Source organism: Stegostoma tigrinum, chromosome 45, assembly GCF_030684315.1.
Source record: "Stegostoma tigrinum isolate sSteTig4 chromosome 45, sSteTig4.hap1, whole genome shotgun sequence".
Classification (NCBI taxonomy): domain Eukaryota; kingdom Metazoa; phylum Chordata; class Chondrichthyes; order Orectolobiformes; family Stegostomatidae; genus Stegostoma; species Stegostoma tigrinum.
The window spans coordinates 11,785,498-11,857,586 of record NC_081398.1 but is presented as its reverse complement, the minus strand read 5'-3'; positions in this window follow the sequence as shown (position 1 = coordinate 11,857,586).

The following is a 72,089-nucleotide window of genomic DNA, read 5'->3' as shown; positions in this document are numbered from 1 at the left end:
TACGATACAACTGGTCCCAATTTAAATATTACTCACTTAGAAGGCTTGGGCTTATGCACACAGATTCATTCAAGGGTATAATTTTAAAGACCCAACTATTGCCAACAGCTCCTTCATATTTTTAACAAGACCATAAGACATCAGAACAGAAATTTGGCCATTCAGCCCATCCCGTCTGATCCATCATTCAGTCATAGCTGATAAGTTCCTCAACTCCATTCTCCCACTTGCTCTCTGTAACCCTTGATCTCCTTGATAATAAAGAACCTATCGATCTCAGCCTGACATGCACTCAATGACATGGCCCCCACAGCCTTCTGTGGCAGTGAATTCCATAGATTTACTACTCTCTGGCACTTTCTCCATTCTAAAAGCTCTTCCCTTTACTCTCAGTCTGTGCCTCAGGTGACGTCAGACTTCAACATTTTCTCCCCATTTAGAAAATAGACCATGCTTTTATTCTTCTTACCAAAGCGCATGGCCTCACACTTTCCCACATTATCCTCCACCTGCCACTTCTTTGCCCACTCTCCTCACCTGTCCAAGACTTTCTGCAGACTCCTCACCTCCTCAATACTACCCGTCCCTCCACCTATCTTTGTATCGTCTGCAAACTTAGCTTCAATGCCCACAGTTTCTTCATCTAGATCATGAATGTTTAAAGTGAAAAGTTGTGATCTCAACACTGACCCTTGTGGAATACGGCTTGTCATGAGCTGCCATTTTGAGAAAGTCCCCTTTATCCCCACTCTCTGCTTTCTGCCAGACAGCCAATCTTCTATCCATGCTAGAACCTTGCCTCTAACACCATGGACCCTAACGTTACTCAATAGCCTCCTGTGTGGCACCTTGTCAGATGCCTTCTTGAAGTTCACGTTTATAACATCTATTGGCTCCCCGTGGTCTACCCTGCTCATAACTTCCTCAAAGAAGTCGAGCAAATTTGTCAGGCATGACCTCCCCTTGATGAAACAATGCTCACTTTGTCCCTTTTTACCATACACTCCCAAATATTCAGAAATCTCATGGATTTCTTGCAATGGACTCCACAATCTTACCACGACTGAGGTTAGACTAATCAGCTTGTAATTTTTTTTTGCCTTCTTTTTTTCCTTCCTTTTTAACCAAGTGTGTCATATTTGTGAATTTCCAGTTCTCTGGGACCCTCACGGGCTCTCGTTATTCCTGAATTATCGCCAATAACGCTTCCATTATCTCTTCATCTACCTCCTTTAGAACTCTGGAGTATAGTCTATCTGGTCCCGATGATTTATCCAACTTCAGGCCAATCAGTTTTACTCGCGCCTTTTCTTTGGTGATGGCCACCATTCACAGCTATCTTGCACTGTGTTCTGATTTGCAAACTCCAACCCTGCCTTGTACTGGCAATATTACAGGGGGTAAATAGCCGAGTGGTTTTACCACTGGACTGTTAATCCAGAGACGCAGACAATGTTCTGGGGATATGTACTCAAGTCCTGCCAAGGCAGATGTTGGAATTTGAGTCTGACATTCAAAAAGAATTGGGAACAGAAATTCTATTGATGACCGTGAATCCATTGTGAATTCTTAGCGGGGAAACCCATTTGGTCCACTGGAATCTGCCATCGTTACCTGGTCTGGCCTACATGTGACCTCAGACCCACAGTAACGTGATTGACTCTGAAATGCCCGCTGGGTAATTAGGGGTGGCCAATAAATGCGCGTCAGCAATGCTCACATCCTTTGAGTGAATAAAGGAAAACTAAATCACTGTGTGGAAATGCAGCAGCTCAGTGAGGTGATTGGGGACAATCTTGGGAAATACTGAAGAAATTTGGTTCCGATGAAGTGATGTACCGGACTTGAAATGTTTACTCTGCATTTTCTTCTCTCTCCAAACATGTTGCCAGACCCTTTGAGTTTCTCTATTCTTAGTTTCAAATCTCCAGCATCCACATTGCTTTGCTTTTACTCATGGGAAAACATGCCTCATTAATAGCAGCGGCGATTTCCTCGTGTTATTATTGTTGCACTGTTCATGTAAAGATCCAGGCAATCTTTCTGGTCAGGGAGGTCATGCTTTCTTTTGCTACTTTTTAGTGGCAGCATGGTGGCTCACTGGTTAGCACTGCTGCCTCACAGTGCCAGGGACCTGCGTTCGATGCCACCCTTGAGTGACTGCCCGTGTGGAGTTTGCACATTCTCCCCATATCTGTGTGAGTTTCCTCCAGGTGCTCCGGTTTCCTCCCGCAGTCCAAAGATGTGCAGGCTGGGGCAGATTGGCCGTGTTAAATTTCCCGTAATGTTCAGGGATGTGTCGCTGAGGTCAGTTACAGGGGGCCGAGTCTGGGTGGGGTGTTGTATGGGTCATTGTGGACTTGTTGGGCCAAAGGGCCTGTTTCCACACTGTAGGAATTCTATGATTCTCTGTTCTGGAGTCCCATATTCGAATCCCACCATGGCAGGTGGAGGTATTTGTGTTCAATGAAATATCTGGAATTAGGAATCAGATGATGACCATGAATCCATTGTTAATTGTTGGGAAAAATAACACCTGGTTCACCAATGTCCTTGAGGAAAGGAAAATGCCATCCTTACCTGATCTGGCCTACATGGGACTCCAGACCCACAGCAAATTGTTTGATTCTTAATTGCCCTCTGAGCATTTAGGGATGGGCAATAAATGCTGGCCTGGCCAACAACACCCTCATCCTGTAAATGAATAAAGGGAAAACAAAATTTCACTTACGAATGTAAATCTCTCAGGGATATCTAGATTGGCATGTACTTGATTCCACACTCACTGCAAGGAGTTTGAATCTTAACTACATCTGAAATAGCCAAGGAAGCTAAAACAGTACGATATGATTAAGTGGTGGATGTGGGTATAATTACAAAGTTTAAAAGACATTTGAATGAAAATACGAACAGGAATGGTTTGGAGGCCAGGAACTTGCAAGTATGACTAGTTTAGTTTGGGCTAATGCTTGGTATGGACTGGTTGGACAGAAAGCTCTGTTTCCACACTGTATCGCTCTGTGACTCTATCTAAGATGAGGTGGTTTGGACAACAAACACTTGTATTGTCCAGGGCAGAAACACACATATCCCTGGAAGTATTACAAACACCATGAGACCAAATAAATAGAAACATGAGTAGGCATACAACACTTCATCCACCTCTGCTGTAATACACTGCAACACACACACACACACACACACACACACACACACACACACACACACACACACACACACACACACACACACACACACACACATTTAATGTTCACCTCCCCCTGCTGTCTCATGAAGCCATACACAGACAATCTCCCTCTCACCTGCGTGATCTGGTACAATAATAGTCCTCCTGTTTCTATCTGTGCCTTTGTGATCTCTTTCCCACAAGCTTAGGAAAAATCCAAGGATATACTTTCTGTCGCACTGCAGTTTCCAGATTTTCCAAAGGCCTTTTAACCGCAGGAGGTATCACTCCCACCAGCTTTATCATTCCCAAGGATTAACTATATTTCCTGAATCAACAATTTCTCTCTTACTCAGATCACCACTTCATAAGTTTTCACCAGGCCTTCCAACCTCAATTTATATAATGGAATAAAACTCACTTCACCATGAAATCTACACGTTCCCTTTTTTTGGCAATACTCCTTCTGAACTGCATATCTCCTGACTGTTGACTTAATCCCGTGTCTCGTAAAATCTTAAATTCTTTATCCACTCCCTTGTGTCATGCGTGAGAGCCCCTCACCCACAGATGGAAATTCTTTAAAGAGATCTTGCACTTAACTTTCACCCAACCCCTCACCAGGTTGAACATTCTTTTTTACGTTTTTAGCTTCCATTGTTCTTTTTGTTTCCACTTCATCAATATTCTGGGCTTTTCCTGTTTTCCCACAATCATCTGTTTGGTGCCTTTTCAAAACGATGAGCACGGTGACTTAAATGCAGCCTACTTTATCGCAGTGAGAACGCCTGAGCATTTTAACTTCTCTATCGCCTCCGCCATGGGTTTCCTTTTTACCCCACGGTAAACTATCTTTGTTATGTTCAGTGAGATCTCCCTTTCCATTGCTGCCTGAGAATTTCTCTTTTCCCCAGTTTCTATCCCTTGCAGAGTGAAATTGATGCCAGAAGCCAAACTTTGTTCTATGAACCAACAAATAACCATCAGCCATTTCAGCTGCTAATCTTGCAGTTTTAACTCTTTGCTCTTCCACATGAGTTCTCACTGCCTCAGGAAGTGATTTTTTGAACCCTTCCAAAGTACTTGTCTCTCCAGGAGCATCATATGTTTGATCTATTTTTAATGCCCTTATCTACCGTTAGTTACTAAATGGTTTGATTCTTTCAAAATCAATGTACATTCAACCAGGTTCCCTCCTTAGATTTCAATAACATTTCCTTTAGGTTTCTGATAGTAGCTCATATTCACTTAGGACGGCAATTTTCACCTCATTACTCTCCCCAGGTACCTCCACTGGTAATGATGCAAATGCCTGATTCACTGTTACTACCAACCTTTGTTTGAATCAACAAATCGAAATAATCGAGCATCCTGTCCATCGCCCTCATGGTCGTTTGCACCTCTCATGTCCACCCTCAGTTTTTTTCTGCTCGCAAGAAAACAATGCAAGAAATCTGATCTATTCTGCTCCCCTGATGCTGCCTGGTTTGCTGTGTTCCTCCAGCTCCAACGTTGTCTTATCTCTGACTCCAGCATCTGCAGTTCTTAATTTCTCCAAGCCGATCTATTTTTTCCTTAAAGTCCAATTTCTCCATCCTAGGCAACATCCTGGTGCCCCTCCTCTCTGCCCCCTTGAGTGCAATCACATCCTTCCTGTAGTGCAATGACCAGAAATGCACACAGTACTCCAGCTGTGGTCTGACCCATGCTCTGTACAACTCCAACATTACCTCCTTGCTCTTATACTCTATGCCACGCCTGATGAAAGTCAGTCTTCCATCTGTCCTCTTAACTGTCCTATTCACATGCTGTGTTGACTTCAGGGATCTAAAAATAATGACTCCAAGATCCATCTATTCCTCAAGGCTACCCAGTGTCCTGCCATTCATTAAATATTAACTCCTCTTGTTTCATTTTTTTCCCAAAATACATCACCTCATATTTATCATGGTTAAATATAGTCTGTCATTGATCTACTCAAACCATTATAGCTCCTTGTAATCTATCACCATCTTTCCCCCGTTAGCTATTCTACCAATCCCAGTGTCATCTACAAATTTGCCTAACATTTTCATTTCTATTATTTTGTATATAGCAAACAGTCAGGGCCCCAGTACTGATCGTTGTGGTGCCAAGCTGGATATCAATCTCCAGGCATTCAACGGACTTGACCGCTACACATTGTAAGCTTTACCCTCCGCAGTTTCTGATCCATCTCACCGAATTTCCCTCAATTCGATGGGCTTCAAAAATCTCTATCAGTCTCCCATCTGTGACCTCATCTGAATCTTTCTTAAAATCTAGAATGTTATGGACTAGACTAGACCACACACAAAATACTTTAAGAAGGTAGCGTAGACCCTAACATTTTCTTATTTCAAAGACAAATGTGAGCTGCTATGTTCAAGCTGTAAAGTCAAACTACTCGACATTCATCACAACACATTTTATGTAGACTCTGCAGTATGAATATGATCGAAAAAAAAGAATTTAGAATAACTTACCTCATGGGAAACCTTAAAAAAACAATACGGTAATAATTCTAATTGACTGTTCCAATGTAGTATCATCCCGTGAACAGACCCATTGACAAAAATAAAAATTTGGACACAGATCTTCACATGCAGTTCTCCAATCCAGGAGGAAATGCTATCAAAAGAATATCCAGAGACTGGAGCAGCCTGGAGACATTTACTGAAGATTCTAACTGTGGTGAAAACCGAAGAGCTCATGATGCTCCTGCAAAATCAAAATCCAGAAACCCTGATTTGCGAGAGCTACCCTCACCCATTCAGGTTGTTGAAAAGGACCCAAGGCTCCAAGACGTTTACTCATGTGGCCCTCACCATCCAGCTTGTTCTGCCTCCCTCAGTCTCCCTCATCAAAGAAATCAGAACAAAATAACCCCTTCTAGCCGTGGCATTGTCACAACATAAGCTACATTTCTGAACTTCTCTAATCCACACACTCCATCACATTTTCAAACCATGCTAACAACTTTGTGAGACAAATGCCCTCGCTCTGAAAAAGCCAAGCTGACTGTCCCTAATTAACCCATGCCTTTCCAAGTGGGTATTAATTCTCTCTTTCAGAATTTTCATCATTAGTTTCCCTCTCGCTGACAGATGATTCACCATTCGACAATTTTCTGGTCATTGTCGAACATCCTTCTGAAAAGTAGAACCACATCAACCATCCTCCAACCCTCTGGCACTTCCTCTGTGCCCAGAGAGGAATTCAAATTGTGTGCCAGAGCTCCTGAAATTTCTGACCTCACTACCCACCGCAGTCTGGGAGGCAATTTATCTGAGCCACTGACACCTCCTCATTTACTCTGTCAAACTGTGCAAGTTCCTCTGAGTCCCTTTTCCTGAATTCCAGACCCACATTTTTCTTTTTCAAAATAACATCTAAAGAGAAATATTCTTTTCACACCCTTTCAATATCCTGCAGCTTTGCACACTGGCTGCCCTGTCGGGCCCTAATGGGCCCTACACTTTCCAGGATTCACCTATGATTCTCCCTAACTCCGTTTGTAATTCCTTTATTATACCCCCATTTTGCTCTTTGAATTGCTTTCCCAAGTTCCCTATTGCACTTTCTATACTGTACTCCGGCCACAGCTGAACTGCTCCCTCCGTAAATGCTTATAACTTTTCAGATCTTCTTTATCCAGTCCTGAATTGCCCCAGATATCCGTTGTTCTCTGAACTTACTGCCCCTAGCTCCATCTCCCCCCAGCACAACGTTGAATGCTCCACACTTCTCCAGTGTCAATTTACCCGTAAGTAAATATTCCTAGTCCACTGTGGCAAGATCCTCAGACAGCACCTTCCAAACACATGACCACCTCCATCTGGGAGGACAAAGGCGGCACATACATGGGAGCACCACCACCTCTACATTCACTTCCAAGTCACTCACCATCCTGACTTGGAAATATGTCACCGTTCCTTCACTGTCCCTGGGTCAATATCCTGGAATTCCCTCTCTAATAGCATTGTGGACATCAGGACAACTGCAGCGGTTCAAGAAGGCAGCTCAACACCACCTTCTCAAGGAGCAACGAGAGATGGGCAAGAAAATCTGGCCAGCCAGCGATGCGTACATCCTGCAAAATGAATAGAAAAAGAAAGGCATCCTATGTTATGCAAAAACACACTTTATTATTACAGTACAGTTAAAGTGCAGACAAAATAAAAAGAAAAGAGTTGGCTTTAACTACTGTTAATTGATATAATATTATCCCATAAACACGCCCTTCGCAAAGTCAAATTCAGTAAAACAGATTGCCTCACATGCAATTCTAACAGCAGGAAGAGCACTGTAGCTTTTATCTGTAACCATTTGGTGGCACAAAAGTTGAAATTGTCTTTGCTCTTTCAGATAAAGCTGCCTGCTGGGATCCTCTAGAGTAAGTCCAACTTAGGAATATAAGTTGTTTGTCCTACCTTCTTAATACAGTCTTCCAAATATAGAATAGGATTTGAATCAGATTTTGTTATTGTTTTGACACTGCAATCATCCACACAGAATTGTAGTGTGTGTCGTCTGGTTTTGGCATAATTACAATGGATGAGCTCCTGTCGCTGCAATTACATTGTTTAAGTTATCCTTTCTCAAGCATACAAACTATTTTTCATCCTGTGCCAACTTTAAATGGTTAATTCTACAAGGCTGTTGCTTAGTTGGAACAGCATTTCCAACGTAAACAGTTTGGGCAATCAGGTTAGTACTTCCAGTAATTCCCACTTAGCTTAACACATGACTGCAATAAATCTTTCAGGCCATTTTAATTTTCCTCCGGAATGTACCTCAACAATTTATCCCAATTTTTGAAAATTTCCTCATTGTTCTATTTAATTAGAGGAATGTCCAATTCAGAATCTTCTGAATTTGGCTCTTCACTCTGTGTTGTAACCAGTAACACATTCCCTTTTCCTTTCCTTCCCTCTCAAAATCCCTTCTGTACATATTCCAATGATACACCCTGTGAGGTTTCCTTCTGGCTGGCTTTCTTATCACATAATTCATCCATATTTATTATCTTTTGATTTCAGATGGTTCATTCAACCTCGCTTATAAATACTCACCTGCTACTGGTAGTAAGACATGAGTAAAATTACGAATGTTTGATATCTTGTCTGCTTCCTGTTTCATTATTAGCTGTACTACTTTTAAATGCTGTCCAGCCAACCGACCTGCTTGAATTAAACTTTCATAAAAATTTGACCCATGGTCCTACACATGGTGTCCGGTCTTTGACTCACCAATTTCTACTTAATTAATTTCAATGAGCCTCTCACCTCATGCCTCAAAAATTAATTGAAATTAACTGAATTTAGTTGATTGAATTGGTGCATCCCAAATTGAAAAAAGTACAAATAAAATTTGTTTATCCCAATCTTCTGCATAGCCTTGACTATAAGCCCTCAACAGCGTCTTTAAACTTTGACACTGATATTCGCTTGCTTCATGCATTTTGAGATTTGAATTGTTTTAATCCTAAACTGCCAATAAATTCCTTGAATAATTCTGATGCAAAATTTGACTCTTGATCTGATTGATGTCTCTGTCGACAGTCCATATCGAGTAAATATTTTTGTAACTCTTTGAGAATCATTTTAGATATGATACTTCACAATGGAGTAGCCCCTGGAAATGCAGGAGACACATCCATTATGTTGAAACAATATTGATAACCACATTTTGTTTGTGGGAGGGGTCTTTTGTAAGCAATTAAGACCCTTGTTAAAAAAAATCCTCAAATGAGGGAATGAGTGTGAAAAGCGCTGGGTTTATCATTTCCTGAGGTTTTCCAATCACCTGACACGGATGGCATGTCCTACAAATTTCAAGCACATCCGTATGGAGTGGAGTCCAACAAAAATGTTTCTGTATTTTCGTTTACGTTTCCCTTCATTACAAATGACCTCCTGGTGGCAATGTATCTGCAACCAGCAACATCTTCTTCTCATAACCCATGTTATTACAGCTTGATGAACTTCTGCCCATTTCTCATCTGTTTCGAAATGTGATGGAGTCCACTTTTATAACTAAAACATTATTATGTCACCTGCCTACCTGTTATCATTGTCTTTTACTTGACACTCTAATTTCCGTGATGTTTAATGTCTGTTTGATACTTTTTTATAAAGCTCCTTATTCTAAATTCTATTGCCAACCTCAGTCATTTTTACTTTGTACATGGGATGCGAGCATCTCTAGCTAACACCACACTTATGACACTTCAGTTCTGCATTGGAGTGCCACTCTTAATTATACTGTGTATGAACTGTGGAGCCAGAACTTCAACTCCTGGTTCCAATGTACATATCTCATGACGTCAACCCACACAATTTTCAAAACAGTTTATTTTCGGTTGTTGCAATTTCTCAATTAATTTCCAAATTCAAAACACCTCAATGCTCCTGGGAGGCTCACATCATGTATAAATGTCTCACACAATGAATGTGGAATAGTGTATCTTACCAACATGCATGGCACACCGAAAGGTCTGCTCTTTGCAATCTATTATCCCATCCTTGCAGCTATTGGGGTGCCAGGTATGGTACTGGAATCTGTTGTATGTTTTGAAAGTCATTTTGATTTGAGCTGTGATCACAAGTCTGTTTTGTGTAACATTTTCCCTTTCGGTGTTATAACGTCTTTCCTAGAAAGATATTTGCTTTGAATGTATTTATGTAACTCCTCAGCTACAATTCTGTCATTCAACTGTACCGTTGCTTTGGCTATACTATCTTTTCTCTCTTGTCACAGAATATTTTATCGACTCGTGTATAATGGTTTGCCCCTTTAGTAACATTGCCTTTAAAATATCATTTCATGCAATATTTAAACCAGTGGATCACACATCTCCAATTTGTCTTTTCAATTTTTTGAGTTCATGTGTCAAGCCTTCCCTTCGATTGTTTCCTGGGAAAAGGTAAGCTTCTCAAATGCAGGTGAAAATTTTATGAAATAACAATAACTATGTAACTGCAGGGAGCTTTGGGTGTGGGTCATCTCGTGAGCTCATAATTTTCATAAATCTAACCCAAAAAGGGACCTGTGACAACATCGTTTTGTCTCTATCAATGGCCATGGAGATTGGTATTGAGTCCCATCTGTGCATGAGGTGTGATGTAACTTGTATGAACTGATGGGACAGAAATAATTGCAAGTCCTGTTCCTGTCAGGCAATACAATTCATGAAGTTCACATAACATGCCAAGGTCTCTGATTTACAATTATTCTAAAGTATTAGCGATATGTTCTGTGCTGAAATGGTCAGCACTCTGGGAATTGAATCCAGTCGCTCTCATCTAAATTGTGGTGGAACACCAATTCTACCAAACACGGCTGAGGCAAAAGACCTCAGAGGAATTCCCTACAGTTCCAGGTTGGCCTGACACTCTCATCGTCATAGCAAAGGGTGGTGTTACATTCAGTGTTAGCAAGCTTTGAGTCAGAAGTACAAGTCGCAGTTCCCCTGTACACGTTGATTTGAAATAATTATGAAGGGAAATATGTAGAGCCTGCCATGAAGGAGACTTCTGCAGTTGTCCACATGTAATGTTTCTCACTTAAATGGAAGCTACAATGCATTGAATATTAACTTCCACTGTTAAACTTCATCGTCTGGATTACAGGAATTTGACCAATGAAATGTCAAGCAGTATCATGTCGAAGAGTCCCATCACATCTGCTCCAACAAAAATTACTCTAAATCTACATTGACCCCACTTTCAAACCCATAGCCTTGTATGTTATAACATTACATGTGCTCATGCATATCCTTTCTTTGAAGGTTGTGAGGTTCCCCACCTCGACTATACTCCCAGGTTGTACATTCCAATCGTCACCACACTCTGGGTGAAAGATAATTTCCCTCAGAACCTCTCTAAACCTCGTCCCTTTTGTGACAGGTTTACATGCTGGATTAGTGTTGAATTCTGGGTTTCCATTCTCAGTCTCTAACCCCATTCCTGGTTCAAAAGTGTCAGCCTGATCTTTAAAGTGAACTATGACTTATTGTTGTTCAGTGAATATTGCTAAGGCCATACCAAGGCAATGTTTCAAATAGTTTCCACTCTCAATCTTTCCTTGAGGAGTTATCATTAAGTAGTATCTTTCCTATATGTATTTAAAAGATGTAATTCAATTTATATGATCAACGAAGCAAATACCTTACCCTGATTCTCCTGTGCAGCTCCAGTGGCAGTGCTGCTTACATGGTCATCCTGTATCCAAATGAGGTAAAGGTGTAGTTGCCATTGTCCTCCTCGACCATGAGGCTGCCTTCTCTTTTGAAAGAAATGGTTGGTGCTGGTTTAACCTGAGGGTCACCATCTCTCAGGCAAAGGGAGAGGGTGAGAAAGACAGAACTTCATGGTAAACTCAGCCAGTGCAGGAACTGAACCCACACTATTAGCACTAAACTTCATCACAGCTCAGTCACCCAACAAAAAACAGTCAAACAATCTGGATAAGGTCTCATAATCTGTTTGCAAATTTATATAACCGAGCCTTAGAACTAGGAATCAGGAGGGCTGCGGTAAATTTCTCCTGAGACTTCGTCAACTTTGCCAATGCAAATTCAGAAAACCATAATCACCCTCATATTGTGTTCCAGACTTGAGTTCATCAGACTGAATAATGTCAACAATATTGTAATTTAATGAATGACAGCGAATGTTCCATTAATAGATTTCAAACAGTGGTCACTACATTTCAGCTTCTAATTTAAAGTTCTTTTACCAATATTATTTTCTTACCTAAACCCTTCAATGCATTTACTTTCACATACATAACCTTCATATTTAATATGAACAATATTGTATAATTTCACATTGTGATGTCTATACTCTATCTATGTTTGTTTGGTTGATTGTTTCAGTCAAAAATTATTGTTGAAAGGAAAGGGATTCGGTTTCATTATTAGGTACCAGACATTAAAGGCTAGAACATTAGAACATAAGAACATAAGAACTAAGAGCAGGAGTAGGCCATCCGGCCCCTTGAGACTTGCACCATTTAATAAGGTCATGGCTGATCTTTTTGAGACTCAGCTCCACTTACCCGCCCACACACCATAACCCTTCATTCCTTTCCTGTTCAAAAATTTACCTAGCCTGCCTTAAACACGTTCAGTGAGGCAGCTTCAACCACTTCACTGGGCAGGGAATTCCACAGATTCACAATCATTTGGGTGAAGAAGTTCCGCCTGACCTCAGTCCTACATCTGCTTATCTTCATTCTCAGACTATGCCCCCTTGTCCAAGTTTTACCTGCTCACGGAAACAACTTCCCTGCCTCCACCTTATCTCTTCCCTTCAGAATCCTATATGTTTCGACAAGATCTCCCCTCATTCTTCTGAATTCCAATGAAGATAATCCCAGCCTACACAGCGTCTCATGACAATCCATCCCTCTCTACCCTGGGATCAATTGAGTGAATCTCCTCTGCACTCCTCCAGTGCTCATATATCTCTTCTCAAGTAAGAAGACCAAAACTGCACACAGTACTCCAGGTGTGGCCTCACCAGGATCCGATACAGCTGCAGCATAATCTCCCTGCTTTTAAATTCCATCCCTCTAGCAATGGCAGACAAAATTCCATTTGCCTTTTTAATCACCTGCTGCACCTTCACTCCCCCTTTTAGCGATTTATGCACCAGGACACCCATGTCTTTTTGCACAGCAACGCGCTGCGATTTTTTGCAATTTAAAACATAGCCCATATTGCTGCTATTTCTACTAAAATGGATGACCTCACACTTATCAACATTGTACTCCATATGCCAGACCTTTGCCCAGTCACTTTGACTATCCCTCTGCAGACTTTCAGTGCCTTCTGCACACTTTGCTATCCCACTCACCTTTGTGTAATCTGCAAATGTTGACACATTACTCTTAGTTCCCAATTCCAAATGTTCGATGTAAATTGTAAACGACTGTGGACCCAACACTGATCCCTGAGGCACACCACTAGCCACTGACTGCCAACCAGAAAAATACCCATTTACCTCTCGTCTTTGCTTTCTAATGGTTAACTAATCCTCTAACCATGCCAATACATTACCTGTAATACTGTGCAACTTTATCTTATGTTGCAGCCTTCGGTGTGGCTTCTTGTCAAATGCCTTCTGGAAATCCAGATACATGACCTACACTATGCAACTAATGTCCTCAAAGAATTCCACCAAATTAGTTAAACGTGACCTATACTTTGTGAACCCTTGCTGGGTGTCTTGCTATTTCTGCCTTCATGATAAATTCAAGCATTTTTCCAGTACCAAAGTTAAGCTAACTGGCTTGCAGTTACCTGCTTTTGCCTAATTCCTTTTTTAAACAGTGGTGTCACATTGGCTGTTTACCAATCTGCGGCAACCACCTCAGAGTCCCATGAGTTTTGGTAAATAATTGCTAGTGCATTTTCTATTTCCAGTAACACATCTTTGAGTACCATGGGATGCATTTGACCAGTGCCAGGAGACTTGGACACAAAGTAACTGTTTAATGCCTTGACTATTTCCACATTCCCCATTATTAAATTGGTCTTCACATCCTCTAAATAACCACTGTTTACCTTGATCACACTTTTACAATTTCTATATTTATCGAAACTTTTGCTGCCTGTTTATATATTTTAAGAAAGTTTCCTCTCATAATCTATCTTACTGTTCTTGGTAACTTTTTGTGGCTTTCTGTTGGCCTTTAAAGATTTCCCAATCCACTAGTTTCCCTCTCATCTTTTATTTTGCATGTTTTTTTAAAAAAAAGTCTGATGCTAATACATCCATGGCTGGCTATTTGTTTTCCTACAGTTCTTCTTTATCACTGGAATATACTTCTGCTGAGCACCATGAAAAATCATTTTGAAAGTCCTGTGCAGTTCCTCAATTGACCCAACAAAATGTCTCTGATGAAGGGTCTAGGCCCGAAACATCAGCTTTTGTGCTCCTGAGATGCTGCTTGGCCTGCTGTGTTCATCCAGCTTCACACTTTGTTATCTTGTATTCTCCAGCATCTGCAGTTCCCAGTATTTCTAAAACGTTTTTGCTCCCATTACACCTGAACTAACTCCTTCATCATCCCATCCTTTGTTTAAGCACGGGGCATTGGCACTTAAATTAACATTTTCATGCTCCATCTGTATTATAAATTCGACCTTAATGTTATTGTTCCTTCTGAGAGGATCCCTAGCTGTGAGATCATTTATTATTCCTGTCTCATTACACAGGACTAGATCGAGGATAGCTTGCTCCCCCATAGGTTCCACTCAAAATTATGATAATAAAACTTGATTTGAGGAGAATAGTCTTATGGTTCTGTTCACATTGTCTTTATCACGATTCCATTTCCACCATATTCTGGACTGTGCTTCTTTTTCACATTGCAGCTAACTTGGCAGTGATTGTGATCCTACCCAGAAGAAGGTGCGGTCTCTCTAGATGCATCACTTACTACCTTGTATACATGGCAGTGACAGACCTACTAGTCATTATTACAGCTGTAATATTGAACCGTATTGTTGGAATTTACTTCCCTTCCAGCATCCTGTATGTTACCCAAGTCTGTAGTGTCAATTTTATGCTAATGATTGGAAACAGGGATTGTTCTGTCTGAGCAACTGTCGTATTCACTGTTGATCGGTTTGTAGCCATTTCTTGCTCAAAGCTGAAGTCAAGATATTGCACAGTGAAAGTAGCAGCTGTGGTTATAGGGGGAGTTTGTGGCATGAGCTTTTTCAAAAATACATTCTGGTATTTCATATATGAACCACTATACACAGTCGGTAATGTACCATGGTATTGCAAAATTAAGTCCACATTTTACAATTCACCTGCATGGATTGCATATAATTGGATTCATTGCATTTCAAATCCTTGTCTCCCATTCGTTTTGATCTTACTGCTCAATGCTGTGGCTGTGAGACAAATTCTAAAGGCCATTCAAACTCGCAAAAGACTTTCTGTTGGCAGACAGATGGAAAATCTGAATGACATGGAGGTGATCAATCGGAGAAAGTCCATCATTCTGCTGTTCTGTATCTCGGGAAGTTTCATCCTGTTATCGATGCTATTTGTGTTATCATTTCTCTACGTCCAAATTAAAAATGTAACTTTTTTCTCGGGTTCCAATTACAATGAGTCGAATTTCATGCTGGAAGAAAGTGGGTATATGCTTCAGATCTTAAGTTCCTGTATAAACCCATTTATTTATGCAGGGACTCAGAGTAAGTTCAGACATGAGCTAAGGGGTGGCTTTAAATTTTCAATCAACTTCACTGCAAAAATGTTTAAATTTTGACATGTAATAAACATTTCATGTAATAAGTTTCATCCTGCTATCTTTCATGTGTTGTTATAAAGAAACTGCACCTTCAAGGAGTTCAGTTTAAATATTTCTGACTTAAAAAGGTTTGTACTTTTGAACAGAATCACATTCAGGATTATAATTCAGGGCTAAGACCCAGCCCTTACTCACAATTCCTTCACATTTTCCTGCACCTTGTTATGATTTGTAAACTCCAAACCTCCCTTGTAATGGCAATATTACGGGGGGTGGGGGGGGGGGGGTGAGTAAACAGCCTAGTGGTATTATTAATGGACTGTTAATTGAGATACCCAGAATATTTTCTGGTGATGTGCGTTCGACCCCTGCTAAGGCTTACATTCAAATTGGAATTGGATCATCAAATAATCTGGAAATTAATTTCTTCTGGTAAGCATGAATCCATTGTTGATTATAAGGGAGAAAACCCATCTGGCTCTCTCAAATCTGCCATCCTGACCTGGTCTGGCCTGAATGGGACCTCAGATCCACAGTAACATGGATAACTCTGAAATGCCCTCTGGGCAATTAAGGGTCAGAAAATAAATGCTCACCAGCAATGCCCACATCCCATTAGTGAATAAACAAGAACTGAATCACTGGGTGGGAATGCAGCAGCTTAGTGAGGTAATGGGGGACGGTACTCCTCAATACTGAAGAAATTTGGTTCTGATGAGGAGATGTACCAGATTTGAAACATTTACTCTGCATTTTCTTCTGTCTCAAAACATTTTGCCAGGCCCGTTGAGTTTCTCTATTCTTCCTTTCAAATCCCACCATTCACATTACTTGGCTTTAACTCATGGGAAAACATGGCTCATTAATATCTGTTACAGGTGGAAATCTCTCAGGATCATCCAGACTGACATGTATGTGAATCCACGCTCACTGCAAGGAGTTTGAATCCTAAATACTTCGGAAATGGCCAAGAAAGCAAAAACACTACAATATGATGAAAAGATGGATGTCAGTACAATTACGAAATTGAAAAGACATTTGGATGAAAATGCAAATATAAATGGTTTGGAGGGATATAGGCGAGGAGAATGCAGGCAGGACTACTTTAGTTTGGGATAGTGTTTTGCATAGACTGTTTGGGCCAAAGTGTCTGCTTCCGGGCTGAATGACTCTATGGCTCTATCTATGACTAAGAGGGCCAGTCAACAAACGCTTGTGTTGTCCAGGGCAGAAACGCATATATCCCTGAAAGTATTAAAAAATGCCATGGGACCATGAAACCACGTAAACAGAAACACAAGAGGGCATATGACTCTTCATCCACCTTGGCTGTAACACACTACACTACACAACACACACGTCCAAATACATGCACACACATACACGCACACAAACACACAGATACTATTTAATCTTCACCTCTCACTGCTGGGACATGTAATAACCAGAATCAGAGACAAAGAATCTTTATTTCCTGCTTGAACTAGGTACAATAATAATCCTCGACTGCTCCCATCACCACTTCACTAATTTTCACTGGAGTCTGTAACCTCACTTTACATAACGGAACAAAACTCTTCTCACCATGAATTCCACAAATTCCCACTGATTCTGGCAATCTTTCTTCTGAACTACATATCTCCTGACTGTTGGCTTGATGCCATGTCTCTTAAAATCTTAATTTATTTCCCCACTCCCTCCTGCCATATGTGAGAGCCCCTCACCCACTGAAGGAAATTCTTCAAAGAGATCTGGCACTTAATTTTCACCCAACCCCTCATCAGGTAGTACTTTTTTTTGCAGGTTTTTAGTTTCCGCTGTTCTTTTTGTTTCCGCTCCAACAATATTCCTGGCTTCTCCTGCTTCCCCAAATTCATCCGCCCAGTGCTTTTTTTTCTAAACAACCAGCACTGTGAGTGAATGTGGCTTACTTTGTTACAGTGAGAACGCCTGAGCTTTTTAACTTCTCTTTCCATTTCATGCGTTTCTTTTTTAACCCACCGTAAACTATCTTTATTGTCTTCAATTAGATCTCATTTTCCCTTACCCCCTGAGATTTGTCTTTACCCCAGTTTCCATACCTCACAGAGTGAAATTGCTATTGGAAGCCAAAATTTTATTTACAAACCAACCCATCATCATCTGGGCTCACTCTGTTCATCACGACTACCCAATGTCCTTCCATTCATTAAATATTACTTCCTCTTGATTCTTTTTCCAAAATATCTCACCTCATATTTTTCAGGTTTAAATATAATCTGGCATTGATCCGCCCAACCCATTACATTGTCCGAAAACCTATTAACATCTACTTCCCTATTAGACATTCTACCAATCTTGGTGCTGTCTGCAAATTTTCTTAACATTCCCCTCCCTAACAGTGTTATTCATATTATTTATGTATCGAGCGAACAGTCAGGGACCCAGTACAGACACTTCTGCTACAGAGCTGGATATCGACATTCTTTGTTTCAAAACTAAAGTCTAAAGAGAAATATTCCTTTTATACTATTTCAATATCCTGCAGCTACACACACAGGTTCTCCCCTTGCTCCCTGATGGACTCCTCACTTTTCATGAGTAACATCTCTTTTATGAGCTTATAATATATCTTTGGATTTTCTCTAATCTGGTTTTAAATTCCTTTCATTCCTCCCAGATTTGCTCGTCAAGTTGCTTTCCCAAGTTCGCTCTTGCACTTTCTATATTCCGCTCAGGCCACGGCTGAATTCCTCCCTCTGGACGTGCTTAAAGCCTTTCTGTCCTTTTTCTTCCAACCCTCAATTCTCCGAGATAGCCACCGTTCTATGAACTTACTGGCCCTAGATTTATCTCTCTCCGGTTCCACTTTGAATGCCCCCAACTTCACCATTGTAGACCTACCCCTACTAAGACCCACTGTAAGACTTACCCACTTTATGACTTAGTGTAAGGAACAGATCCCAGTCGACAGTGACGAGATCCCATGTTATGGGTCAGCCCAAACCCCTCAAAATATGTTCAGATTCCTGGATTGAGGCGAGAGCCTAACCTTTTCTTATTTGAAAGGTAAGTGTAAAGTGTTGCATTCCAAACACAATTCAATTGCTCAAGTGACTCGACCTTATTCAAAACACACATTAATTTTTACACTACAGTTAAAATACAGACAAAATAAAAAAGAAAAGAATTGGCTAAGCAAAATGAGATAGATATTAACTACGATAATAAAATGTGAGGCTGGATGAACACAGCAGGCCAAGCAGCATCTCAGGAGCACAAAAGCTGACGTTTCGGGCCTTGACCCTTCATCAGAGAGGGGGATGGGGTGAGGGTTCTGGAATGAATAGGGAGAGAGGGGGAGGCGGACCGAAGATGGAGAGAAAAGAAGATAGGTGGAGAGAGTATAGGTGGGGAGGTAGGGAGGGGATAGGTCAGTCCAGGGAAGACGGACAGGTCAAGGAGGTGGGATGAGGTTAGTAGGTGGATGGGGGTGGAAGAACAGGTTAGGGAGGCAGGGACAGGTTGGACTGGTTTTGGGATGCAGTGGGTTGGGGGGAAGAGCTGGGCTGGTTGCATGGTGCAGTGGGGGGAGGGGATGAACTGGGCTGGTTTTGGGATGCGGTTGGGGAAGGGGAGATTTTGAAACTGGTGAAGTCCTCATTGTTAACATTAGGCTGCAGGGTTCTCAGGCGGAATATGAGTTGCTGACCCTGCAACCTTCGGGTGGCATCATTGTGGCACTGCAGGAGGCCCATGATGGACATGTCATCTAAAGAATTGGAGGGGGAGTGGAAATGGTTTGCGACTGGGAGGTGCAGTTGTTTGTTGCGAACTGAGCGGAGGTGTTCTGCAAAGCGGTCTCCAAGCCTCTGCTTGGTTTCCCCAATGTAGCGGAAGCCACACCGGGTACAGTGGATGCAGTGTACCACTTTGGCAGATGTGCAGGTGAACCTCTGCTTAATGTGGAATGTCATCTTGGGGCCTGGGATAGGGGTGAGGGAGGAGGTGTGGGAGCAAGTGTAGCATTTCCTGCGGTTGCAAGGGAAGGTGCCGGGTGTGGTGGGGTTGGAGGGGAGTGTGGAGCGAACAAGGGAGTCACGGAGAGAGTGGTCTCTCCGGAAAGCAGATGGGGTGGGGATGGAAAAATGGATTCTCCAGCATCTGCAGTTCCTATTATCTTAGATATTAACTACTGCCACTTAACTGTTCTAATATAGTGGTATCCCACAAACCTTGGTAAAGCTAAATTCAGTAAAATGGATTGTCCCACGTGCGATTCTAACAGCAGGAAGAGAGCCCCAGCTTTTAGCTCTAACCAAAAGAGGAGCAACAACTCCCATATCCTGCTTCATGAACCCAGCAAATGCTTAAAGCTAGAATAAAACAAAAGTCCTTGTTCTTTGGGAGCTTGAGCCCACCCATTCAGGCTGCTAAAGTTTTCCAACTTAAAACAAAATCCTAGACCTCACAAGTTTATTTCTTCATTAGATTGCAGCAGACTGCTCAACTCCTCTGAGTCAACATTTCCACTTCAAAGAAAGCACAAAATATACCTCTCTAAGACATAGTTTCTTCACTCTCTGATTAAAAGAACTGTCAATAAACGAAGATGGCAACATTTTCAAACCTTTTGGTCATAGTTTCTTAGTACACCACATTACAAATACATTACATTCAAGATAAATATGCAAACATTTACCACTGTAGGACATTTCAGTGTGTATTTTTCACATGACTGAATGCATCTGCCATCCTTTATTAAAGTTGTGAACACACACTGGAAATTATCTTCTCTCAGCCACATGTATAATTTTCAAATTGAATGCAGTAATAAACTCCATCTAAACAGTCTGGACTTTTTATTGTTGATTTTTTTTACCAAGTATAAAAATCTCCCAGACACATTGCTGGCATGATAAATGGTGAAACATTGTAATGCCAACATCAAGCTCAATTGTGAAATGTTTATTTTGATGAATATTCAATTCTCTGGTAAAATACCCAATAGGTCTTTCTATCTTCTCTTAGTTTTGTTGCAAGAGTGCAGCACCAACACCCACATTGCTCTCATCCATAGGCACACTGAATGGCTTCGGGTAGACAGGTGAGGTAGTCATTATTAACTTCCGATAAAACCCACTCAATCCCAGGAATTCTAGTGCTCCTCTCTTTGTTGATGGTGTGGAAACTCATCAATAACTTTTTGTTCTCACAACTCGTGGAGCCATTTGTCTATGTTTAATAGCATGGCCCAGGAACCTGGCTTGGGCTTTTGTGAACTCACTGTTCGTCAGGTTATCACCAAGATACTCCACCCACACTTCGTGAAGATGATTTAACAATTCCATTAGGTGTTACAAATGTTCCTTTCGTGTGTGAATAAAAAATCACCAGCTCAGTGACGTATACCACACAACCGGGTAACCCAGAAATGACATTATTAGTTAGTCTTTGAAATGTGCCTGGAAACATTTTTGTACTAAATGGCATGACTTTAATTTGGAATAGACCATTTGGTGTCGCAAAAAGTGAAATTGCCTTTGCTCTTTCAGACAAAGCTATATGCTGGTATCGTCTCAGGAAGTCCAACTTAGAAATATAAGTTGCTGGTCCCACCTTCTTAGTACAGTTTTCCAAATGTGTACTCGGACATCAATCAGATTTTGTAACAGCTTTGATGTTGCAATCGTCCACACAGAATTGGTGTGTGTTTTCTTATTTTGGCACCATTATGATGGATAAGCTCCAGTCACTGCAACTACATTTACTATGCTATCTTTTCGCAAGCATACAAGGTATTTTTCATCCTGTGCAAAGTTTAAATGGCTAATTACATCAGGCTGTTTCTTAATTGTAACAGCATTTCATATGTCAATAGCCTGCGCAATCAGGTCAGTACTTCCCACTAATTTCCACATAGCTCTACATATGACTGCAAACAATCTTCCAATTCATTTCGATTTTTCTCTGGAACATAACTCAATAATTTATCCCAATTTTTGACAACTTCCTCATTGTTCAATTTAATTTGAGGAATGTCCAATTCAGAACACTCTGAACTTGGCTGTTCACTCTGTGCTGTAACCAGTAACACATTCTCCTTTTGCTTCCTTTCCCTCTCAAAACACCTTTTGAACATAGTCACATGATACAATCTGTGAGATTTCTTTCTGGTTGGCTTTCTTAGCATATAATTCATCACTATCAATTAAAATTTGAGATTTATGAGTTTGAAATCTTTCGATTTTGTAACGTCCACCAAATCTTGCTTATAAATGTTCACCTGGCCCTGGAAGTGAGACAAACACTTATATCTCCATGAGTAAAATCGCTAATGTTTAATATCTTGTTTGCTTCAGCATCATAGAATCTCTACAGTCTGGAAACAGGCACTTAGGTCCAACAAGTCCACACTGACCCTAAGAGCATCACCCCCAGAGTGATCACCCTATAATTCACCTAATATACACATGCCTGAACACTACAGGCAAGTTAACATGGCCAATCCGCCTAACCTGCGCATCTTTGGATTGTGGGAGGAAACCGGAGCACCCAGAGGAAACCCGTGCTGACACGGGGAGAACGTGCAAACTCCACACAGACAATTGACCGAGGATGGGATCAAACCTGTGTCCCTGGTGCTGTGAGGCAGTTGTGCTAACCACTGAGCTACTATGCCACCCCAGCTGTGCTACTTTTAAATGCTGTCTTGCCAACTCATCTGCTCTGTTTAATCACTCCATAAAATTTAACATATGGTCCGTGTATGTGGTCTCGGAGCTCACCAATTTCTCCTTAATTAATTTCAGTGGTTCTCTCACCTCATGTCTGAAATAAAATTCAAGTGAACTGAATTTAGTTGATTCATTTGGTACCGCCCTAATTTAAAAAGTTACAAATGGAATTTCTTTATCCAAATCTTGTGGATAATCTTGATAATCCTCAACATGGTCTTTAATCTTTCATGTTGCCATTCCATTGCTCCCTGCAATTTGGGATTTGAGTTGTTTTATTCCTAAACAATCCATACTTTTCTGAAATAATTCTGATGCACAATTTGATGCTTGATCTGATTGATACATCTGCAGGCAGTACATATTGAGAAACAATTTGAGTAACTTTTCTATAATCCCTTTCGCTACAATACTCCTCAATGTAGAGCCTCTGGAAATCCAGTAGACACATCCATTATGGTGAATCAATGTTGATTCCCACGATTTTGTTTTAGGTAGAGGTTCTCTGTAATCAATTAAGAACCATGAATAAAGTTCCTCAAATGAAGGTATTAGTATTAAAAGTGCTGGTGTTACCACTGCCTGAGGTTTATAAATTACCTAACATGTACGGCATGCTCTTCAAAATTCAACCACATCCATATGCAGTCTAGGCCATTTTTTTTGTATTTTGGCTTAAGTTTTCCTTACTCACAAATGATCTCCTGCTGGTAATTCATCTTCTACCAGCAACATCTTCTTCCCATAACCCGCTTTATTACAACTTGATGAACTTCTACCCATTTCTCACCTGCTTGAAGGTACAATGGTCTCCAAAGCTGCAACAAGATTTTCAAGATAATAACTTTCTAGAATGCACTGAGATTCTGTTTTCAACATTCTATCTTCTATCCCCTACTTAATGAACGCCAGCATCCCTGTATGCCTTCTTAACCATCCTTTCTCCTGTGCTCACAACATCAGGGATATCTGGACTTGTACAATAAGTTCCTTTTAGTTTTCAGTACTCCCTAGAATTGAGCATATATTTGCTCCCCCTCCCCCCCGCCCCAGCCTGCTCTGGAGTTCAATAGTAACATGGCTAATCCAATATTGCTCATTTCCTGCCTTCACTCTGTCACTCTTGATTCCCTGACTGATTAAGGATCTATCTCAAATGAAGATAAACTCACAATGTTAGCTTGCCCTCTCTTCATTGGTTTTGTCTGACTCTGTTGATTTTGTTTTTGGTTACAGTGTTGTTGGAGCTGCACTCATTTCAACAAGTAGGGAGCTGGATATCACGGTTTTGAATTGTGCCTTGTAGATGGATGTCAGGCTTTGGGGAGTTGGGGGTGAGTTACTTGTACCAGTATTCTAAGCCTCTAACAGATTTTTGTAAACGTTGTATATATTTCAAAAGTCCGGGTCAGTTTCTGAGCAATGCTAACCCCAAAGATGTTAATAGTGGGCATTTATGTGATGGTAACATCATTTGATGTGAAGAGGCAACATTTACATTGTTTCTTATTGGTGATGGCCATTGCATGTCATTTGTGTGACACAAATGTCACCTGCCACTTGTCGGTGCTATCGCAGATTTGTACATATTTGGGTGTATTTGAACATGGACTCCTTCAGTATCTAAGGAGTCACCAATGATACTGAATATCCTGTCGTCATTGGTGTACAACCCCACTTCTAACATCATGATGGAGTGAAGATCATTGATGAAGCAGTTGAAGATGGGTGGTACGAGAAACTACCCTGAGGAACTCCTGCAGAAATGTCCTGGAACTGAGATGATTGACATGTAACATTTTCTTATGTATCAGGTATGATTGTAGCCAGCAGAGAGCTTTCTCCCTGAATACGCTTCACTCCAGGTTTGCTGTGGCTCCTTGAAGCCACACCTGCTCAAGTGTTGCCTGCATGTAAAAGGTAGTCATTCTCACATCAACTCTGGAATTCACATAATCTTGACATTACGTCTTTCAGCTTTATCCCATCTGGAAGTTTTTTTAACTAAATATTCTGTAACTCTCCCATGTCTAAGTGGACCTCCGTGCAGTGTGACAGCAGTGTGTTCTATCCAACCCATGCATTGCAGTAACTCATCAAAGCAGCTTTGGTAAAGAACTTGTCCACATAAAGTGTTCTACCAAATTCAAAACACGCACTCTCTGTCCAGATGCTGTCAGACATGATGAGTTTCGCCAGCATTTTCTGTGCTGGCTGTAAGGAATGTCTCCATCATAATTTCCCTAAATTCTTTTCCTGAGGATATGTGATTGGGATCAGACAGGTGGGTCTTGCATTTCACCTTTCGTACATATGACATCAATCCTCAGACATTTCAGAACAGTTTCTTTTCAGTTGATGCAATTTTGCAATTAATTTCCAAATTCAAACCGTTTAAATGTTCCTGGGAGGCTCACATCAGGCACAAATGCCTCACATTCTTAATGTGGAGGAGTGTATCTTACGAAAATGCATGGTGCACCAAAAGGTCTGCTGTTTGCAATCTATTATCCCATCCTTGCAGCTATCGGGGTACCACGTACAGGACTGGAATTTGCTGTATGTTTTGAAAGTCATGATAGTTTGAGCTGTGCCAAATCAAAAATGCTGTGATCATGAGTATGTTTTAGGTAACATTTTCCCTCTCAGCATTTTAACATCTTTTCTGGAAAGATATTTGCTTTTAACATATTTATCTGTCTCCTCAGCTACAATTCTATCATTCAACTATATCATTGCTTCGGCTATATGATCGTTTCCCTCCTTTATTGACTCAGCAGAATGGTTGGCCCCTTTACCATATTGTCTTTAAAATATCAACCAATGCAGTATTTCTACCAATGGATCATACATCTCCTGTTCGTATTTTCAATTTTTGAGTTCATGCATCAAGTCTTCCTTTCAATTGTTACCTGGTAAATTATAAGTTTCCAAATGCAGATGAAAATTTTATAAAATGACATTAACTATGTATGTACAGGGAACTTTGGGTGTGAGTCATCTCGTGAGCACGTAAATTTCAGAAGTCTAACCCAAGAAGGGCCTTTCACTGTGCCATGGAGTTTGGTATTGAGTTCCATCTATGCCTGAAGTGGAACTTAACTTGAATGAACTGATGGTACAGAAAAAAAAACTGTACATCTTGTTAATGTTGTGCAGAGCAGCTCATGAATTTATCATGTCCTCCTAGACCATTAACATGCTCTCTCGTTCAAAAGAAATGAATGGTGGTAGTTTCATCTGAGAGTCTATGATTGTATTCATGCTGTCTACCTCACCATTCCACTTCCATCATTGTCTGGATTATAGGTCTTTATCATATTACAGCTAACTTGGCAGTGATTGTGATCTTATCCAGAGGAAGGTGCGGTCTCTCTAGATGCATTACATATGCCTAATATTAATGACAGCGACAGACCAACTAGTCATTATTACACTGTAACACTGAACTGTATTGTTGGAATTCACTTCCCATTCAGTGTCCTTTATGTTACCTCAGTGTGTCTTGTCAATTCTGTGCTAATGGCTGGAAGCAGGGATTGTTCAACCTGGGCACATGTCGTATTCACACTCGATCAGTTTGTGGCCATTTCTTGCCTGAAATTGAAGACAAGGTATTGCACAGAGAAGGTAGCAGCTGCGGTTATAGGGGTAGTTTGCAGAATGAGCTGTATCAAAAACACGTTCTGGCATTTTGCATATGAACCATTATATTTTTGATAGTGTACCATGGCATTGCAACATTAAGGCCATATTTTATACTTCACCTGCATGGGCAGCATTTGATTGAATTTCTGACATTTCAATCCCTTGTCTCCCATACGTTTTGATCTTACTGCTCAATCCTGTGACTGCTAGACAAATTCTAAAGGCCATTCAAACTCGCAAAAGACTCCAGGTCGGAAAACAGGCGGAAATTCTAAATGACACGGAGGTGAAGATTCGGAGAAAGTCTATCATCCTGTTGTTCTGTATCTCGGGCAGTTTCATTCTGTTATGGCTGCTATTTGTGTCAACATTTCTCTACCTTTGAATTAAAAATGTAAATTATTTCTCGGACTTCAATTACAATGAGTCCAATTTCAAACTAGAAGAAAGTGAGTAAATGCTTCAGATCTTAAGTTCCCATATGAACCCGTTTATTTATGCAGGGACCCAGAGTAAGTTCAGACATGAGTAAAGGAGTGGCATCAAGTTTTCCATCAATTTCAATGCAAAAGATATTTAAATTTTGACATATAATAAACATTTCATGCAATTAACTTCATTCTGTTAACTTCCAGTTGGAGCTATCAAGAGACTGGACTGTATAGTCAGATGAGAGGTGATGGTCAAGTGGTATTTTTGCTGGACTGTTGACCCAGATACTGTTCTGGGAACTCGGATTCAAATCCCACCGTGACAGTTGGGCAGTTGGTTGAATTTGAATTCAATAAATACGTGGAATCTAGAATCTAAGGATGACAATGAATCCATTGTCGATTTTCAGTAAAACCCATCTGGTTCACTAATGTCATTTAGGGAAGGAAACTGCCATCCTTACCTGCTCTGGCCGACATGTGACTCCAGACCCATTGCAATGTGGTTGACTCTCAGCTACATTCTGGGCTATTAGGGATGGGCAATAAATGCTGCCGAATCAGCGATGCCCACATCCCATGAATGGATAAAGTTACAAATACAAGGTGACCCGACTTAAATAGTTCTGAGTTAAGCAGGCTTGTACTTTATGAACACAATTGCGTTCTCAGGCATAATTTTAAAGACCCAAACCTTCCTAACAATTCCTTTCCATTGTCCAGCACTGGGTCCTGATTTGCAATCTCCAACCCTGCCTTGTACTGACAATGTCACAGTGATAAATCATCTCGTGGAATTATCACAGGCCTGTTAATCCAGAGAACCAGAAAATGTTCTGGGGATGTGAGTTCGAAACCTGCTCAGGCTGATGTTCAAATCTGAATTTGAATCTGATGTTCAAAAATAATCTGTAAATGAAATTTGACTGATTAATATGACTGATTGTAGAGGGAAAGGCCCAAATCATTCACTGGAATCTGCCATCCTGACCTGGTCGGGCCTACATGGGAACTCAGACCCATAGTAACATGGTTAAAACTGAAATGCCCTCTGGATAATTAGGGATGGTCAATAAATGCTAGCCAGCAATGCTCACATCCTGTGCATGAATAAAATAAATCTAAATCACTGGGTGGAAATGCAGCAGCTCAGTGAGGTGATGGGGGACAATCTTGGTAAATACTGAAGAAATTTGTTTCTGATGAGGAGACATAACAAGAAGTTGAAACATTTACTTTGCATTTCCTTCTCTCTCCACACATGTTGCCAGACTCATTGTGTTTCTCTATTCTTAGTTTCAAATCTCCAGCATCCACATTACTTTGCTTTTCCTCATGGGAAAACGTGTCTCATTAATATCTCCTGTGGGTGGAAATCTCTCACGGATGTGATTCCACACTCACTGTGAGGCATTTGACTCCGAACTACTTCTGAAATGGCCAAGGAAGCTAAAACAGTACGAAGTGATGAAGTGGTGGATGTTGGTATAATTATAAAGTTTAAAAGACGTTTGGATGGAAATATGGAAAAGGAATAGTTGAAAGGGATATTGTCCAGGAGCTTGCAGGTAGGGCTAGTTTAGTTTGGGATAATGCTTGGTTTGGACTCTTTGCACAAAAGGGCCTGTTCCATACTGAATCATTCTATGACTATCTATGATGAGGAGATTTGGTCAACAAACACTTGATGTGTCCAGGGCAGAAACACATATCCATGGAAGTATTAAAAACACCATAAGACCAAATACATAGAAACACGAGTGGGCACACAACTCTTCATCTACCTCTGTTGCAATAAACACACACACACACACACACACACACACACACACACACACACAGTTTAATCTTCACCTCCCCCTGCTGGGACATGAAACAACCACAATCACAGACAAACAAGCTCCCTCTCACCTGCCTGAGCTGTGTACATTCATAATCCTCCTGTTTCTATCTGTGCCTTTGTGACCTTGTTACTACATGGTCAGGAAAAATCCTCAGATATATTTCCTGTCATACTTCAGATTCCAGATTTTCCACTGGCCTTTCAAACACAGGAGGTATCACTCCCACCGGTGATCCAGCTATTTAATTCCCCAGGATAAAGTGAATTTCCTGAATCAAGAATTTCCCTCTTACTCCCGCCACTTGTGAACTAATTTTCATCAGGCTCCCCGACCTCCCGTTATACAATGGAACAAAACTCTTCTCACCCTGACTTACGCATATTCCCTCTTATTTTTCTGGCAATACGCCCTCTGAACTACATATCTCCTGACTGCTGACTTGATCCCGTGTCTCTTAAAATCTTAATTTCTTTACCCACTCCCTCCTGCCATATGTGAGAGCCCCTCACTCACTGAAGGAAATGCTTTAAAGAGATCTGGCATTTAATTTTCACCCAACCCCTCACCAGGTTGTTCATTCTTTTGCAGGGTTTAACTTCCACTGTTCTTTTGTTTTCACTTCAACAATATTCCTGGCTTCTCCTGTTTTCCCACATTTATCTTCCCAGTGCCTTTTCTAAACCACCAGCACTGTGGCTAAATGTGGCCTACTTTATTAAAGTGAGAACGCCTGAACATTTTAACTCCTCTTTCCCCTGCCATGTTTTTTTTTAACCTCAAGTTAAAATATCTTTATTATTTTCAATGCGATCTCCTTTTCCGTTCGGAAATTTACACTTAGGAAGGCAACTTCCACCTCATTACTCTTCACAGATAACTCCTCTGATACTGATGCAAATGCCTCATTCGCTGTTACTATTAAATTTGTTGGAGTCAACGAAAACCCAAATAATTACTCACCCTGTCCATCACCCTTATGGTTTTATACACCTCAATCATGTATCACTTCAGATTTTTTCTGCTCTAAAGAAAACAGTCCGAGAAAATTTTCACCCTGCAAGTTTCTGATCATAAAAGATATTCATGAATCTCCGTTGGCCACTCGCACAGGACCAGCTTTCCACTTGGTCCGGAGGCAGATTAAATTGCTGAGTCCACAACGAAGTATGTGGATCAGACTGTGCATCACGCTTGGTTAGAAATTTCATGAGCTCTGACGTGCCGGCAATAAAAGGGCTGGGTCAGAGGCAGATTTCACAAATGCCACAAATTAAACAACTGGCAGGGACACAGAAATTCGAGGATCCACTGAGATTGGAACTCAGATCGCTGGATTCAAAGTCCAGAGTGCTAAACACTACGCCATGGAACCAGCTCTGTGCTGGGCATCACACATGAGTCAGAGGGAAAGGAAACGATGAAAAGGGATTGAGAAATGGCTACGATAGCTTCGTCCTCAATCCTGATTCTGGCGTGGAGATAACAGGGGTGTGACACTGCTCCCTGCTCACTGACAGACACAACTGCACACACGGAGGTGAAATCAGGGATTCATCAGGCAGCTTTGCTCAAAATCAATATGAAAGTGGCACGACAAGTTCAAGGGAGAGAGACATGACGGTGGGAAATGGGAAACGTACAAGACCTAAAGTTGCAGCAGCTTTGAAGAAGCTCAATGAAGTTTAAATAAAAACCCTGACAGAGTCGACAAAATACAAATATGGATTTGATGGATGGAAACTGCGTGGGGCAGTTCATTGACAAAGCTGGGGAAATAGAAAGGGTCAGTTTTATTTGAAAGGTGTGCGAAACTGGTGAACAGTTTACGACAGGTAAGTTCCCTTTGCGCACCAGAGTACAGGGCACCGGTAAACTGAACTCAGAAGATGAGTTTGACACATGCTACAAAAGATCACACAAGCACCGAGGCAGCAGCAAAGCAATTCAGCACATCGCTGCTGTATCAGAACAACCGGAATCACAAAACTAAAGAGACAGCATAAAGTGAGTTTGAAATCCTGCTGGAGTGTAGGAGACAGGAAAAGACAGTTCCAGGGCTTTCAATGCAAACCGCAGTGGGGTTTGTGTAGCTCAATGAGAGCTTGCCGATGAAAATTTGATCAGGGAGGCAATTCTTTCAGTTGTGACTTTTAACAAACTGGCAAAACAGGGGTTCCGTGACTCACCCGGTGGAGATTGAACACAAATTTCGGTGGAACCTTCTTTCCACCAGCAAAAATAATCAGCTTCAAGCTGAACCAGTTGTGGCCTCCTCTACATCGGGGAAACCAAGCGGAGGCTTGGGGACTGCTTTGCAGAACACGTCCGCTCAATTCACAACAAACAACTGCACCTCCCAGTCGCGAACCATTTCAACTCCGCCTCCCATTCCTTAGACGACATGTGCATCCTGGGCGTCCTGCAGTACCACAACGATGCCACGCGAAGGTTACAGGGACAGCAACTCATATTCCGCTTGGGAACCCTGCAGCCCAGTGGTATAAATGTGGATTTCACCAGCTTCAAAATCTCCCCTCCCCCCATTGCATCCCAAAACCAGCCCAAGTCTTCCCCGCCTCCCTAACCTGTTATTCCTCTCACCTATCTCCTGCTCCCACCTGAAGCTGCACCTCCACTCCTTACCTCCCAACCTCATCCCGCCCCCTTGACCTGTCCATCCTCCCCGGACTGACCTATCACCTCCCTACCTCCCCACCTACACTCACCTCTACAGGCTCCAAACCCACCCCTTTAACTTGTCTATCTCCACTCCACCAAAGTAAAATGCCCGGCTTTGGCCTCGGCCCGCAGGGGGATCTGACTGTCGTGTCCCAGATTAAAGGTCTCGTTGAGACACGGCAATTAGCAGTCCCAACGAGATTGGGTCTCAGGTCGCTGGATTCAGTGCCCAAAGCGCTAACCATTACACCATGGGACTGACTGCAACGCTCTACCTTGGAAATAAAAAAAATCAGTGGGCTCCGTTGGTTCCTTGGTGTGCTGGTCAGCGCTCCAGACTCTGGATCCAGCGATCTTAGATTGAATCTTGGTGGGACACCTAATTGCCGTGTCCTTGTCCAAACAGCCATTTCAGAGTGTGATTAAGAATCAATCACTAGGCTCTAGGTCTGGACTCCCGTGTCACGGCATTCCCAACCAACTCTCACTGCGCGTTTGAATTTTTTTAGATGGCTCACTGATGGCAATCACCATTCCTGAGGCTGGCTTCAGATTACACATCTTGGTTATTCGACTTTAATATTTCCCAGTATGGAATCTAAATCATTTTCTCCTGAACATGAGCTGCTGGTCAGACTGCTGTGTCCCGCATTCCCCCCTCCAAAAGTGTTATATGTTTAGTAGCACAGAGCAAACAAAAGAAGAGTGGGCAGCCGGGGGTCTAATGGACAGGGTACACATCAGTGAGGACACAATCTGAGAAGTGTGCACAATTCTGTTCATGTCATTAGAGAAAGCATGTAACTTTTATCTGAAATAGGAGCAGGAGTAGGCTGTTCAATTCTTGCAGGCACACTGCCAGAGGATGTGGTGACCGAATCTTATACACCTCTCTCAGGTCGCCCCTCAATCTCCGTTGTTCCAGTGTGAGCAACCAAGTTCCTCCAAACTTTCCTCAGAGCAAATGCCCTCCGTATTAGGTAACATCCTGGTAAATAGGAACAGGAGTAGGCTGTTCAGAGCCTCAAGCCTGCTCCATCACTCAGAACAAAGAACATTACAGTGCAGGAACAGGCCCTTCGGCCTTGCAAGCCTGGAACAACATGAGGCCTGTCACAACTATAACCCCCTACTCTTTGGGGGACAGTATCCCTCTATTCCAAAACTATTCATGTAGTTGTCAAGGCGTTCTTTAAAAGTCTTTATAGTATGTGCTTCTGTGATGTCCCCCAGCAATGATTTCCAGGCATCCACTACGCTCTGTGTAAAAAAAAAAGCTTGCCTTGTAGATCACCTTTAAATCTTGCCCCCCGCACGTTAAACCCATGGTCCCCGGTAACTGACTTTTCTGCCCTGGGGACAAAGCTTCTGACTGTCCATTCTGTCCATGCCCTTCATAATCTATGGAGCTGTATCAGGTTTCCCCTCAATCCCCGTCATTCCAGTGAGAACAACCCAAGTTCCTCCAAACTCTCCTCAGAGCAAATGCCCTCCATACCAGGTAACATCCTGGTAAATCTTGATCATGTCCTCTCCACGGACACTACGTCCTCTGGTAGTGTGGCCACAACAATTGAAGACAATGTTCCAAATGTGGCCTAAATAAGGTTCTATAAATCTGCACATTACCTGCCAATTTTTAAACTCAATGCCCCGGCTGAGGAAGACAAGCATGCCATTGTTGACGACCTTTTCCACCTGCATTGCCACATTCAGTGACCTGTGTACCTGTGCACCCAGATCCCTCTGCCAAACAGTACTCTTTAGGGTTATGCCATTTACTGCATATTTTCCATTTGGATTAGACCTTCCAAAATGCATAACCTCACATTTTTTTCCAAATCAAACTCCATCTTCCATTTCTATGTCCAAGTTATCAACTGATCTATATCCTGCTGTATTCTGTTGTGGTCCTCATCGCTATCAACAATTCCACCAAACTTTGTGCCATTGGGAAACTTACTCATCAAAAGAAACATGACTGATCTGGCATTTCTCACATCCACTTTCGGGCCCTTTCCGAACACTCTTTGAATTCCATAAACATCAGGAATCGATGAATCGAAGTCTTCAACAAGCATAGGCAACCTGCCTTCCGCAATTTCCCCTTCGAGCCACTCACATCCCAACTTGGAAATATATTGCTATTCTTTTTCTGTCACTGGATCAAAATCCTGCAATTCCTTCCCGAAGGACAGTGTAATTCCATCGACAGTGCATAGGCTGCAACGATTCACGGGGGTAGTTCCCCACAAGCTTCTCACAGAGCAACCAAGGTCGACCAATAAATGCTGGCCAGGCGGTGTTACCCATGTCCCATGAGTGAATAAACAATGAATCCTATTGCATGACTCGCTGCAGAAAGAATTTCCGAACACACACAACCTTCTGAGGAAGAGATTCCTCCTCATCTGAGTCTGAAATTGGGGTGCCTCTTTATTTTCAGTCTATGCCACTCTGCTCTGAGACTCTCCCAACAGTGAAAATGCCCTCTTAACATTGACCCCGCCCAACCCTTTCAGAGGCAAATGTGTTTTCATGTGGTCACGTCTCATTCTTCTAAAGCAGTGAGTCGAGTTCCAACCTGTTTAGTTTCTACCCATGAGACAATGCCTCTACCGGAGCATCGTTCGAGTGAACTGCCTGAAATGAAATTACTTCTGGTCTTAAATAAGGCGTCCAAAACATGCTCACACTACTCCAGTCGTGATTTCTCCAGCATCTTGTGCAGCTGGAGTAAGATGTCCCTGCCCTTATGATCCAACCTGCTTGAAATAAACATTACATTAGTTTTTTTTTAAAACTTACGTGCTGCCCTCTTCGGTGTGAGCTTCCTGTGTTTCAAATACCCCCTTTTATGCTGCAGCTTTGACGATTTAAAAGATCTGTCCAGTCCTGTCCAGGAAATGGGTTCGGTGGCGTGGGTTCCCTCTAAATCCTTTGAGGAATTTTTAGCAGCATTCTGGGATGCATTCACACGATCAGGGACGGCAGCCACGATGGTGAGCGCAAGAGTTCCCATCAACCCACACGATACCCCCTGAAGGGTTCAAATTGAGCCCAAGAAGGCACAGTTAATTCAAAAAGGAAGGGAAATTTCCTGGGTGTGTCAGTGCGGGAGGGATGGAGGGAGACAGAAAAGACTGGACCCTGCACTGAAAGCAACCACAAGACTCTCCCAGTGGCCAAGGATGGTGCCCAGGCAGATACCAGCTGGAACATAAATGGCTCAGGACCAATGGCAGCAGCCAGGGAATGAAATGGCCAGGGTGGAGAGGGTGGTGAGGGGTGCACTAGACCCTGGTTTGGAGACATTTCATGAACAGGATCCCGGTCTTTGACCCCTATCCAGTGAATACCGCCTTTAGGAAAACAGTGTAGAGGGCCCATGCCCGATAACAGGCCAAACGGCAAGAAAGATCAAGACAGGTTCTGTGGACTGAGGCAAGGGGGCAAGGTAACAAGGCAACAGCCCTAGTGTTAAATATTTAGATATTCTGTTCTTTTGATCTCCCTTCCAAAACGAACACTTTCACATTTTCCCACATGGCACTCCATTTGACAATTCTTTTGCTGACTTATTTAAACTATCCCTGTCTCTCTGTAAATAGCTCGGAAACAGGATTTGGAATGAGTCCCCGGCTGGAAAGGTGCTCATAAGTATGTCACCCTTTTGTAAAAAGCTTTGAGAATTAGAGGGTAAGGAGCATGCACCCACACATCGATAGCCGGCAAATGATATGACCAGCAGCATTGCTATTCGGCTGGGGCGCTGCACCTCAGCTGTGTGATTTGGAGTAGGGCTGAGCAGTGGGCTCAGTGTGACAATTGAGGCTGTGCACGAGGAAGCTGAAACCAAAGTGAAATGCAGGCGATGTAATTGCCTGGCAGCTTGAAAGCTTGCCAGTGAGAAAGATTAGCAATAAGCTGCTCGGCTCAGGGATGTTGATGGCAGACAGCAGTGTCAGTCCTGGTGAGAAACTCTGTTTTGTGGAGACGAAGGGATCTATGGAACAGCTCTGAGCTACTTTCAAAAGCATTGTCAAAGTGAATCGCACAGGATTTCAGTGATGCCATTGAATTTGCAGAGGTGCAGGCTCACAGAACATTGCTGCACTTGTGAAAGACGTGGGATATGACCCACTGGGTCGGCATCGGCCATCATAATCTTTGTCCTTGCTGTTTATAACCTTCTGTTGCAAACAGGAAAATCTGTTCTTGTTTCTGTTCTTTAAATAGTGTTTGATCAATGCTCAGCACCATTTTACAATCATGTGGACCCCATTGATTCCAGACCCAGTAAGATATATGCTAACAATATGTTCCCATTTCATATTTGTTTTCCCTGTTCATTCATTTTTAAGAATGTGTTTGCATATAATCTCAATTTCATTCACTCAGCGATAGGTTATATTTGTTTGGGGTCCAGTCTGAGAATTTGTTATTGGGAACACACATTGACTGACGTTAAGCCCCATTCCTTCCGTGCCCAATTGAACAATTTCATGGCTACTCCTGATTCCAAAGCAATGCATGTTGTCCATTATATTCCAGTGCAGAAACCAATCCGCAATGTACATATATAAACAGACAGGATGATGCACTAGTGACAATCTGTGCTCCTGTTTGAATTGTCTTTTATGGATAACAAATGAGAACAATAACAGGTAATTCACCTCTTCTCGGAATTTGTGTTGTGTTATTGCATAAATGCAGGTGTTGGTGCAGCAGCCCAGAAGCTGAAGCATGAACCCCACCTCTCTAACGAACACAAAGAGATACACAGCCAGGTAGCTGAGGTAAGCCATTCTCCAATAAATACTATAAGTAACATATACTGCCCAGAACAATATGAAGTTCCCTGGTAACGCGTATAGGATAATCATGGACTTCCTACGACTCTCCATCTCTGGGTCACGAGGATAATCCCTAAGGCCATGACTCCTGAGTCTGCTGCGGGCTCTGTTAGTCACTAGGATGTACCTGACTGTTAAAGCATTGAACAGCAAGATCAAAACAAATGGAATGCAAGGCGTTAAGACGTAGTGCAAGAATTCAATAGTTCCCTACACTTCTGATTGTGCAACAGTTTGTGCCACAGCACAAAACCAGGATAGATTTGACAAAGAATATTCATTCCCATACATAAAGTACCAAAATATATTTTTCAATGAGAGGAAAACAGTAGTTGTTGCCAGGATAATAGACGCTGTTTTCTCCATGCAGTATTTAGTTTTCAGCTTCTGGCAGCAAATGGCAACATAGCGATTGATTGTGAAACTGACCATGAACCAACTGAGCAGTCATTAACTGTGTAGAGCTGAACAGCATGTATGTTACAGACTTTGATATACTTCATTGAAATGAAATCCAAACTATAAACAGATGAGGTATGCTTCAGGACCAGATCGAAAATAATGACCAGAAGATCCACTGCTGCCTTGGCTACAAGGTGGTGCGTTACCCACCTGGAGAGGCCACACTTTCCACGAGAGAGGATTACAATCGTCATCACATTAACTGAAAGGAATCAAATAAAACTGCTTAGAATAAGAGAAGGACAATACTGATGGGGTTTTAGAAGTCATTTAGAGCAGCTATTTCACCTTGTGGGACAATTTAGAAGAAACAATCATTACCTTAAGAGAAGGAACACTAGATTTAAAACAGAAATGGCAAGAAAAAAATGGCTTCTCTCAGAAAGTTGTGAATCTGTTGAGTTCACTACATCAAGTTATGATGGATCAGCTTCTGAACTGCCAATTTAGAGCAACCTCAATAGTCATAAGGTCATGGAATATTTTAAATTGATGAAGGATACAGATGGTGAAAAAACGTTGAAATGATTCCATTATGGCGAGCAGTGTGTGTTTTAACAGGAAGTTAAAATGCTGCCAAGCACATACTCAAAAGGGATTAATGTAGCAAGTCACATTGGTTTAGTTTGATTGGGTGATGGTGGATTATTGATGATGACTACTCATGGCTCAATATTCTCCTTGAATAAGAAGGATCAGTAATGATTTCAGCCTCTATCTCTCCCCAGTTAACTGAGAATACTGTGTATATCCCTCTATTTAAGAATTCATAGTTTACAATTTTTACAGTGAGGCAAGAATACAGATTTCATTTCAGATATGACCAGATTAGCTGCAATGTATTACTTCAGGCTTTTTAAAAAAAAATCATTCATGTTTAAGATTAAGAATGGTCATGATCCATCCCAACCAGACTCACTATACTCTATTTAAAAAAAGTAAGACATCATCACAAACCAGAGGAGAAAACAATAATTCCAGAAAAGCTGTGCTCAATATTTTTAAAAGGCAACCCAGTTAGGCCTCCAACAACCACTTCTTCCCACAGTTATCCCCTTTAAGTGGTTGGATAATTGTGTTTTACACATTTCTGTTGAGACTCGTAAAGCCATCGGTTCTCTACAGCACAGGAAGGGGCACTCCATTCCATTATCTCCACAATGGTCATTAAGTATCGACCTAATTCTCATTCCATTTTCCAGGTCTTGGGTTCGGCCTTGCACACCAATGCATTTCACCTGCTCATATAAGTCATTCTTGAGGGTATTTGTTTCTAACACGATTTCAGCAGTGAGTTTGAAACAGGCACAACGTCTTGGTACAAACATTTTTCATGGTGGATCAGTGGTTCACACTGTTACCATCCAGCACCAGGGATACAGATTCCCTCCCAGCCTCAGGCAGCTGTCTGTGTGGAGTTTGCACATTTTGCCTTGGTCTGCGTGAGTTTCCACTGGGCGCTTTAGTTTTCTCCCACAGTCCAAAGATGCTCAGTTTGTGTGGATCGGTGTGCTAAATCGTTGTGTTGCATCCAGGGAGGCTCGCTGGGAGCTCCAGGGAGGGTCAGACTCATTTTGCCAAACGGCTTGTTTCTGCATTGCATGTTTTGTATGATTGTATACTTTTGACTTTAGCTCCATGTCCACCTCATGCTCCTTATCTTAAAACTCTGCCCCTTAGTTATTGACCCCGTGCTCACGGGGAAAGGTTTATTCCTATTTATGGTCGTCAGAACTAAATCTTGATCAAGCGCTTCCCAGCCCATCCCTACCTCCCGAGGACCGAAACTCCACTCCCCTTGCCTTCGCTGTTCCAACAAATGTATTTCTAACATACCCAGTCCCTCTTCCTACCTCAATTGCTTCAGCCCAGGAAACATTCTGGTGAATTTCTTCCACACTCTATCTCGTGCAATCGTGTCCCTCCGATCATGTGGAGACGAGAAATGAACAGAATACTACAGCTGTGGCCTAACAAACATTAGCCATAGTTCAGTAACAACTTCCTTCCTCTTGCATTCAATACCTTGTCTGAAAAATGCAGGATCCCATATATCTTCTTAAACACCTGATGAATACGACTCCCACTGATTACCTGATCCAATTCTGTGAAATCCCATAAACACATACTTTGCAAAGGCAAATTCAGCAAAAAAGTATTGTCTGATTTGCAATTCATCTGGCCTCAAGAGAACCCAAGCTTTAAACAATAACAGAGAGAAGGTCAAGAGCAACAACTTAAGCCTCCACAAAATAAAACAAGGGCAAAATACGCCTCTTAAAGCCAGACTACCATCAGCTTTCAACATAAGGGCCTCATCCCTCCTGTAGACATTTCGTCAATTTCCATAATCTGTGTCATTTCATTGTGAGAACTCCTGGCCGGGGGAACGGTTTCCCCATATTATCTCTGACACAGTCCTTTGTCATTTCTGATGGCACCTAATTTCATGCTGACCCTTTCTATTCCAAGGAGAAGAATCCCAGCCACATTGAGTTCTTCTGCTTAAAGCTGTTAAGCAAAACACAAATGATTGAAGAGAAAGATTGGATTCAAAGTTTGTGATATGTTGAAGTTTGACAGTGACAACTGAGCGACTTTCGGATCCTACAAGAGCAAATGATAAATGGGTCAGTAATAATTGTGACTGGACACAATGAGTACTTTCCTAATACTAGCCGAATTTATGTCAGATACTGCTGTAGAGCCATGATCAGTAACATTGTAAAGAAATAATGACCTCAACATTCTATAATTTCTATCAGTTACTGAAGGTCATAGGAAGGATGGATTTGAAGTTATAAGCAGGTTTTAATGAATGGGCCAGCAGTTTGGAGGCACTGAATGGCCCACTCCCGCCCCTAATGTACATTCTCATTCAATTACAATATTGAAAATACAGACAATGCAGATAGTCCTGCGTTGCCAATTGATTCACAATTCAATCTTTATGCAATTCAGGTCACAATGCACGTCAATATAAAGGACCTGTCCATACGTAAAGGAGATGTTTGTATATTGGATATTCTAATTTACAGCCCATTCTGAAATTGTGTTCGAAAGTATCTACATTTGTATGTTGGACATTTATAAATCAGTGCCTTCTGTAATTGCTGAATGTTGAAACTGTAACATTTCCTCAGTTTCACACAAACTGCAAAATTATACTCTTCACATCTCTTTCTCAGAAGTTAACTCGACAGTAACAATATTCACATGTCAGACGTATTTCAATAACATCAACGGTTACACAATGTTCAGAACCATTCATGGCTCCTCAGACACTGAAGCAGTCCATGACCAGAGGCAGCAAGTTCTGGACAAGATGCAGGTTGAGCTAAAAAAAGAAATAACATGTAACAGTTGTGCCACAAAAATACCTGACAACCAACATCGCTGGCAAAACAGAATTTTACATTTTTGCATTTGTGTTACCTTAACTGAATTCTCCACTATCAACATCCTGAAGGTGACTATTGGCCAGAAACCGAGCCATGGCATTTCAATACTTTGACTACAAGACCGGGGCAGAGGTTAGGACTACTGCAGCAAATACGTCAGCACTCAGCTTCCCAAGATCAATATCAGGGCTGTGATGGGATACTTCCCACTTGCAAGCATGAGTTATGTTCAAAAAACACTCAAGAAGTTCAACATCATTCTGGGCAATGCAGCTCACATGACTGGCACCTCATTCAGAAACATTCAATCCCTCAACCACCAACATCCAACAGTAACAGGGTGAACCATTTACAAAATGTACTGGAAATCCACCACAGTTCCTTAGTCTGAACCATTTTAACTCATGACCACTTACTTCTGGAAGGACAAGGGTCATGGATAGATGGGGCTACATCGTGTGCATGTTTCCCTCTGAGTTACCCACCATTCTGTCTTGTAATGAATCACTGTTCCTTCATTTCACTGGAACTAAATCCTGGAATTACCTCTGTAAAGGTACTGCGGATCTACCGACAGCACATGGTTTACAACAGTTTATTCAGGCAGCTCACCAAAACCTTCTCAATGGGCAATGAGGGATCGGCAGCAACAGCTGCTGGCCAGTCAGCGATGCCCACATCCCACGAGAGATGAATAAAAATGTGAACACCCATTGCAATGTTCCCAGGAAGGTCTACTTGAAAAATAGTTTTGCATCCTTTGAGAATGTGAGACACTATTTGAATAAAGGGAAACCAATAAATGATCTGAGGAAGAGTCAAATTGGTCTCTACGTCTTAACACTGTTTCCCTCCACACAGATGTTGCAAAATTTTCTGCATTAATTTAACACTTTCTATTTTTAAACAGTAGATGTAATGTGTTTGGATTTCCGAAAGCCATTCAATAATGTTATACACAAACGATTACAACTGGAGTCTGTAATTTATGATCACTGAGTTACAAATACCCATACTTACGGATACGAATTTGTACTGACGTTGAATTTTAGATTTTGACGTGTAAACATTCACTTGTGCTTACGAATGGACAATTTGCACTGAATTGTATTGTACTCTGATTGCACAAATAGTCATAAAGACATTCTCAGGAATGGAATCAGTTCGTATTCCAGGAAAGCCCAGAATGCAAGATAATATCAGGTGGTTTTGGAGATTGCATGTTAGCATGGATATGGGGCTGGCTACTCAGCAGAAAACAGATTGGGATAGCTCTCATATTTAGGGTGAAAACTAAAATGACTCTAATAATGTTGGAGATCAGAACTGTAAATTCAACATTTTGCAATCTATATTAATGATTTTAATCAAGGGACTGAGAATATTTCAGCCAAAACTGCAGATGGTTTGAATCTGTATCACAAAAGCAATTTGAGAGGGGCTTGTGTATAGGGGATTAAATAACTAGGCTCAGTGAGGAGGTCACAATTTGGGGTATAACGTGGGGAAATGTGAGGTGGTCTACTTTCAAAACAAGAATAGGCCTTCATAGCAATATTGAAATTGTGAGTGTGCGAAATACTGTGGTACAGAGGGACTTTGTCGATCTTATCCAGGTATCACAACAGATCAGTTAATATGTAATCACTTTGGCAAATGGATTGCTGTCCTTTATTGCCAAGGCATTGGAAAGGAAGGATGGATTGCATTAAACTTGAAAATAAATGACTGACCTGTGGTCTTGTCGAGGAAAGTTGAAAGATTATCACTCATGGAACATTGGCGGATGTAAACATTGTACAATAGAGGGAAAGATCCTCACTAAAATATACACAAAGTAACACAATCTTGGAAATCTGCACCAACTAACTTTGACCTTGGAAATAACGTAAAAACACAGAGAATAGGGGCAGCAGTTGGCAATTCAGCCCTTCAAGACTGCTCTGCCATTCGATCTGCTCAGAGCGGATCGTCCAGCTCTGGCCCCGACATACTTCCCAAATACTTTAATCTCTTTTACCCTCAGAAATTTAGCTAACTCCTTTTTGAAAACATTCAGTTTTCGGGCTTCAACTGCCTTCTGGGGCAGAAAATTCCACAGACTTAACAGTCTCTGAGCAAAGACATTTCCCCGCAAGCCATTCATAAACTGCTTACCCTGTATCATTCGGCTGTGAGAGATAATAGGAACTGCAGATGCTGGAGAATACAAGATAATAAAATGTGAGGCTGGATGAACATAGCAGGCCAAGCAGCATCTCAGGAGCACAAAAGCTGACGTTTCGGGCCTAGACCCTTCATCAGAGAGGGGGATGGGTTGAGGGTTCTGGAATAAATAGGGAGAGAGGGGGAGGCGGACCGAAGATGGAGAGAAAAGAAGATAGGTGGAGAGAGTGTAGGTGGGGAGGTAGGGAGGGGATAGGTCAGTCCAGGGAAGACGGACAGGTCAAGGAGGTGGGATGAGGTTAGTAGGTGGATGGGGGTGCGGCTTGGGGGTGGGAGGAAGGGATGGGTGAGAGGAAGAACAGGTTAGGGCGGCAGAGACAGGTTGGACTGGTTTTGGGATGCAGTGGGTGGAGGGGAAGAATATTCTGGGTGTAGAGGTGGTCACGGTTGGGGCCAAATTGGGAAGGCTGAAATGTGGACTGTAGTCCCTTGGGGATGATCTGGTTCAAGGGACTACAGTCCAGAGATAATAAATGAAAATAACAACTTTACAAATAAAGAAGTCACCCATGATTTACAAAATGGTGCAAAGAATTTCCCAGGTAGCCAAGACGTGAGGCTAATGGTTAGTCAATGAAAGCAGCGATCGTAGCATTAAAATGCATGACAGAGATAAAACCTGGAAAGAATAATTTACAAAGACCACCAAAAGCAGCCAAGATGGGATAATACAGGTTCTGTACACCCCAAAAAACAAACTGTATCCTGAGCACAGTAAGCAAAGACCAGCCCGATTTCTCACTTTGGTTCGAATCTGAGTTTCTGGACAATTCCAGCATTTTGTATCGGTCCTCTAAACTCTTTGAAGGAGAAACAGGAATTCCACTGGCAGTCAGGGATGAGCATTCACATATTATTCTGACAACAGTTTCCTGAGTCAATCATTAATCCATGGAGGTTGATATTAACCACAGTCATTGAACAAACACTTTCAGATCCCCAGCGACAGTCAGACACATTTCTACAGACCAAAGCATATTACAAACTAAGTTAACACATTTTATTTAATAAGGTCAAAAGCTCAGAAGCTTTATTTTTGAAAATCTGCTGAAAAGATAAACAGAGATGAGGAATAACACTTGAGCTGAAATCTGAAGGAGGTCTCAACATTGTAGCATCGTTCCTGGTGTTGCAGTGCACTCACAGACAATTACAATGAGGAAGAAAGCCATTCAGCCCATTGTGTGTATGCCAGTCACCAAAGATCAGCCCACAACTAAACTCCGTTTGCCAGTGTTTAGCTCACAGTCCTGAAGACCATGGCAAAGCACGTGAAATTTATTTGTACTCATTCACAAGATGAGGATGTCACTGAGCAGCCAGCATTTGTTGCCCATCCCTAATTGCCCTGAGGGCACTTAAGAGTCAACCACAATGCTATGGGTCTGGAGTCACACGTAGGCCAGATCAGGTATGGATAGCACGTTCCTTCCCTCGAGGACATGAATGAACCAGGTGGGTATTTCCAACAATCAACGACAGATTTATTATCATTATTAGGTGCTTAATTCCAGACATTTATTGAATTCAAATTCCACTGTCTGACATGTTGGGATTTTAACCTGGGTCCCCAGAACATCGTTTGTGTTTGTGGATTAACAGTCCAGTGATAATAGCACTAGGCCATCGCCTCTCCCATATCTAGTAACTTCATATAGATCACTTTTAAAACTCGAGCGACTCAGATTCACCATTGGCATAGCTCGGTGTTTGATTCTTGAACCTCCTGGCCTGTAAGTATGTAAGCTACCACTTCAATTTAACAGCGCTACCAAATGCAGCTTAAATGGTGAATGGGTTTCTGATTTAACCACCCCATCAGACAGCGATTCTCAGACACCTACGACCATAGACTGAGAATAATTTCTTTCACTCTCCTCTCAGCTTTCTGCTCCTTATCTGAAATCTATACCCGCTGCATCGCTTAATGACACCTCTGCAAATGGAGGTAGTACCTTCCTTTTCAACCGATCTATATCCCTCATCATCTTGTACACTTCTAAATGGTTCCCTTTCAAACTTTCCTGTTCCAAGCAAAGTAACCCCGGCCTGTCCCGTCTTTCAATGTTGGTCACACTCTCCAGCCCTGGTAACATCCTGGTATTCCTGTTCTGCAACATTCCCTTGTATAATCACATCCTTCCCAGAATGACCTTATTGGTAGAATTGAGATTATGAGGAAAAATGACTGTGACAATGTTGGGGGAATGTCTGTGCCCGATGCATAAATCTAGAAGGATGAGGGCACACATTGTATTACAAACCAGCTATCCAATCAATTGAGCTATCATTCACACCCTATCAGGTGTTACAGCACAAAAAGAGGCCCCTTTTCCTATTGTGTCTGTTCTAGTCAACAAACCCCTGCTTTAATCCTATTTCCCAATGCCCGGTCAGGAATCTATTGCGCTCTGGAATATTGTGTTCAACAAAATATTTCTTCACTGTCAAGAGGTTTCATGCTTTCAAATTTTCAGTCAGTATTTTCCACAATTACCTGCAGTTTTCCAGCTTGAGCCTCACCAGCAAAGTTTGGTACACTGTTGCATATTCCTTTAGCGTGGTTACCAAATCTGCATACAGTACTGCAGTTTGGGATTCACAATTTCTTTTTACATTTCCGGCATTACATCCCGCTCCTGTATTTGATGCTTTAGCTGACAACGCAGGTATCCCCTACATTGCAAAAGAAAAATCAGAAATAGCAACAACACTGCGAGCACTTGTGATCCAGGTTCTCTGATCAGTGTTGGAGCTGCCATTTTTGCCAGTGGGCGAGATTTAAGAGCTTATTGAGTGTTTTGAAGATTATGTCTTCTCACTGCACCATGATCCACAGAAATACCGAACTGTAAGGTCATCCAGCCAGATTAATGCTGATGGATCCAGTCCAAGGCCCAGCTTCAGAAATGCGGTGGTCACAGGGCTCCATCTGAAAGACAACCCTTTACCATCACCTTCTGTCTTCTCATGTCAAACCAATTTTGTATCCAATTGGCTAGCTCTCCCTGGATCCCATGATCTTAAACTTTACTCAAAAATATACCGTACAGCACCTTGTTAAACGCTTTGCTAAAGTCCACATAGATAATGTGTACGGCATGACACTCATCTATGTTTATGTCGAACCCTTTGAAAAATGCTAATAAATTTGTGAGACACAATTTTCCCTGCACTGAACAATGCTGACTATCCCAAATGAGTCCTTGCGTTTCCAAACGTCTGAAGGTCCTGACTCCCAGAATCTCCCTCTAACAAACTACTCACAATGGATATTAGACTGCATGGATTTCAATACAAAGGCCTGCCAGGTGAACTGGGGGAATGTTTGGAAATGTGCGACTCGGATACTCTAGCTGTTACAGAAACATGGCTTAGGGAAGTGCAAGACTGGCAGCTTATTGTTCCAAGGTATAGATACTACAGGAAAGATATACATGGTTGGGAGGGCAAGAGAGCTGGGGGACTACTATATTTGTTCAGGGATAACGTTATGTCTGCACTTAACGAGAAGAGTCCTGGGAGTATGTCCAGTGAAGTTTTCTTTTTGTGTGGAAATGAGAAATTGGGAAAGGATGATCACCTTACTGGGTCTATACTCTCAGTCAACCAATCATCAGTGGGAAATAGAGAAGTAGATCTCAGATATTAGAAAGCATGATATGCTTGTAATGGTAGAGGATTTTAACTTTCCAAATACATACTGGGACTTCCATGGTGTTAGGGATATTGTTGGAAAGGAAATTGTTGAGTCTGAAAGTTTTCTTATTCAGTATGTGAATGTGCTTACTACAGAACAAGGAAACACGACCTTCCCTGGAAAATAAGGCAGAGCAACTGACTGAGATGTTAGTTGTGGAGCATCTTGGCCAAGTGCCAATAATTCAATTAGTTTCAAAATGGTATGGAAAAATTAAAGTTCTAAATTGGCCAATTTTGACACTATTAAGCAAGATCTTTCTCAAGCTGTTTGGGACAGGCTATCCTCAGATAAGCATGTGATTGGAAGGTGGGAGGCCTTCAGAAATGAAGAACAGTAAGAGTACAGAGGCACTATATTACTATTAGTATGAAGGACAAGGCTTTATGGAATGCTGAGTGACAAGAGAAATTGAGGATCTGGTAACGGAAAGGAATGAGGCATATCACAGGTACAGACAGTTAGGATTGATTGAACACTTGAGGAGTACAAGGTCAGTAAGAATATATTCAAGTGAAAAAAAGATAAAACGTGAAAGGGGAACAGATTGCTGTGGCAAGTAGGCTGAAGGAGAATCCAAAAAGGTGCGGCAATTACGTTAAAGGCAATTGAGTAACTAGGTGACAGAATAGATTCCCTTGAAGATCAGCAAGGGTGACTATGTGTTGAACTTCAGGAGACGAGTGAGATAACAAGTATTTCTTGTCAATATTTAACATGGAGAAGGATAGGAATTCCAGGCAACTTGGAGAAATAAATAGCCATATCTTGAAATGTACTCTCGTTACATAGGGGGTGATGTTGAGTGTCTTAAAACACATAAAGATGGATAAATGCCCAGGAAACAGCCGGGCGTATCCTTGAACTTTGTGGGAAGCTAAGGAAGTTATTGCTCAATATGCTTCTGAGATATTTGTGTCATTGATAGCTATGGGTGAGGTGCCAAAAAACTCATTGGAGGCGAATGTTCTGACGTTTCTTAAGAAAAGTGGTTAGGAAAAGCTGGAGAATTATAGTGGGTGAGCTGGTTGCGAGGAGTGGTTCAGTTGCTGGATGGAATTGTGAGGGACAGGATCTGCATGTATCTAGAAAAGCAAGGGCTGATTTGGGATTGTCAACGTGGCGTTGTGCATGTGCAATTGTGTCCCACTAACTTGATTGAGTTGTTTGAAGAATTGACAAAGAAGATTGATGAAGGCTGAACTGTGGAAGTAGTCTATATGGACATCAGCTAGGCGTTCAACAAGGTAGACTGGATAGCCAGGTTAGATCATGAGGAATCCAGGGAGAACTAACCATTTGGATACTGAATTGGCTCAGAGGTGGGAGGCAGAGGGTAATGGTTGACTGTTGTTTTTCAAAGAGACAGCCTGCGACAAGAGATGTGCCACAAGGATCAGTGCTGGGTCTGCTGCTTTTTCTCACTTACCATGATTTGGGTGTGAATTTTGGAGGAATAATTTTTAAGTCAGGAAATGACACCAAAAATGATGATGTAGTGGACAGTGAAGAAGGTTATTTCAGATTAAAATGGGACCTGGATCAACTGTGGCAATGGTCTAAGGAGTGGCTGATGGACCTAAATTTAGAGAAAAAAAAATGAGGTGTTGCATTTGGTGAGGCAAATCAGGGCAGGATTTATGTACAATGCTAGGTTCTGGGGAGTGTTTCTGAACAATGATTCTTTGGGGTGCTGGTTCATAGTTCCTGCCAGAGGCAGACAGGCCAGTGAAGGGAGTGTTTGACACACGACTTTTTTTTCTGTCAGTGACTGTGTAGAGGAGTTGGCTGTGGCTGTATAGGATATTGGTTTGGACATTTTGGAATTCTGAATTCCATTCTGTTCTCCTGCTGTAGGGAAGATGTTTAACTACTCAAGGTGTAGAGAACATTAACATAAATATTGCCAGGGTTGGGGTTTTTGTGGCTAAGGGAAGTGGGTGAATAGGCTGGAGATTTTTCCACTGGAGCGTGTGAGGCTGAAGGGTCACCTAGAGTGGTTTAAAAAATCATGAGATGCATCGACTGGGTGAGGCGTCATGGTCTTTTTCCCAGGGTAAGAGAGTCCAAAATTGGAGGATATAGTTTTGACGCAAGTGAGGAAAGATAGGTATGTGTATGGAATGAGCTGCCAGAGGATTGTGTTGGAGGCTAGTATGATGACAACATTTATAAAGTATCAAAATGGGTGTATGATGACGAGACCTATGGGTGGATATTTGGCCAAATGCAGGCAAATAGTAATAAATTTATTGAGTATATATGGGGGGCATGAATGAAAAGGATGCTTGGATGGGTATTTGTTCAGGTTTGAATGCTGTTGTGAATGAATTTACATCCAGAGGTGGAAGAGGTTTGTATGTAGCATAAAGGTTTGGAATGTTGGGTATTTCTGTGCCTGAGCACTGGCTGGAATCTTGTGTGGCTTTGTATCTGTGTTGGCTTCAGAAGGTCTGAAGATGTTGAAGTTGTTAAATTGGGGCCTGAATGAGGTCTTTTCATCGTTCATTACAGCCCTGACTTTAGGCGCCCCAAAAGTTCAGTGAATTTAATCCAATATAATTTCTACAACTTCTATCATCAGAAAAGTTTTAGTCCAGGTGATGACAATGAACTGAATGGAATTTTTGCCACACTTTGCATGGACCGAGCGATGATCTTTGAAAGAGTTGTCAGTTTCACAAACACACTACTGAGGCTTGAAGTGGGCAAGTTTTCACCTCTCACCAGGGCTTGCTGTTTTCCTGTGGTCATGTGCAGAGCACGCTGCCTGCTTTTGCTGTCATTGCGCCAGATATGTGTTTCCTTCGAAGGGCACTCCTGCGAGATTCCAGCATCCATCGTCCGGAGAGCAGGAGGGTAACTGCACGATTGACAGCAGGACACACCACTATGTGCTCTGAGCAAAAGCAGCACAGTTGGTCCCCTGGTGTAATAGTCAGTACTCAAGACCCTGAATCCAGCCATCTGAGCTCGGTTCTCAGTGGGGCTTCTCATTGCTGTCTCCCTGTGAGTTGATTCATTTAGGACACGACAGTGAAAGCTTTCGAAGGCCAGAACCTTTCGCAATGACACGCCAACCGTCGCCACATTTCTGCCAGAGCAGTAAGCACAGCACGATCCAAATCCAGGCATTGGGAATTTAGCTCGAGGACTGGGAGTGTGAGTCACTGTATTGTTTTCTGAGCTTCCCTCAGTGTTCGACACAGAGCAGGCGAGAAAGTGACAGGCTTGGGAACAAGATGCATGCTGCAAAGGTGCTGTTAAACACCATCTGTTGGAGACTGCGCGTTGGCGACACACGTCTCGCTTCACAGCGGGAGTTATGTGTGTTTGCACAGCGCTAGATGGTCAGGGAATGAACCAGCAGACGTGCTGTTTGAATGGATGGCTGAGCTGAACTTCTGCTCGGAAACTCTGATTTGTGAAGAGGAAGAGATCTCTGAAATGACCCTGAGCTGCTTTCGAAGGCATTGACAAAGTGGATTGTGCAGGATTTTAGTGATGTGACGGAATTTGCAGAGGCGTGGGCTGAGAGAACATTGCTGCACTTCTGAAAAATGTGTAATGTGAGCCAATGGATCAGTGATTTTTGTCCTGAATGTTTCCACACTTCTGTTGCACACAAAGAATCTGCTCTTGTTTTGGTTCTTTAAATAGTGTTTGTTCAATGCTCAGCACCATAGTATAATAATATGGACCCCATTGAGTCCAGACACAATGAGATACATGCAAATAATAAGTTTAAATTTCATATTTATTTTACCTGTCCATGAATTTTGAATAATGTGTTTGTACAAATCTCAATTTTGTTCACTCAACAATAGATTTCATTTGAGACAGATAATGGGAACTGCAGATGCTGGAGAATCCAAGGTAAAAATGTGTAGAGCTGGATGAACACAGCAGGCCAAACAGCATCTTAGGAGCACAAAAGCTGACGTTTCGGGCCTAGACCCTTCATCAGAAAACGTCTTTGTCATTAGGATGTACCTGACTGTTAAAGCATTGAACAGCAAAACCAAAACAAATGGAATGCCTGGTGTTCAGGTGTAGCGCAAGAATTCAATGGTTCCCCACACTTTTGCTTGTGCAACACTTTGTGCCACAGCACAAAACCAGGATAACTTGTGAGTCAGTACCTACCTGTGTACATAAAGTACCAGATAATATTCTTCAATGAGAACAGCACAGTAGTTGTTGCTAGAATCACGGTCACTGGTTTCTCCACGCAGTATTTAGTTTTCAGCTTTCTGCAGCGAATGTCAATGTAGCGGTTGAGTGTGAAACTGACCGTGAACCAGACTGAACAGTTGGTAACTGTGTAGAGCGCAATAACATGGATGTTGCACATTGGGATATATGTAAAGGAAGTGAATTCTAAACGATAAACTGATGGAATATGCCTCAATACTAGATCAAAGATAATGACCAGAAGATCCACTGCTGCCATAGCTCCCAGGTAATGTGTGACACACCTGGAGAGGCCGCACTTCCCATACAACAGGATTACAATCGTCATCATATTAACTGGCAGGAAGCAAACAGGTTGGTTTAGAATATGATAAAGGCAATATTTCTGAAGCTTTCAGAGCAAAAATGCTGCAGCTTCTACACCTTGTGTGGAAATCAGCAAAAAAAAAGTCAACGTTGTATGATAAGGGGCAGCAGATTGAATGTAGAAATAAGGAGGATATCCTTCTCGCAAAGGTTCTTTAAGCAGTCCACTTCACTACTTGATACTGTGGTGGGTCAGAGTTTATCAATTACCAAGTTAAAGTGACCTTAGCTATAACAGGATTAGGCAATATTTTAAGTTTCTATTGTCAATGAAGAGTTGGAGGCGGGGGGGGGGGGTTGGGGGTGGGAGGTGTCATATCGAGGCGAGTAAAATCTTGAGGGTCATGGCTAATGTGAAGAAGCAAAGTCTTTTCCTCGAGGTGGGGGACCAAAAACTAAAAGGCATAGATTTAATGTGAGAGGGGAAAGATTTGAAAGGGACTTAAGGGGCAACATTTTCACGCAGTGAATGTACGTGTATGGAAGTATGCGTGTATGCAGTGTGTGTATGGAATGGGTTACCATTAGAAGTGGTTACGACTGGTACAATTCCAACATTTAAAAGGCATCCTTATGACTATGTGAATAGGAAGTGTTTTTGGCTATATAGGACAAATGCTGGCAAATGAGGCCAGATTAATTTAGGACATTGGTCGGCATAGACTAGTTGGACCAACAGATCGGTTTCCTTCCTGTACAGCTCTGTAAATCTACGATTGAATAATGGAGATGGTGATAAAATGTGAAATGATTCCGCTCTGGCTAGCAGTGTGGGTTTTAAGAGGGAATTAAAATGCTGCCAAGCACATTCTCAGGAAGTGTTAAAGTAGAAAGCAACAACGGATTAACATGATTTGTTGAGGCTGGATTAATGATGAAGCCCACTCATGCCTCACTATTCAATTTCAACGAGAAGGATAAGCAATGATTTCAGCCACTGTCCCTATTCAGTGACCCGAGGATGGGAGGGATACCACTAACTTAGTCTTAACTAGGATCTTAAATGGTTAAACAATCTAAAAGAGTATTGTATACAGTTAGAAGGGCGGCCAAGAAACAGTTGTCTTGTTCAGGAAAGACGCACACAGTCGCTGGAAGCATTAAAAAGCAAGTGCATGAGACCGTAATCAACAGGAACTTGAATGAGCAAATGGAGCTTCATCCACCTCTGCTGTTATAAACTCTCTCTTACATACACACACACACACACGCACACACACATACACACACACACACGCGTGCACACACGCACAACACACACACATGCGCACACACATATACATTTGAACACATACATACACATGCACACACCCATACACACACACAATGTTTACCTCTGCAATAATAATCCTCCTGTTTCCACCAGTGACCTTGTTACCACGCAATCAGGAAAAATCACCGGATATACTTCCCGTAATACTGCAGTTTCCTGATTTTCCACTGGCCATTCAACCACAGTAGACATCACTCCCACCTATGATTCAGCTATTTCATTCCCAAGGATTAATTGCATTTCCTGAATCAAGAATTTCCCTATTACTGGCACCACCACTTCACGAATTTTCACCAGAATCTCCAGCCTCAATTTATATAACACAACAAAACTCTTCTCACCATGAATTCCACGTATTCCCACTTTTCCTGGTAATATTCCATCTGAATTACATATTTCATGTCTTTTAACCTGCTCCATGTTACTTCAAGTTTTAATTATTTTACCTAGTCCTCCACGAGTAAATGAGTAAATCCTACCCATACAAATAAACTCTTTGAAGACTTGGGCACTTTCTTCTCAACCAGCCCCTGGCCAGGTTGGATACTCTGGTGCAGCTTTTTAGCTTCCGCTGTGCTTTCCTTTCCCACTTCAACAATATACGGTAAATGGAAAAGCCCTGGGGAAAATTGATACCCAGAGAGATCTGGATGTTCAGGTCCATTGACCCCTGAAGGTGGCAACACAGGTGGATAGAGTGGTCAAGAAGGCATGCGGCATGCTTTCATTCATTGGGCAGGGTATTGAGTACAAGAGTTAGCAGGTCATGTTACAGTTGCACAGGACTTTACTTCGACCGCATTTGGAGTACTGCGTACAGTTCTGGTCGCCACATTACTAAAAGGATGTGGATGTTTTTGAGAGGGTGCAGAGGAGGTTCGCCAGGATGTTGCCTGGTATGGAGGTCGCTAGGTATGACGTGATGTTGAGTAGTTTAGGATTACTTACATTAGAAAGACAGAGGTTGGGGGGGGACCTGATAGAGGGCGACAAAATCATGAGAGGTATAGATATTTGGAGAGCAAGAACCATCTTAAATGCACAAGATCTAGTGCCAGAAACTACAGACAACATTTCAGGAATCTAAGGAGGGACTCTGATCAAACATGTCTGGAGTTTGACAGGATCAAACAAAGTTATTTTGACAGGTGGGCAAGGGCAATAAAAATTGATTAAACATAAGGTACTCTTAGAGAGATGATTATTTTGGAGGAAATCAAAAAATCACTTCCTGAGGGAATGAAAACTCATGTAGGAGAGCAGAGAGTGAAAACTGCAAGATTAGCAGCTGAAATAGCTGATGGTTATGGGTTGGTTCATAAATCAATGTTTGGCTTCCAGCATCAATTTCATTCTGTGCGGGATAGAAAGTGGGGAAAAGAGAAGTCCTCAGGTGGGAAGGGAAAAGGGATCTCACTGAAGATAATAAAGATAATGTGGGGGGAAAAGGAAAGTAGAAAGTCCCAGAGTGGGGGACTCAATTACTAGGGGTCACGATTTCAAGGTGGAAGGGGCAAAGTTTAAGGGAGACATGCGTGGAGAGTTCTTTACACAGAGGTTGGTGGGTGCCTGGAACGCGTTGCCACCAGAGGTGGTAGAAGCGGGCATGATAGCATCATTTGAGATGTATCCAGACAGACACATGATTGGGCAGGGAGCAGAGGGCTACAGATCCTTGGAAAATAGGCGATAATGGGAACTGCAGATGCTGGAGAATTCATGATAACAAAGTATGGAGCTGGATGTACACCGCAGGCCAAGCAGCATCTCAGGAACACTTCCTCTCTGATGAAAGGTCTAGGCCCGAAACGTCAGCTTTTGTGCTCCTGAGATGGTACTTGGCCTGCTATGTTCATCCAGCTCCACACTTTGTTATCTTGGAAAATAGGTGACAGGTTTAGATAAAGGATCTGGACCGATGCAGGCTTGGAGGACCGAAGGGCCTGTTCCTGTGCTGTAATTTTCTTTGTTCTTTGTTCTTTGATATATTCCTGGCTTATCCTTTTCTCCCACATCGATCTTCCCAGTGCACTTTTTAAACCGCTAACACATGTGACTACATGCAGCCTACTTTATTACAGTGAGAACGCCTGATCTTTTTGACTTCTCTTTCCCCCTCCGCACCCCCCCCCCCCCCAACCCCAACCATGGGTTTCCCTTCCATGGCTTCGTTTAGCATTTCAGTGCCTGCGTCGGTATCATTTTTTCTCCCTGGGTGAGATATTTTCTGGAGACTTTGTGGTAAGTTTGATGCAATTGATTTGGCTTGGTGTGACATGTCAGAGGGCAGGTAAAGGCATAACATTGCTGTGGGATTAACAATATCTCACATCCAAAACAGGATGGGGCAGCATTCTTTCCCTGGAAGGAATCAGATGGTTTTATTTCTAAGAAAAGAGTTGACAACAGACTAGCATTTGATTGTAAAATCATTGCTTGCTTTCAATTTTCACAATCAAAACGCATTCGAACCCATCTGCTCAGAACATTACTGACAGCTGCTACAGTGTTATCTCGGGACATGACCAATAGGGAACCACCAACTTGATAAGAGCACTGCTTCTTCACCCATAGATGTTTAGACCACAAGATTATAAAATATAGAAGCAGAAGTCGGCAATTCAGCCCATCAAGTTGCTCTGCCATTCTGTGAGATCATGGCTGACCCAATAATCCTCAAATCCATGTTCCTGCCTTTTACTCATTCACCATTTTCTTACTGATTAAAGATGTCTGATCTCATTCTTGAACATACTTAATGATCCAGCCTTGGCAGCTCTTTGCGGGAAAGAATTCTACAGATTCACAGTCTTCGGGAAAAGAAATTCCTCCTCATCTCTGTCCTAAACGTTCAACACATTACTCTGAGATGGCGCCCCCGATCTAAGATTTTCCCACCAGGGGAAACAACCTTCCACATCTACCCTGTCAAATCCTCTGGGAGTCTTGAATATTTCGATAAGGTCATTTTTTATTCACGAAACTCCAATAAGTAAAGGCCCAACCTACTCAATCACTCCTCATTAGGCCTCCTGGGTAGGCAATGGCCCAGTGGTGTTACTGCTACACTACACTTTTAATCCAGAAACCCAGCAGATGTTGCATGGACACAAGTTCAGGTCCCTCCACATCAGATGGCGGAATTTGAAATCAAAATAATAAGTCAGGAATTAAGAATATACTCATCACCATGAAATTATTGCCAATTATTAGGAAAAAAACACATCTGGTTCACTGATGTCTTCAGGGGAGGAAATCTACCACCCTCACCTGGTATGGCCTACATGTGACTCCAGACCACAGCAATACAGTTGACAGTCAACTACCCTCTGAAATGGCCTAGAAAGCCAGTCAGTTGTACCAACTGAGGAGAAGCAGAGGGATCTTGGGGTTTATGACCATGTTCCCCGAAAGCTGCCACCCGGTTGGATAGAATTATTAAGAACGTGTTTTGCTTTCATTTAGAAAGGGATTGATTTCAAGAGCTGTGAAATTATTCTCCAGCTATACAAAACCCTGGTTCGGGCATATCTGTTTGGGGTGTGCTTTGAAGGGTTGGTGTACACCTGATGGGCAGAATGGCCTACTACCACAGTGTAGGGATTCTCCGACAGTGAACCTGCTTGTAACAAATTGCCAAATCCTTTCACTGCAGCTGAAAAAAATGTGAATATTTCAGTTGGTGAGGCTACCTCCTGCTGTCTATCTGTTTAGACAAGATCCCGTTGCTTCAGTTAATTAAGTTAACTTCTGCTGTTGAGCCAGTAGCTTGCTCAGCCCAGATTTTCTTAGAGCCACTTGGCTCCTCAGAGCTCCCCACATTTACCAGCATGTGAAACAATCATGAGGGGAATAGATAAGATGAGTCGCCAAGGTCTCTTATCCAGTGGAGGGGAGAAAATCCAAGAGGACATCAGTTTAAGGTGGGATGGGAAATGTTTAAAAGGGGCCTGAGGGGCAGGATTTTCCACACAGAGGTTGGCATGTGTGTGGAACAAGCTGCCACAGGAGGCTGGTACAATGGCAACTCTTAAAAGGCATCTGCATTGGAACATGAATAGGAAGGGTTTCGAGGGATATGGGCCAAATGCTGGAAAATGGCAGATGACGATTCCTGGTTGACATGGACGTGTTGTGTTGAAGGGTCTGTTTCTGTGCTGTGTGACTCTATGACTTATACTTGGTCTGACGACAGTGTTTGTTGAGGAACCTGTTGATAGATCTTGTTGTTTGAAAACTAATGTACAAATGATACTTAATTGGTCTGATTGGTAACTGTGAAACACATTTTTATTTGATGTTATAACTTGTGAAATATTTGATTTGATTTGATTGCCACATGTCTTCGTGTACAAAGGTAGGGAAAAGTGTATGAGATAGCAAAGTGAGCAGCTGGATGAACACAGCAGTCCAAGCAGAATCAGAGGAGCAGGAAGGTTGTTGCTTCGGGCCTAGAGTGTATAATGTCACGGCGCAAGGCACCATCTTCAGTACAAATACCTAATTCCAGAAACTTAAGGACAAGGGAGAAACAAACTTTTCAGGAATTATAGTCCAGTGTAAAACATAGGAAATAGGGGTAAAAATTACACATTGCAGACCTTCTTGGTTTTAATGGAAAATAAATAAATAAACCTGAGAGTTCAATCGTCACAGTCTTTCTAAAGTGCTTCACTACAGTGGGACCGCACTTCAACGAATTACCTCGAGACTAGAAGTCCACGCTGAGGCAATACCAGACCCAGAGACCACCACACTGGGTCACCGAGAAACCGACTCGCCAGGCTGAGACACCGTCATAGGGGGCCCATGAGTGACCACCACACTGGGCAACTGAGATACCCCCACATTTGTCCACTGAGAGGCCACCACACTAAGTCACTGGGAAAGCCCACACCAGACTGAGAGAGCACCAAAGCGGGCCATTGAGAGACGGCCACACCAGGCTGAGAGACCACCACACTGGCTCACTGAGAGATCAAGACACTGGGTCACTGAGAGCCGACCATACTGGGTCACTTAGAGACCACTACGCTGGGCTGAGAGCCCACCTCTCTGCGTTACTGAGAGACTGCCAGTCCAGACCGAAGGGTAAATCTTCAGGAAGTGTTGGGGTTCTATGGGTTTACCCCTTCCAGCTGAGGCCGCAATTTACCTCCAGCTCACTGAAATGGAGAAAATGTTCCCTCTTTGGTCTTAAAATGCGTTTAAAACTATGAGACATAAATATAATGTCTTTGTTAAGAAATCCAACGTGCAATTTTGGAGAAACTTTCAAAATCCAAAGATTTTGTTTTCAAAATTTAACATTTAGCTCATATATTTTTTGAGTAAAATATAATGGGGAATCGCAGTGTCAAGGGAGCTCGATTTTCAGTTCAAACGAGTAGAGGCAACTTTACACTGTATTTCAACCTTCTTTTGCCCCTATCCCAAGGAAGTTTCATGGGAGCAGAGTTGAGGGAGATCTTTGAATCCCTGCAGTGTGGAAAATGCCCTTCAGCCGAACAAGTTTGTCAGTGGTAGTCTTTGAAGAAGAGTCATTAATGACATTTAAGCGACTGCTGGACATGCACATGGACAGCAGTGAATTGAGGGGAATGTAGTTTAGGTTATTTTGTTTTTGGATTAGGATTATTCCACGGCACAACATCATGGGCTGAACGTCCTGTACTGTGCTGTGCTTTTCTATGTTCTATGTTCTAAGTTTACACTGACCCCTGAGGAACACACCCAGACCCATTGCCCTATAATCCACCCAATCTATCCATCCCTGAGCACTATGGGTAATTTAACATGGCCAAACCCCGAGCCAGCACATCTTTGGACTGTGGGAGGAAACCAGTGCACCCAATGGGAACCCACACAGACATGGGGAGAATGTGCAAACTCAACAGGGACAGTCTCCGGAGGGTTGAACTGAACCTGCTTTGTCGAGCTGTGAGGCAGCAGAGCTAACCGCTGAGCCACTGTGCTGCCCAATGTCAATTTTATTTTAAAAGAGTTGGAGCAACTGTATTTTGAGTCCAAAAGTGTCACGGGGACTTTGAATTCCAAAGAGTTAGGAATTTTTACTTTATTAAAAGCGTAGAGTGATGTTTACTCTGTTTTATCTCAGTGCTGTTACTATCCTAGGAGTGTCTGATGGGAATGGAGTTGAATGAACTTGGCTTTTCCATTTCCTTCATCGTTTAATAGATTTGGGGAAGCTTGAGGCAAGCAGAAACATTACTGATGTTAAATTGCTGGTAACACTCAATAGGTCTGACAGCAGCTGCAGAGAGAGAGAGCAACAGTTATTGATTCAAATCTCGTGTGACACTTCTTTAGAGGTTAAAGGAGTTAGAATTTTTTTGGAAGATGGGAAGGAGGTGAACAGGTGGTATAGAGGTGTGTACCACTCGTAAACAAAGCTTTTCACTGTATTTCGGTCCACATGACAATAAATAATGTAACAATAATACAACAATAAATAATAAACAATCAATCAATCAAATTAATAAATTGATCACTTCTTGTGAAAGACGAAGGTGTTGGAAAATGGTGGTGAAAGAAAATTTGAGATGTTTAAAGTGTACAACTTAAGGTGTGAGAGGATGAAAAACAGATCCTGTCTGCTTACAACAGTGTTAACTAGACAAAACTGTGAGGGGCCAGACAAGAAAAATGGGGAACCCACATCATGCGGTGTGGCTCTGAAGTTGTGGGTTTCAATGTTGAGCCCTCCAGGCTGTAGCGTGTCTCCGTGGAAAATAAGCTTTTCTTGCTCAAGTTTGCGTTGTGCCATGTTGGGACATTGCAATTGGCCTGGTACAGAAACAGTGAGAGAATCAAATGTGACATTATGTTATGGGATATCTGTGCTCTTCAGGTAAACATTAAACTCTATACATTTACTCAGAGTATTGCAAATTGAGGACTACCTCACTGTTGAGGCGACAGGACTCTCTCACTGGCAGAGTTAAGGTAGACCAAGGCCCCATTATTTCTTTCATAATCACTGACTGGGTAGTTTTGATATTTCTTATGACCAATCCTGGCCATTCTAGGTTAGAAAATACTCTTGGCCTTGTGAATTTTGTCAGGAGATTAATTGTAGTGTTTACTAAGGATGAGCAATGTAAGTTGGAGCAGGCTTTTATTTTCTGTTCGATGAGGGTAAGAGAGGTTTCAATGAGAAATACAGAGGCAAGTTTCCAATGGACAGAAATATCAAGAAGCAGAGAACAGCAGTTTAAAACCTTTGCCAGCAAAGCCCACAGAATAGATGTAGAAATTTGTGCATAAGAGAGAGAGAGACAGCGTGTGTGTGTGTGTGTGTGTGTGTGTGTGTGTGTGTGTGTGTGCGTCAGAGAGAGAGAGAGAGAGAGAGAGAGAGAGAGAGAGAGATACAACATACAAACAGGCCTTCATCCCACCATGTCCATGCTGGCCAACAAACACCAAGCCACACTAGTCCTTTTTTCCTGCATTTGGTCCACAGCCTCTGATACATGGGCTTTTTAATTGCCCAACCCAATGTATATTACATGTTATGAGAGTACCGATCTCTGCACCCACTCCGGTAGCAGGCTCTGTGTATCTAGCATCCTCTGGGTGAAATAGCTTTTTCCTCAGGTCTCCATAAAGCCACTTTCTCCTCACCTTAAACCCATACCCTTTTATCTGTATTGGGAAGAGCTTTCCATGATCTCCACTGTCTCTGCCTTTGTAAAACTTTGTATAACCCACTCAGATCCCATCCTTGTTCTGGGGAAAACAAAGCCGAAACATCCAGTCTCTCCTCATAACTGGGAGTTTTCATTCCAGGCAACATCCTGGCGAATCTCCTCTGCAACCTCCCCAATGCAAACATGTCCTTTCCAATCAATTGGCAACCAGAATAATGCACAGTATTCCATCTATGGTCCAAGAAATGTTTCATGAATTTGTAACAAGATGTCCTTGCTCAGGTGTTCTGTTTCCAGGCTAATGAAGATTAAATTCCCCACATGCCGACTTAACCATCCCGTCTACCTGTGCTAATATCTTCAAGAATTTCTGGGCATGCATCGCAATGTCCCTTTGTTCCTCAGTACTCCGTAGGATTTACCATTTATTTGTCTCTTCCAGCCTGCTCTGCCATTCCGTAGGACCATGGCTGATCCAACATTCCTCACATCCACTTTCCTGCTTTTCCCCCATAACCCTTGATTCCCCGAACAATCAAGGATCTAACTCTGGTGAAGATAAACACAAAGCATTAACTTGGCCTCTCTCTATGTAATTTCCACCTTTTTTTCAGGACGGATTCCAGCTCTGACAAGGAGCTATCTATCTCAGTCTTATTTATACACACAGACTCTGCTCCTAGAGCTCCCAGTGTGGCCATGGCATCCTATTCATCCATAAAACAAATCTTAATTTCTCTTTTATTACCTCAGCTCGGTATGAATTACCTACATTTGCAATTTTGGTCTATTGCCAGCCCTCCAAGAACCACAACATTTTTCTCTGTACCAGGTATGATTGTAACCAGTAGAAAGCTTTCTCCCCAATTCCACTTTGCTCCAGGTTTGCTGGCGGTCCTTGAAACCAGACTCGGTCAAATGTGGCCTTAATGTTAATGATAGTCACCGCTAGAATTCACATAATCTTGACATTACAGTCATTCAGTGAGTCCAAACTACTAATTTATTTTTGACTAAGTGCTCTCTGTCTGTCCTCTGCTGAATTGGACCATCATACAGGGTGACCGCAGTGTGTACCATCCAACAGACACACTGCAGTAAGTCATTGAATCTGTTTCAACAAAAATCTCAGCTCTGAAAAAGTGTTATGCCAGGCTCGAAACATTAACTCTCTATTCAGATGCTGTCAGACCTGCTGAGTTTCTGCAGATTTTTTTTTGTTTTTCCAAAGTAACATCTCCATTCCATTTTCCCTACATTCATTTCCTGAGGATATGTGATTGGGATTAGACAGGTGTGTTTTGTATTTCACCTTTGGTGCACATGATGTCAACCCCCAGACATTTCAAAACAGCTCCTTTTCGGTTGTTGCAATTTTGCAATTAATTTCCAAATTCAAAACACCTAATTTCTCCTGGGAGGCTCACATCAGCTATAAATGTCTCACACACTTAATGTAGAGTAGTGTATCTTACCAATATGCATGGTACACCAAATGGTCTGCTCTTTGCAATCTATTATCCCATCCTTGCAGCTATCGGGGTCCCAGGTACGGTACTGGCATTTGTTGGCTGCTTTGAAAGTCATTTGATTTTAGCTACCTCAAAACAGAATTGCTGTGATCAAGAGTCGGTTTTGTGAAACTTTTTTTCACTTTCTGTGTGATAAAGTCTTTCCTGGAAAGAAATGTAACTCTTTAGCTTCAATTCCATTGTTCAACGATACCATTGCTTTGGATATATTACTATTTCTTCCTTTTAACTGAATATTTTATTGACTCTTGCATAATAGTTTGCTGCCTATAGCAGCATTTCCTTTAAAATATCATCCAATGTAGTCTTTCTGCAGTGAATCATATATGTGCAAATTGGATTTGCAATTTTTTGAGTTAATGTGTCAAGTGTTCCCTTCAGTTGTTTCCTTTATCATTTTTAAGAGGGTGAGTGCAGATGTTTTGCGAAGTTTTGAGACACCAATTTGAGTGAATGATGACCACCAGCTACAAGTTGAAATTGTGTCACTTGTACAGTGCTGAGAAAATGCTGTCGCTTTAAGAGGTTACTTTCTCCTGTTTTATTTTAAAGAGAGGCTGGAAGGCAGAGGTGTAAGGTGGCTATTGATATCAGCTTAGATAAACAGCTTGAGAGGCCTTGGTTTTTTTTTAAGTTACAGCAATGGAAACAGCCTGCGCAAGTGGGACCAGCTCTTACCAATCAGGATTTCTAGTACTTCAACTGTTAAGCAGCTAGAAGCCATTGGATTAGAGCTTCAGTGATTGCATCTTTGCTGATATTCTCTCTGAACCTTCTGTTCAGGTTTTCTTCTCCTGCACTAGAGAACTGCATGTAAGAATCTTTGTCAGCATTTGCCTTTTTGCTAATAGGTGTGATTTTGGGTTGTAACTATATTGCAACAGCTAATTAGTAATAATTACTGTATCTGTTATTCAATGAAGACTTCCACTGGTGTTAAGTTATTCTAACTTCCTGTCTTTTGATTGTATTTACCGACATTGAAATGGATTGTGCTTTTTATTAATGTTTGACCTGTCTCATCGTGACTGGAATGTGGCAATTTACACGTACATTAAAAATAAGAAAAAAGTTAGGGCCTAGTCCTCCTCCTTAAAACCCAGAGACATGCAAAGTTCTCTGGTTTGCGATCTTTCTAAACTGTAAGCAATATGTTCCATGCTGAAATGGTGAGCACTCTGGGATCTGAATCCAGTCACTTTCATCCAAATTGTGGTGGAATACCATTTCTTCCTCACATGGTGGCTGAGACAAAGGACCTTCGAGGAGTTGTGCCTTATGGTTCTGTGTGGGTCTGCCATTGTCATTGTCAGAGCAAAGTATCATGTTATACAGTGTTAGCAACCTTTCAGACAGAAGTTCAGATCCCACTTCCCCTGTACATTTCTCATAATCTATCCAAACAGGTTGATTTGAAATGATTGTGAAGGGAAACTTGTTGGCACTGGCATCGAGCAGAGTTCCGAAGCATCCACATGTGATGTTTCTCTCTGAAATGGAAGTTAAAATGCACTTAATATTAGCTACGTGTGTTCAATTGATTGTCTGGATCACAGGAAGGTAACAAATGAAATGCAAAGCAATACAGTGACTAAAAGGCCCATCAAGTCATCTCCAGCAAAGATTACTCGAAATCTACACTGACCCCACTTTCAGACTCATAGCCTTGCGTGTTATAGCATTACATCTCTTCACCCACATCCTTTTTTTGCAGGTTGTGAGGTTCCCCACCTCGACTACACTCCCAGGCCGTACATTACAATCCTCACTACCCTCTCGGTGAAAGATAATTATCCTCAGAAAGTCTCTAAACCTTCTGTCTTTTGTGACAGGTTTACATGTTGGATTAGAGTGGAAGAATATTCAAAATAAGGATTGCATTGATTCCTTGTTTGTTGCAGCCAAGACGTAGCTGTATCTCAATGTTATAATCACTGTTTATGACTCTATCTAATATTACATGCCTCACACGAAGTCACAGTATTCGGGGATTGAATCTTCTCAGCTGAAGATAACAACTGACAACAGTGAAATGAAGTTATTTTGTGGAAAATTGTTCACAAAATTGTGTGCATTTGGGAGCAATGTAGCGCCACTTTATTTGTAAGTGTATTTTTCTCTGTACTACTTAATTCTGGGTTTCCATTCTCAGTCTCTAAATCCATTCCTGTTTCAGTGTCAGCTTGATCTTCTAAGTGACCTATGACTGATGGTTTCTGAGTGAACATTATTTAGGCCATACCAAGTAAAGGTTCTGAATTGTTCCTGCTCTCAACCTTTCTTTCAGGAGTTATCATTAAGTAGTATCTTTCCTATATGTGTCAAAAAGATGTAACTCAATTTAAATGATTGACTACTCAAATACCTAACCCTGATTCTCCTGTGCAGCTCCAGTGGCAGTGCTGTTTCCATGGTATGTCTGTATCTGAATGAGGTAAAGGTGTAGTTGCCATTGTCCTCCTCGACCATGAGACAGCTCTCTCTTTTGAAATAAATGATTGGTGTTGGTTTAACCTGAGAGTCACCATGTCTCAGGCAAAGGCAGAGGGTAAGAAGGACAGAACTCCATGACAAACTCAGCCAGTGCAGGAACTGAACCCACACTATTTGCACTAAACTGCCTCACAGCTCAGATGCCCAACAAACAAAATTAACCAATCTGGATAATATCTCTTAATCTGTTTGCTCATTTATGCATCTGAGCCTGAGAGCTGGGAATCAGGAGGACTGTGGTAAATTGCACCTGAGACTTCACCAACATTGCCAATGCAAATTCAGAAAACCATAATCACACCCACATCGTGTTATCGACTTTCATTCATCAGACTCAATGATGTCTATAATAATATCACAATTTGATGAATGAGTGTGAATGTGCCATAATAGACTTCAAATAGTGGTCACTACATTTCAGCCTCTCATTTCATGTTCTTTTGCCAATGTTATTTTCTTACCTAAACCCTTCAATGCATTCACTTTCTTATCCACAACTTTCATATTTGATATGAACAATATTGTATAATTCCACATTGTGATATGTATCCTCTACCTATGCTTGTCTGTTGATTGTTTGAATCAAACAATTATTGTTGATAGAATAGGGATTTGGTTTTGTTATATGGTACCAGATGTTAAAAGTCTAAATAAAATTATGACAATAAAACTTTATTTGTGGAGTCAAATCTTTTGGTTCTACTCACACCGTCTCACTCACTAATCCATTTCCATCATTCTGTCGACTGTACATTTTTTTTCATATTGCAGGTAACTTGGCAGTGATTGTGATCCTGTCCAGAGGAAAGTGCGGTCTCCCCACATGCACTACTTACTACATCATATCCATGGCAGTGACCGATCTCCTAGTCATTATTACAGCGGTTATATTGAACCGTTTTGTTGGAATTTACTTCCCTTCCGGCGTCCTGTATGTTACCCCAGTCTGTATTCTCACTTCTGTGCTAATGGCTGGAAGTAGGGATTGTTCTGTGTGGGCAACCGTCACCTTCACTGTCGATCATTTTGTGGTCATTTCTTGCCCGAAATTGAGGCAAGATATTGCACAGAGAAAGTAGCAGCTGTGGTTATCGGGGCAGTTTGGGGCATGAGCTGTTTCAAAAATACATTCTGGTATTTCATACATGAACCATTATATATAATTGGGAATATTCCATGGCGTTGCAAAATTAAGGCAATATTTTATACATCACCTGCATGGGCTACATTTGATTGGATCCATCGCATTTCAACCCCTTGTCTCCCATTCGTTTTGATCTTACTGCTCAATGCTGTGACTGTCAGACAAATTCTAAAGGCCATTCAAATTCGCAAAAGACTCCACGTCGGAAAACAAGCGGAAAATCTGAGTGACACAGAAGTGAACAATTGGAGAATGTCCATCATTCTGCTCTTCTGTATCTCGGGCAGTTTCATCCTGTAATTGTTGCTATCTCTCGTGACAATTCTCTATGTCCGAATTAAAAACAGACATTATTTCTCAGGTTCCAATTACAATGAGTCCAAATTCATCCTGGAAGAAAGTGGGTATATGCTTCAGATCTTAAGTTCCTGTATAAAACCATGTATTAACGCAGAGACCCAGAGTAATTTCAGACATGAGTTAATGAGTGGCATTAAATTGTCTGTCAATTTCATTTCAAAAATGTTTAAATGTTGATATATAATTACCATTTAATGGAATAAACTTCATCCTGTTACCTTTCAGTTTGTGCTTTAAAGAGACTGTGTAGCACAACCGGTCCCAATTTAAATATTTCTGACTAAAGAAGGCTTGTGCTTATGAACACCACCTCATTCACGGGTATGATTTTAAAGACCCGACCATTACTAACATCTCCTCCATATTTTCCATAAGAACATAAGACATAGGAGCAAAAATTAGGCCATTCAGCCAATCCTGTCTGATCCGACATTCTTTCATGGCTGATCAGTTCCTCAAATCTGCTCTCCCACTTTCTCCCTGTAACCCATGATCCCCTTGATCAACAAGCATCTATCTATCTCAGTCTTGCATGTACTCAATGACGTGGCCCCTACAGCTTTCTGTGACAGTGAATTCCATAGATTAACTAATCTCTGGCAATCTCTCTGTTTGAAAAACTCTTCTCTTTACTCTAAATCTGTGCCATCAGGCGACTTCAGACTTCTAAATTTTCTCCCCAATCAGAAAATAGTCCATGTTTTTATACTTCTTACCAAAGTGCATGGCCATACACTTTCCCATGTTATTCTCCATATGCTACTATTTTTCCCATTCTCCTAACCTGTCCATATACTTCTGCAGCAGCCCTCCCCTCCTCAATGCTATCTGTCCCTCCACCCATCTTTGTATCATCTGCAAACTTTTCCAGAATGCCCGCAGTTCATTCATCTAGATCATTAATGTTTAAAGTGAAAAGTTGTGGTCTCGACACTGACCCTTGTGGAACACGACCTGTCATTGGCTGCCATCTTGAGAAAGACCCCTTTATCCCCACTCTCTGCTTTCTGACAGTCAATAATCTATCCATGCCAGCACCTTGCCTCTAACACCATGTGCCCTTATCTTACTCAATAGTTTCCTCTGTGGCATCTTGTCAAAGGCCTTCTTTAAGTCCAGGTTTATAACATCTATTGGCTCTCCTTGGTCTACCCTACTCATAACTTCCTCAAAGAAATCTAACAGATTTGTCAGGCATGACCTCCCCTTGATGAAACCATGCTGACTTTGCCCCATTTTACCATACACTCCCAAATATTCAGAAATCTCATGGACTTCTTGCAATGGACTCCACAATCTTACCTACTATTGAGGTGAGGCTAATCGGCTTGTAATTTTCTGTATTTCGCCTCTCTCGCTTTTTAAACAGGAATATCACATTTATGATTTTCCAGTTTTCTGGGTTCCTCCCTGCCTCTTCGTGATTCCTGAAATATCACCACTAATGTTCCCACTATCTCTTCAGCTACCTCCTTTAGAAATCTGGGGTATAGTTGATCTGGTCCAGGTGATTTATCCATCTTCAGTCCAATCAGTTTTACTCGCACATTTTCATTTTTGATGGCCACCATACTCAGCTATCCTGCACTGTGTTCTGATTTGCAAACTCTAACCCTGCCTTGTACTGGCAATATTACAGGGGGTAAATAGCTGACTGGTTTTATCACTGGACTGTTAATCTAGAGACACAGACAATGTTCTAGGGATATGTGTTCAAGTCCTGCTAAGGCAGATGTTGGAATTGGAATCTGATATTCAAAAAGAAGCTGGAAAAGACATTCTATTAATTTAGAATGAAATAACTCATGGATGACTTTAAAGAAAATTACAGTAATACTTCTAATTGACTGTTCCAATATAGCAACATCCCATAAACACACCCATTGGCAAAAAGGAAAATTTGAACAAAGATTTTCACACACAGTTCTCCAGTCCAGGAGGAAAAACTGTCAAAAGAAGATTCAGAGACTGGAGCAGCCCGGAGGCATCTACTGAATCTTACAACTCTGTTGAAAACCGAATAGCTCATGCTGCTCCTGCAAAATCAAAATCCATAAGTTCCTATTTGTGTGAGCCACCCTTATCCATTCAGGTTGTTGAAAAGGACCCAAGGCCTCCAAGCCGTTTACTCATGTGGCCCTCACCATCCAGTTTGGTATGTCTCCTTCAGTCGCCCTCTTCAAAGAAATCAGAACAAAATAACCCCGTCAGGCCATGACATTGTCACAAGATAAACTACATTTCTGAACTTCTCTAATCCACACACTCCATCACATTTTCAAAACATGCCCACATTTTGATAGACAAATGACTTCCGTCTGACAAAGCCATGCTAACTATTCTTAATTAATACATGGCTATCCAAGTGGGTATTAATTCTCTCCGTCAGAATTTTCATCACTGACATATGATTCACCAGCTGATAGTTTTCTGGTCATTCTCTACCACCCTTCTTAAGAGTGGAACCATATTAACCGCCCTCCAACCCTTTGGCACTTCCTCAGTGCCCAGAGAGGAATTAAAAATGTGAGCCAGAGCCCCTGAAATTTCTTACCTCACTACCCACTGCAGTCTGGGAGGCAATTGATCTGAGCCACCAACGCCTCCCTATTTACTCTGTCAAACTGTACAAGTTCCTCCAAGTCCCTTTTCCTGCATTCCATACCCACAATTTTCTTTCCAAAAATAACGTGTAAAGAGAAATATTCTTTTCCCAAGTTGCCTTTGCACTTTCTGTATTCTTCTCAGGCCACAGCTGAACTGCTCCCTCTGGAATTCTTAAACTTTTTCAGTTCTTCTTTTTCCAGTCCAGAATTGTCCTAGATATCCGGGGATCTCTGAACGGACTGCCCCTAGATTTGTCTCTCCCCAGTACAACGTTGAATGCTCTCCACTTCTCCAGTGTAGACTTACCCGTAAGTAAATAATGCCAGTCTACTGTTGCAAGGTCCTCAGGCAGCACCTTCCAAACCAACGACCATCTCCATCTGGAAGGTCAAGGGCGGCAGATACATGGGAGCACCACCACCTTGAAGTTCACTTTCAAGTTACTCATCATCCTGATTTGGAAATGTATCACCGTTCCTCCACTGTCACTTGGTCAAATTCCTGGAATTCCCTCTCTAATAGCATTGTGGGTCAACCCACGCAGGACGACTGCAGTGGTTCAAGAAGGCAGCTCACCACCAACATCTGAAGGGCAACTAAAGATGGGCAGGAAATGCTGGCCAGCCAGCGATGCCCACATCCCACAAAATTAACAGAAAACAATATCCTATGCTATGAATCAGATTAAATCCCCTCACACAAAATTAAGGTTCCATGTTTGAGCTTAAACACTGATCTCTTCTTATTTGGAAGGTAACTGTAAGGTGCTGTATTCCAGATGCACTTCAATTGCTCAAGCTCCTCGACCTTCAGCAAAACATACTTTATTGTTACACTACAGTTAATGTACAGACAAAATAAAAAGAATTGGCTTGGCAAAACAATATATATACATGAACTACTATTAATTAATATTAGAGTATCCCATAAACACGCCCTTGGCACAGGAAAATTCAGTAAAACAGACTGTCTCACATGCAATTCGAACAGCAGGACGAGAACCCCAGATTTTAGCTGTAACCACTTGGTGTCACTAAAGCTGAAATTATCTTTGCTCTTTCAGATAAATCTACCTGCTGGTACTGTCTGAGAGAGTGCAACTTCGAAATAGCAGTTGTTTGTCCGACCTTCTTGATACAATCTTCCAAATGTGAAATAGGATCTGAATCAGATTTTGTAACTGCTTTGACATTGCAAACATCCATACAGAATTGTTGTGCGTGTCATCTGATTTTGGCATAAGTACGATGGATGAGCTCCAGTCATTGCAACCACATTGATTAAGTTATCTTTTCATAAGCACACAAGCTATTTTTCATCCTGTGCCAACTTTAAATGGTTAATTCTACCAGGCTGTGGCTTATTTGGAATAGCATTGCTGATGTCAACAGTTTGCGCTATCAGAGTAGTAGTTCCAGTAATTTCTTCTTAGCTTAACATATGAATGCAATAAATTTGTCAAGATCATTTTAATTTTCCTCTGAACATAACTCTAGAATTTATCCCAATTTTTGAAAACGTCCTCATCGTTTAATTTAATTAGAGGAATGTCCAATTCAGAATCCTCTGAATTTGGCTCTTCAGTCTGTGTTGTGACCAGTAATACATTTTCCTTTTCCAGCCCTTCCCTCTCAAAATACCTTCTGAGCATATTCACATGATACATCCTGTGCGGTTTCTTTCTAGCTGGCTTTCTTATCATATAATTCATCTCCCTCAATTTTCTTTTGATTTCATCAGGTCCACTAAACCTTGCTTATAAATGCTCACCGGCCACTGGAAGTAAGGTAAACACTTGATCTACATGAGTAAAATTATAAATGTTTTATATTTTGTCTGCTTTCTGTTTCATCACCAGCTGTTCAATTTTTAAATGCTGTCTAGCCAACTCACCTGCTCAAATTAAACTTTCCCTAAAATTTGACACATGGTCCTATATATGGTTTCTGGTCTCTGACTCACCAATTTCTACTTAATTAATTTCAGTGGTACTCTCACCTCATGCCCCAAAACTAATTGAAATTGCCTGGATTTAGTTGATTCATTTGATGCATCCTTAATTGCAAAAGGTATGAATGGAATTCCTTCATCGCAATCTTCTGGATAATTTTGACTATAAGCCCTCAACATAGTCTTTAAACTTCGATGCTATTATTCTCATGCTCCCTGCAGTTTGGGATTTGATTTGTTTAAATCCTAAACTGACAATAACTTCCTTGAATAATTCTGATGCAACATTCGACACTTGATCTTATTGATAAGTCTGTAGGCATTCCTTATTGAGTACATATCTTTTGCAACTGTTTGATAATACTTTTAGTATGATAATTCATAATGGAGTAGCCTCTGGAAATGCGGGAGACACATCTATCATGTTGAAACAATATTGATTCCTACCTTTTGTTTGAGGTAGGGTCCTTTGAAATCAGTTAAAACCTTTGTAAAAAAATCCTCAATTTCAGCAATGAGTATGAAAAGCGCTGGTTTTATCACTGCCTGAGGTTTTCCAATCACCTGACATATATGACATGTCCTTCAAAATTCAGGCACATCCGTAATCAGTCCAGGCCAATAAAAACATTTTTGTGTTTTGCCTCAAGTTTCCCTTACTCATAAGTGACCTCCTGGTGGTAATTCATCTGTTACCAGCAACATCTTCTTCCTATAACTATTGTTATTACAGCTTGATGAACATTTTAGTGGAGAAACTACCAGGAGACGAGGCGAATATTACAGGAATTTTTTTTTATTTGCAAACAAAAGCCATGACAATCAGAAAATGGTTTTCCAATCACCTCCGATCCTCAGGGCTTGTTATTTTTTATACCCTTTTGCTAACCTTCTTTCTTTAAAATTATTAGCATGCCCAATGGTATTAACTGGTAAACAACTTTTGTCACTACACTTAGATCAGTTTTATCTTACGACAGAGAGCCATTGCCTTTGCACTTGAAGATCAGTCAGACTGGTTAGTGCTTCTCTATCTTGTCAGGCTACTGCTGTATTCTGTAAAGGGCATTGTCTATGATCTTTCTTTGCAGCGTTCTGAGGGTTAATGAATTATGTAGCTTTAGCAGAATTAGTAAACAGTTTGCAGCCTCAAAGCCATTTTGTTCTTAACTTGCATCGAGAAGCCATCTTGTGCCTGTATCCCAATTTCTTATTTATTATTACACCTGCCACAAGCAATTAAGCTGCCATTAATAACCAACCTCGGTGAACTACCATTGTTCTATACTCCCTTGACCTATGGTCAAGCACTTCATTCTATTAAGGTACAGCATTCTATTGATTATTGCCACACTCCATACATCAGTACATCATCCTGCTGATCATTGTGAGAGTTAATCTGTCGACGGCCCCTATAATTTTAATTTCCATCAACATCAGACCATTTCTCATCTGCATCGATGTGTGATGGACTCCATTTTTATTACTAGAACATTTTTATATCAGCTGCCTATCTATTATCATTATCTTTTCTTCGACACTCTGATTTATGTTATGCTTAATTTCTGTTTGTTTGATTTTTAATAAAGCTCCTTATTCCAAATTCTATTGTCAACCTCAGTCATTTTTACTCTCTCCGTGGGATATGGCCATCTTTGTCTAACACTACACTTATGGAATTACAGTTCTGAGTTGGTGTGCCACTATTAATGCCGTAGCAAAGGGTCACGTTATACTGTGTATGAACCTTCGAGTCAGAAATTCAACTCCCAGTTCCACAGTGCATAACTCATGACATCAACCCACAGTCTTTTCAAAGCAGCTAATTTTTGGTTGTTGCAATTTCTCAATTAATTTTCAAATTCACAACACCTAAATGCCCCCGGGAGCCTCACATCAGGTATATATGTCTCACACACTGAATGAGTAGTAGTGTATCTTACCAACATGCATGGTCCACCAAATGGTCTGCTCTATGGAATCTATTATCCCATCCTTGCAGCTATCGGGATGCCAGGTACGGGACTGGAATTTGCTGTATGTTTTGAAAGTCATTTTGATTTGAGCTGTGTCAAATCATAATTGCTGTGATCACAAGTCTGTTTTGTGTAACATTTTCCAATTCAGCGTTATAAAGTCTTTCTTGGAAAGATATCTACTTTGAACATATTAATGTAACTCCTCAGATACAATTCTGTCATTCAACTATATCGTTGCTTTGGCTATGCTATCTTTTCTGTCTTGACACAGAATATTTTATTGACTCGTGTATGATGGTTTCCCCCTTTAACCACATTGCCTTTAAAATATCATTCAATGTAGCATTTCTACCAGTGGATCATATCTCTCCTACTCAGATTTTCAATTTTTTTTTTGAGTTCCTGTGTCTAGATTTACTTTCAATTGTTTCCTGGGAGAAAGTAAGCTCCTCAAACACAGGTGAAAGTTTTATGAAATAACATTAACTATACAACTGCAGGGAGCTTTGGGTGTGGGCCATCTTGTGTGCAAATAAACTTCAGAAATCTAACCCAAACAGGGCCCTGTGACAACATAGTCATGTCTCTATCTCTACCATGGAGATTGGTATTGAGTCCCATCAGTGCCTGAAGTGTGATTTAAATTGCATGAACTGATGGTACAGAAATAATTGCATGTCCTGTTCCAGTCGTACAACACAGTTCATGATACTCACTTGACATGCAAAGGTCTCTGGTGTGCAATCTTTCGAAACTGCCATGCTGGAATGGTAAGCACTCTGGGCTCTGAATCCAGTAACATTCATTCAAATTGCCCCATTTGAAGTCATAATATTCTGTGAATTAAAATTTCCCAAATGAACATTCATCTGACTGCAGCAAACTGATGTTATTTTGCGACAAATTGTGAAGAGATGTGTGAGCATGTGGTGAAAATATAAGGTGTCTGGCCATTTTATTCACAAGATTTCTTTTTCTATCTCCTTACTGGGTTTCCATTCTCAGTCTCTAACTCTATTCCTATTTCACTGTGAGCTTGATCTTCAAAGTGACCTGTGATGGATAGTTGCTCGC